The sequence below is a fragment of the Bufo gargarizans genome, unplaced genomic scaffold (genome assembly GCF_014858855.1).
Source record: "Bufo gargarizans isolate SCDJY-AF-19 unplaced genomic scaffold, ASM1485885v1 original_scaffold_1597_pilon, whole genome shotgun sequence".
Lineage (NCBI taxonomy): Eukaryota > Metazoa > Chordata > Amphibia > Anura > Bufonidae > Bufo > Bufo gargarizans.
The window spans coordinates 162,987-235,075 of record NW_025334430.1 but is presented as its reverse complement, the minus strand read 5'-3'; the positions used below and the strand labels follow the sequence as shown (position 1 = coordinate 235,075).

General features: G+C 42.2%; 1 long non-coding RNA gene across 1 annotated transcript; it reads left to right on the top strand.

Annotated features, from left to right (window-relative positions):
• The first annotated feature begins 37,022 nt into the window (after positions 1-37,022).
• On the top strand, positions 37,023-46,624 carry LOC122923426. Its single transcript, XR_006387292.1, has 4 exons — positions 37,023-37,187; positions 40,616-40,737; positions 46,163-46,304; positions 46,558-46,624. It is a non-coding gene; the product is annotated as an uncharacterized LOC122923426 (long non-coding RNA).
• The last annotated feature ends 25,465 nt before the right edge of the window (positions 46,625-72,089 follow it).

Sequence of the window (72,089 nt, the reverse complement as noted above, 5' to 3'; positions counted from 1 at the left end):
GTCCGCGAAAAAAAAAACGGAAAACGGCACAACGGCCACGGATGCACACAACGGTCATGTGCATGAGGCCTTAACTGGAGTCTTTGTACATCTATATATATATATATATATATATAATGAATGGTCTTAATAATCATGATTGTATGAGATAATAATTAATATAGAACATAATATTGGAAATGGCTATTAACAATATATGGCACTTATTTTGGCAATTATGATAGTATAGGATAAAATTTATAGGAAATATAATTTTGTTATGCACTGTTATTCACCATGAATTATTTTTATTTTTTATTTTTATTATTGATTACAATAAATTATGTTAAAATTGAGTAGTTAGAAACATTCACAATAATCATGTATCAGATAGTCATAACAAAATGTTTATTCAAATTATTCTTTTTAGATATGGGTTTAAAATAGTGTCACATTATATTTATCACCACAATAAATTATTATGAAAAATCCAGTAGTTAAGAACACTTATAATAATCAGGTTTAAGAAGTGAACAAATAATGTATTGTTAATTATTTTTATAGTTTTGGTGATTATAATTATTACAATCATATCATATATGGCCCCAATTAACACATCCTTTTCCAGTAAGCTATGTAATTATAATACTTGTTCTTAATGGCTATTGAAGAGTTAACAAAGTATGATGGGTGCAGTTTTAATCACTCCTTATTGGAGAATGGACTTGCCAGTGTTTTTCAAGGGGAGACGAGTGCGCATTAACAGTTGGAATCGACGGAGCGAGGGGACGGCTGCACTTGGTGACGTGTGCAACGCTCCCTCCCTCGATAGGCCAAGTTCTTACTGCCAATCATGGATAGGAATCAAACATTTGGTTGAGATACTCGGGGAGGGAATTAATCATTTATTTAACAGGGCGTTCAGCAGTGCGCAAATACTATTACCCTATACTCCCCTGACAAAGTCACATCTGCGACGAAACATGTCGGGAGGGGTAGTATTTGTTGTGGGTTTTTAGACAGGGCTTAGCAGCGGCATCAATCATACATGCAAGGGAAAGACTGAGGGACAGAGTGTGTCAGACCTGTGGGTGTGGAGAGTGAAAGGAGACAGCTCTGTGGTTGTTGCATAATTACTGCCACATTGTATCTATGCAAGCAATGTGAGCAGAGAAATTCAATGGAAGCGCTGAACATACTGGCACACACAGTGTGGCTGAAGTAAAGCTACATTGTCTAAAGTTTGTGGCCAGTTATATAGCACTTGTGTAGCAATTAATAAAATAATAAGTGCAGTATACAGACGCTGAATATCTAGCACCAGGGGCTTATCATATCTCCTCCTCCATCCCCAGCAGGCACTGTGTTTATAAATAAAGGACGTTTGATTGTCCAAACAATACACTGTCAATTAACAGTACAAAAGCTAATAAGTGTAATATATATACACAAACTGTAAGACGCAAAAAAAACACTGCACAGTCTACTGTAAAACAGTGTTTATTGGTAACACAGTGTAATAACGCACAAACTCTGTCCAAACCTACATGAGTATGGATCAGTTGATATTTGTCCTCTGCTATTCCATGAGAGTTTTAAACGTACATAGTTGTTTTCTGTTCTCTATAAGTAATAAATAAAGATGTAGTTTTATATGAGTAATTGTGTTAGGACCCCTAAAGGGATTTTTTGGTCATCTGGCTTCAGTATAAAAACCTGAAATGAGCAGCAGTATAATGGCAATTTGGATCTGCAGTCCGTGCAGCAAGGTGTAATAGGATTGCTCCTATTACCCAGGCTGTAAACTCCCCTATTGAACCCTGTTCTGCTTCAATACTGTGGAATAATTCCTCCCTATTCTTTCTCTGAACTTCTAATGCTCTTTCCCTGAACTTCTATTGAGCAAAATATAAGTTTTCAAGTATTTCCTAGCACTGTCCCTAGCGCCTTTTGACGTCTCTCCCTGCACTAAGTACACTGGAAAATGGCTGAATCCAAGATGGCTGAGGCTATTTATAGGGCTATGACATCACACGGCTGGCTGGCTGCTGATTGGCTGCATGCATGGCATTGTGGGTGATCCCGCCTTCACAGACTCACATGTGCAGCAGCCATTTTAGGAAAAAATGCGATTAGTTACCACAAAGCGTGAGGAAATTCGTATTCGGTAAGAATCAAATAATTCTGATCGAATTCCACTTCATCAGCTTTGATTCGCTCATCTCTCTCTAACATTCACCGAAGTGGCCAAATATAGTTTTTAAGAACTTTGCTCATCTCTAATGCTTACTAAAGGCTGGACAACCCCTTTAACTCCTACCTCTGGATTTGAACATAGTATAGGTTAAATGTAGATCCTCTGATTAAGGGTCCATTAACACGTCCGTAAGTGTTTTGCGGATCCACAAAACACGGACACCTGCAATGTGCAATCCGCAATTTGCGGACCGCACATCACAGATACTATAATAGAAAATGCCTTTTCTGGTCCGCAATTGCGGACAAGAATAGGACATGTTCTATTTTTTCAGGAACGGAATTGCGGATCTCGAAAAAATGGATCCTGAAAAAACGCATGTGGATCCCGAAAATGCGGATGCGGATCCCGAAAATAGGGATTTGCATCCGTTCCAGCCCCATTGAAAGTGAATGGGGCCGCAAATTGCGGAACAAATGCAGACCCAAATTACGGACGTGGGAATGGACCCTTATCATTTGTTCTCTGGTTACACGGTCTCGTCTCTCTCTGCTGCCCCTGCTGATGTTGCAGTGAAATGCATCACAGAAAATCTAGTCCTATTGTTGCACAGTGCATAAAAAAAAATCTATTTTACAGGTTTTGAAGCTGTTTAAGGGCAAGTCATTTTAGGATCACTGTATCTCTGTTACCGGTAATTTGTGGATTTTCTAGGCGTGATACAATTGTTTACATCTGTAAGAAGTTTTAAAATAAATAGAAAGTTAAATGTTCTTTTCATTGAAAACAAGCAGAAAGCTTTATTTAAAAAAAAGGAGGAACCCGAATGCAAAGTTTATCATAAAGCTTGTCATTAAGCTTAATTTACATAACGCGGGATGACGGTGATATTAAAAATCTCTTTTTCTTTTCATACTTTTTTTGAGAGCATTAATTGTGCTTCAGGCATAAGCATCACTGCCAATCAGCTTCCTCTGACCTTGAAGCTCACCATTGTCATTGAGTTCATTCTCTTGCAGATTCTATTAAATCCCCGAACAATGAGTCTGTGGGAGTGTGGCGGATGCAGAAAGAATATGCTTGTAGCACAATGTAACATTTATTTTTCCCGATTGCTTAAAGTAACACCAAATAAAAATCCACTTTAAAACTTTGCAATGTTCATGAGTCCATGAAATAAGGATGATTGTTCTGAGGGTTAGTGGTCAGGCTGGTGAATTAATTTAAGAGTTATGTTACTTTCTAGATGGCCGATGTTTAATTGATCCACGCAACCCCCAGCAGTACCGCCAAGTGTTTTGAGAAAATTAGGCAGCGCGTAAAATATCAATTTTACTTGAATTGTTGGAACAAATTAGGTTTTCAGCTGATTTATTTCTAATATCTGGCTGTGGTTTCAGCCTTGGGGACTGGGACAGAGTAAGTAGTAAGAAATGAAAGTTAAATAATAAGTGTTCAGAACAGCTTGTAACCGGAGAGCTAGTAATGTGAGTGACTGGTGTTTGAGAGCAGCAACATTACTGGGCACAGGTTGCAAAAATGCTGGAGAAATTTTCTATTGCAAAAAGGTGTCCAATTTAGAATGCATGTATTTGGCAAATGTGTATAGGCTCCTGTCCTCCTAAAATTATTGTTTCTTCATGTGCTCCTGAGAAATGTTTACTAGTTCTAATAGTTATGGACCTGGTGTCAACTTTCTGGCCCTTTATTTCAGGTCCAGAGTTCCTAATTCTAAGTTCTCAATTGTTCCTGTGGTCCTTGTCCTGGGTGGTTGGATCGTTACTGGGATCCTGTATCAAGTAGCTTGTTGTAACGGTAGATTTGATTCTGGCCATATCTTAGTAGTCCTATGGTAGTCCTATGGTTTTGGTTGTTTCTGTGTTCCAGATCCAAAGTTCCCAAGTTATTAGTTATTGGTGGTCCCTGTGATTTTGGTTTCTAGTCTCTGTTTCTATTCTCCTGGGTTCAAGATTTTTGTTTTGAGTTGCTAGCTGTTTCTGTGCACCTGGTCCAGGGATCCTTATTGTTTATGAGATCCTGGTCCAGAAGATTTCCTTATTATACCTGTGCTCTCTATCACAGTTTTTCATTTTGGAAGTTGTGGTTGGTCTATTAGTACAGTTTAGGATTTTTCTGTGCTTCTGGTGCTAGTGTAAGGTGGTGAAATGTATGCCTTTATCCCTTTCATTTTAGCTAAGGACTTAGTTTTTTAAATATATTTCTTGTATTACAGAGCTGTTATAATTTTATTGTTAGCTGGCATCTGATGGCTTTCCCTTGCTGGTGTTATATATGTGCAGAACCTCTAGTTATACGAGCATTGTATGCAGGTCCTCAAGTTTGTGGAGTGATTAATGCAGTAAAGGAATGTAAAGACTAGAGAGTAATTGCTCAGAATGATACATTTGCAAGAGGATAAGCTGCTGCCAAGTGAGAGGAGTCTATGCCCTGGAATATGTATAAACCCTTCAGACACAGTAGAGATCTTGGGAGGAGATGGGCAGTAGATTGCTGGGAAATTCAGGGAGAATAAGGTGGTTAATGTAGTAGGACCTAGGAAAATGAGAATGAGAGATTTGTACGTTGGATTCCTTGGCCAGGGGAGCTGCACGGAGTTTCAAACTAAGCTACAGCAGAGGTGCTGAGAGATTTAACCCCTAAAGCACTACAGTAATTATAGGGCTGTAGAGACAAGGCAAGGGGGGCTCACAACAGCCAGCCAACAATAAAAGCAAATATTTGTAATGCACTTTTTCTTATCTAAGCAACTCAATTTGTGGCCTGGAAATTCCTGTTCTCATGTGGAGACTTTTGGAGCATGGTGGTCAGTAGCAGCCATCTAGGTGCTCATTCCACAACAAAGAAAGCATAGGAAGCCATTTAAAGGGCATCTGTCAGCATATTTGTATCTGTGAATCTGGCTGACCTGTTGCGCTTGGCAGCTGAATTCATCTGTGTTGGTCCCATGTTCATATATCTCAATTGCTGAGAAAAATAAAGTTTTAATGTATGCAGATTAGCCTCTAGTAGCAATGGGTATGTTGCTATTACTCATAGAGGCTCCACTTTCTCTGCAAATGCCCCACTCTCTCCAATTTGATTGACAGGGATAGGCAGGTGTGATCACATTTAGACTGCCTGGTCCTGTCAATCAAAGTGCAGTGGGTGCTGCAGTAGCAGAGCGAGCTAAGCCTCTAGGAGTAACGCCAGCATCCCTGTTGCTCCTAGAGGCTTATTTGAATATATTAATTTTCATTTTTTTCAGAAATGCGGGCACATACAGTCAGGTCCATAAATATTGGGACATCGACACAATTCTAACATTTTTGGCTCTATACACCACCACAATGGATTTTAAATGAAACGAACAAGATGTGCTTTGACTGCGGACTGTCAGCTTTAATTTGAGGGTATTTACATCCAAATCAGATGAATGGTTTAGGAATTACAACACTGAGACTTGACTTGCCAAAGTCTCTCACAGTAAAATCTAGGGTGAGCAATAGTACTTTGGCAATAATGGCTGTAGTGTCCACTGCGGAATACAAGGTTTTCAAGTAGTGATGATCGAGCATGCTTGAACCTGTTCGGCTCGAGCATCTCAATGCTCGGCACATGGCTGTACTTGGCCGAGTCTCCTCCCCACACATTTCAGCCAATAGGCATGCAGGTAAGTACTGCCTTCACTGTAATCCCAGTAGCGATGTTGGCTACTGGCATTGCAGTGATTGGCTGGTCGGAATGCATCATCGGGTGCTATATATCCACCCGATGACGCATGTTCAGCTCATTTGTAGTCAGGGAGAACTGAGCATAGGAAGTAACCTGCGCTAAATACTGTGTAATAGGCCGCTGCGGACAGTTAAATTATTTGTGCCACATCTCCTGTGTAAAGTGTGCACATCCCTAACATATCAGTGACATCCAGCAAACTTTTTCCGTAGACGGTGTCCGCTGCGGATATTTAAATTATCCACGCCACATCTCTTGTTTAAAGTGTGCGCATCCCTAAAGTATCAGTGACATCCAGTGCACTTTTTCCGTAGACGGTCTCAGCTGCGGACAGTTAAATTATACACGCCACATCTACTGTTTAAAGTGTGCGCATCCCTAAAATATTAGTGACATCCAGTGTACCTTTTCCATAGACGGTGTCCGGAGCAGACAGTTAAATTATCCGCGCCACATCTCCTGTTTAAAGTGTGCACATCCCTAACATATCAGTGATTTCCAGTGCACTTTTTCCGTAGATGGTGTTTGCTGCGGACAATTATATTTATCCGCACCACATCTCATGTTTTAAGTGTGCACATCCCTAAAATATCAGTGACATCCAGTGCACTTTTTCTGTAGATTGTGTCCGCTGCAGACAGTTAAATTATCTGCGCCACATCTCCTGTTTAAAGTGTGCGCATCCCTAAAATATCAGTGACATCCAGTGTACCTTTTTTCGTAGACACTGCAAACAGTGAAATTAACTGTGGTACCTGTCCTGTATAATGTTTCCTAATTACAAATACCTTTCCTATGCTACTGTACGTGTGATATACTTTCAAGTATATATCCCATTTAAAATGAAAAAGGCGAGCAGTAAGGGACGGGGAAGTGGCCGTGATGCTGATGGTGCTCGCAGAGGCCGTGGCCCTGGGCGCAGAGAAACTGTGCCTGCTGCCAGAGCACAAGAAAAACAATCATCCACGATACCTAGCTTCATTTCCCAGTTTGCGGTGCAGGCCACCACTCTTGAATTCAGACCAGTGCGAAAAGGTGATCGGTTGGATTGCAGCAGATAATGCTACCAGTCGGTTAAGCACCACCCTGTCTGCCACCAAGTCCAGTCTCAGTAGCCAGGAGTCTGGTCAACACAATCCTCACCCTGATCCTCCTTCCTCCCACCTTGTACAGTCTGACAAAACAAGTGATCCCACACTCGGATATTCCAAGGACCTCTTTTCCTCGTCATTACTTTACTTGGCCCTCTCGCCAAGCACGCTTGAAGAGGGACATGAGATTTTGTGCCCTGATTCCCAACCTCTTGAGCATCCACAGTCACAAGAACATGACGGTGGAGAATCGCAATTAGTGTTTAATGAGGTGGATGATGATGAGACACAGTTGCCAATGAGTTAACCGCAATTACTGTCTCAAGAGGTAGATGAAGAGGATGAGACACAGTTGTCAATCTGAGGTTGTGGTTAGGTCAACAAATAAGGAGGATGTTCAGAGTGAGGAAGTGGAAGAGGAGGTGGTGGACGATAAGGTCACTTACCCAGCCTAGCAAGGTGGAAAGCCGAGTGAGGACAGCAGTACAGAGGGGGAGGGATCTGCAGCACTGCAACAAGCTGGAAGAGGCAGTGGGGTGGCAATAGGGAGAAGGTGGGCAACATCAAACAGGCCTGCAACTGTTCAACAAAGCACCCCCTTGCGGAAATCTCTGTGTGTTCCCTGACCGACCAGTTTGATGGGCTAATAACGTCATATTTTGGACACGCTACATTGATGACATCTTTTTGGTTTGGAAGGGTGGACCGGCGGACCTTAGAAGATTCATTGTTGAGCTTAACAATAATGAAATTGGCCTCCGGTTCACGTATAAACTTGACCCTAAGACAATTACCTTCCTGGATGTACTGGTGACTAAGGAGGGTGACAGACTAGTGTCGGACATATATAGGAAAGCCACCGCTACCAATTCTTTGCTCCACTGGAACAGTCACCACCCGACCCCCCTCAAACGGGGAATACAGAGGGGTCTGTCAACGCTGCAGCAGCGCTTGAAATTGCCAGCTCACCGGCTGTTGTGCGACGTGAGCACGTGCTGTAACTCAACGTTCCACATGTTTGTCAGGCTTTGTGAGCAGCAGAGGGCAGTAGTGGAATACCAGCTGTAACATGGTCATCGCCTTTCCAATCAGCTTCCGCTATTCACAAGCAAGGAGTGGGCATGGATGTCTTACCTCTGTGAAGTTTTAAGAAACTTTGAGGAATCAACACAGATGGTGAGCGGCAATAACGATATTATCAGCGTAACCATCCCACTTCTGTGTCTACTCAAATGCTCACTGCTCACAATTAAGGACGGCGCTTTGCATGAGGAAGAGGTGGAAATGAGGGAAGACATTACTCAGGGTGATAGCCAGACCACCCTCAGTGTGTCTTCTCAGCGTAAATTGGATGATGAAGAGGAGGAGCTGGAGACGGTTGCCTCCGCTATAGAGGGTAGTACCCATGGAAGTTTAATTCCATCTGTTCAGCATGGGTGGGCAGAAGAGGATGAGGAAATTGAGAGTGATCCTCCTGATGATGACAGCGAAGTCTTGCCTGTTTGTACTCTTCTACATATGGCTGACTCCATGTTAGGCTGCCTTTGCCATGACCCGTGTGTTATACGGATTACTGGTTGTTCACGCTTCTCGACCCCTGCTAAAAAGACAACTTCTCATCTCTCATTACTCTGGTGGAGAGAGCAAGCAAAATGGTGAAATACCAGAATATCCTTGTTGAAAAATTGCTCCAAAAATGTTCATCTGACAACGCTGGTGGCAGAGTCTGTAGTTCCTTGGCCAACCGAGGAGGGGAGACAAGGGAAACACACAACAGTTCCAACAGAGGCAGGGCAACACTCTCCAAAGCCTGGGACAGTTTCATGACACTCCGCCAGCCACCTCACCCTGATGCTCGGCCTAGTATCACAAGGAGGGAAACATTTTGGAAGATGGTGAAGGGGATACGCTAATCAGTGACTGCGGTGCGGTGGGCTGGGCTCTAAACAATCGCTAAACTACCTAACCAAGGGGCCTAAACTATCCCTAAAACTTATCAGTCAATACCAGTGAAAAAAAAGTGTCAGTTTACACTGATCACTTTTTTCCTTTCACTAGGTGATTGACAGGGGCAAGAAGGGGTGATCAAGGGGTTAATTGGGGTGCAGGGGGGTGATCTGGGGCTAAGGTGTAGTGTTTGGTGCTACTCACTGTGATGCCTGCTCCTCTGCTGAGACCAACCGACGAAAAGGACCAGCAGAGGAGCAGGGAAGCCATTTAACACATTATATTTACAAATATAATGTGTTATCTGGCTTCTGATTCGTTTTTTTAAAAATAATTAGCTTGTCAGCCACGATCATTGGCTGGCAAGCTGATGACGTGACCCCCCTCGAACTTTTGCCGGCCCGCGATGCGCATGCGTGGGCGGGCTAAGCGTGTCATCTCGCGTCTCGCGAGATGACGCATATATGCGTGACTCTGCCTCGGACTGCCGCCTCCGGACCGCGATCCTGCGTTAGGCGGTCCGGAGGCAGTTAAATACCTGCTGCAATCCAGCCATAGTGTCACCACCAGACATCTGAGAAGCTCTGACAGACGTTCTTCAGAACCTCCTCCTTGAGGTTCCTTTTGTTTTGCTTTCGTTTTCTCATCACGTTAGCCTCTCTCAGCTGTCATGTAGTTGCACTGATTGCATCCCTTTAAATCCCTTCCCATACTGCATCACTTTGCGGTTTATACAACTTCCTGGAGTGTGTGCATGCTGGATGCTACTACTGAGTCTTCTACAGATAAGTTTTGTTCATTCATTTGTGTTTTCCTGTTTGCTGGATCCCAGGTGACCCTGACTCCCTCCGTATCAAGTGTAGGGAGCCGGTGGTCGTGTCCCCTCACTATTATAGGGTGTTCAGGTGTTATACAGTCGAGGAACGAGGATATGCGATCATCTACCATTGAGATTTTTGCATAGGCTGAGCAGTTAGGGAGAGAGCCAGGTCTGTTGCAGGGCTCTCCCTTTGGTTCCTTATTTTTGGATCCAGTCAGTCGGATCTTCATTTTGTGTCTTCTAGTTTTCTGTACACCATCTGTGACACATATGCTGCTGAGACAGAGGGCATGTGTGTGTTGCCTCTTAGGGGAAGAGATACACACCCATGCAAGCTACAACACTAATACAAGCCTCCAGCAGGAAGGAATCTCTGGCATGGAACATATGTAGCAGAGTTAAGTTAGTTGCTGCCCGTGTTTGTCAGTTGGGCGGCAGGAGGGAAAAGAGGGAGCCCGGCGCCCTTGCCTGCTGATAGGGGCAGCGGCGTCGGCACAGGCCGCTGGGCTAACACACATAAAGACTTCTAAAATAATTGAATAAATGAAATGATAGAGGGGGGGGGGGACAATAATAATGATCAAAATGGTGCCAACCTCCTGGTTCTAGATTACTTCCCATATTGGATCAGAAAGGCCTAGGGGTCTTTTTGTAAAAACAAAAACAAAGGCACTTTCTTTCACCTCATTAAGAAAAAGGCATATGAGGGGGTATAAATGTATATCCCCCTTTGAGTAAAGAGACTACAGGGAAGATTTATGATCTCCCTATGCCACTTTTCCTCTGTAATTTTTTTTTAGCAAACCACGGGTTTATGACTTTTTAAATAGCATTGTGCCTATATCTAGAAGCAAGTGGCGTTTCTACGACATCCTCGCCACTTTGTATAAAGGAGGCCTAGAGGGGAAGTTGACAGGCATAAATTTTAATCTAGGCGAGCATCCTCTGGTGGCGCAGTGGGATATCAAGACTGGTGTACAAATGCCAGACTTGATAAATAACCTGGTACATGAGAGACTGCTTGGTTGTTTGAAAATAAGTAACATGTTGCTTTATTGTTATGGCCTTCTATATGCAGTTCAAATACAATGCACCATTTTTTTTAAACCAGAATTATTCAAACTTTTAGTTGTTTGCAATAATCCAATCAAACAAGAACAGTGTAAATAGCTCAGCAAAACTAATATAACAAATTCAAGGAAAGCCTATAATAATGGCTACTGCAGTCTCCGAATTATTCACCCCTTTCATGATTATTGCTTTGTTGGAAGGTCCAATGACACTTCAGCTTCGTCGCAGAAGGCATGATTTTCTGATAGTTGATTAAATCCATCATGTCCTCAACACACTGCAAGTTTCTAGTGTTAGAGGAAGCAAAGCAGGTCCACAGCATCATAGAGCCACTAAACGTAAACTCCTAACCATAACTCCTCGACAATTGCCCATCTCAATACTAGAAGCCACTAAACCTATCTGGATGGAAGAAGAAGGGTCTTTCTAATTTAGGAGACATATATTAACAATACTTTTATGTCCTTTTCACAAATATCAGAATCTTATGACCTTTCGGCATGGGAATTTTATAAATACCGTAAGGTCGGACATGTGTTATTGAAACTCCCACCATCTCACTCAGATATACAAGTACAAACTCAATCTGTCTTAACCAGATGGCTTCTTCAAAACTCTCCTAACGACAAAGGGGTATCCACAGCATACAGGATTCTCATTTCTCCCGCTGCATTAACCATTTTGAGACTTCTCGAAAAATCCTGTATAGATGGTATTTTTACCCCTCCAAAATGTATAGAATATTTCCGGACACTTTGTCTTCATGCTGGAGATATGAGAATTCTGAGGGCACTTTTATTCACTGTTGGTGGTATTGCCATGCTGTACATTCACTATGGACTCAAGTTTTTTGTACTGTTTCCAGTATCTGTGGTCTCCTGATATCCCCTTCCCCACTTCTAGCTCTCTTATCTATTGACTTAGACAACTTCTCATATAACTTTAGAACAGTGATAAGCCATTTTTGCATTGTTTGCAGACAACTAATAGCATGTAATTGAAAAGCCAGTACTCTACCATCACTTAGTGAGATCATTAGAGAAGTTCAAGAGAACTGTTGGTATGAGGAAGCAGCAGCTACTGCTTTTCATTGTAAGGAAACATTCTATAAGCAATGGGAAATTTGGCTTACCAGTTCTTATCACTCAATAAATAACCAATCTAATTCTCTTGTGATATAGTAGTTAGATTTTGAAAAACTTCCTGTTATATATCTATGGTCTTGCATGCTAAGTACACCTCCGACATGTACATTCATGTGTTATTGCTAAATACAAGTACCGCAGTGTTATTTCAATCCACATTTCCATGTATCTGATTTCCCCTTTCCCCTATTATTTTCTAGAACCAACTTTAGATGTTTTTTTTTTTCCGTATTCCTGTTAAAAAAAGATATATAATATATACAGTAGTGTACTGATAGGTGAGACAAAAGGTATAATAGATGCAGTGTGTACAGATATATAGTAAATACAGCAGTGTACTGATATGGGAAGTACGAGGTATAATAGATGCAGTGTTAAGATATATAATATATACAGTAGTATACTGATATATAAGGTATGATCTGTAATTTATACCTTATACCTTACATATCAGTATACTGCTGTATATACTGGCCAGGAATAGGTAGTGGGAAGGGTTACGAATGGGACATGGGGCCCAATTTAGATTGTTGCTATGGGGCCCAGTGATTTTTATGGACACCCCTGCATACCCTTCAAAAGAAACCTGAAAACCCACCTCTTCAGACAAGCTTACAACCAGTGACCCTGCTGCCTCTATACCGCCATGACCAACTTAACCCGCACCTACTGTGTCCTTCTCCCATACCATGTAGATTGTAAGCCCTCACGGGCAGGGCCCTCTCTCCTTCTGTACCAATTTGTAACGCGTCTTGTTCATGATTAGTGCAATTGTCTGTATTATGTATGTGCACCGATTATCATATGTACAGCGCTATGGAATGAATGGCGCTTTAATAATAAATAATAATAATATATGGCTATGGGTAAATGGATGGTAGCCGGTTGTAACAGTTTAATAACAGACCACACTGTAGGATAAAAAAATAATAATAATAATGTTAAAAAATCCCTTTTTGTGCCAGATGTCTTCTTTTATTTTTCTGATCTGTAAAATGGTACAAAATGAATTGCAAAGGTTTCCGATTCTCTAAAGTCTGAAATTTTTAGAAAATTCTTAACAAATCTATTTGCTGGTCTCTAATGTTAACCCCCTAGTGACAGGCAATATGTCCCCTGTGGGCCTTAACCCTACAAAGGCTACTTTCACACTAGTGTTTCTATTTTCCGGTATTGAGATCCGTAATAGGGTTTTAATACCGGAAAAAAACGCTTCCGTTTTGCCCCTATTCTTTGTCAATGGGGACAAAATGTAACTGAACAGAATGTAATGCTCTAAAATGCATTCCCTTCCGTTTGGTTGCGTTCTGATACCGGCGCAAACTGCGGTTTTCTTTCCGTTATGGGATGCAGAGCAAAACTCTGACAGTATCTGACACACTGGAAAATGGATCCGTCCACCATTGACTTTCAATGGAGTTCATGACTGATCCGTCTTGGGTATGTTAAAGATAATACAACCGGATCCATTCATAACGGATGCAGAAGGTTGTATTATCAGTAATGGAAACATTTTTGCTGAACCCTGCTGGATCCACCAAAAACGCTAGTGTGAAAGTAGCATAATACACCTTTTATAAGCACTACAGGTGTAGCCCAGTATGGTTTCTGTGCCGGTGGAGTGGATGTCAGACTATCTAATGACAGGGTGATCACTTAAGGTATAACCTGTGTGCATGTGATGCTGTGTTAGGTACTGATGGTGCATCCTTGGATCCTGGAATGCAGGCATTGGTGGGCCACAGTTTTCAATGCCCTGTCATGGTAGCTGTACCTGTAGCAAGAACCTCAATGTTATATAACCTATTGGCGGGTTGCCTAATAATATCTGATTGCTACCCAGAATAAGGTGATTTTTTTTTTCTACACAACATTAGAATCAGGTCCTAAAAAATGCGCTGGAGGCACATTGTAGAGAACATTTACAGAGCATCAATAACACTAATAAGAAAAGTTTGTTTTATGGGCAGGAGATTGCATTTCGAGAGACTACACACTTCTTTCAAGTCACTGAGCCTGTTATATTAAATTTAAAAAACCGAGAACATAGTAGGAATGTCTGGTGTGTAATAACGTGAAGCACACATCCTGACAGCAGAGAGTCGCACGCCAAGGTAGTAATAATCTTGTCCCAACAGCAAAGGAGACAAAAGAGGATTTTCCTGTCTTATTTCAAAGTCTGCAAAATCCCACAAGGGTCAAATATTAGAATTAAAAAATCAACAATAAATAAAAAATAACTAAATAAAAATTTTCACTTTCAGCAAGAAGCTTCTTCTCCTGATTTGCTGCTCTGGAATGGTTGTTGAACCTGTGTACCTGTAGCAGTGGGAGACCAGAAATGGGATTTTGAATGACACCTCTGGTTGTTAAAGTCGTATTTCCATTTTATGACTTTGCATGAGCAGATTGTAAAATAACAAACACTAAATCTCAATCCAGACATTACATACTTATACTAGTTTAGTGCTCTCAATAAGAGAAACCAAATAAGAGTATTGCAGGTTTGAAACCTTTTAATGGCTAACAAAAATAGAAGTAATGATGTTACATAGCGAGCTTTAGAGACATCACCAGTCCCTTCATCAGGCGTACTACAAGAATATAGGAAGAAACAGCAATATATATACAATAAGAACAGAGGCATGGGGGAATGAATGGGCATTTGTAAAATAACAGAACAACATATCAAAGATCTTGAGAATGAGTCCTTAATTATCGTACAGATAAGGGGTGTGAAAGTTTTCTGGTCTCTAAATTGATGTTATCTCAAAGACCTGGTGCCCCGACTATAGAAGACTCTTTAGATCTTGTAGTGTGTCATAAATCCCGAATTCAACCCAGTATTCAATGTCCAGAACACCTTCCCATAAATCTAAAACATACCTTTTAATTATCTCTTAAAACATAAGCTCAGATCAAGCTCAAGTCCCATGGATCAAGACAACATGTATACAATTGGAATGCTTCATATCTCAGATCAAAAAATTCTCCAAAGTTACTCGCGGGTTGCTGAAATAGCCCGATGTCCCCTCTTTGAGGATTATATGGGGACTCAAACAACAGTCACGGGTTGAGGAAGAACTTGATGATGATATCACTGATAGAAATTCCAGGGGAATGCAATATGTAAATAGATGAGAAGACCTTATTTCTCCCTATGCGTCCCTTACTAGACCTCAACCCAATGACACCCCTTGATGGTAGCGGTTCCCTGTCCTCGTACCTAGTCTGAATACCCCTATTAACCCCTATCCTATACAGAGAAGTTAATTGTGGATCAGACATATAGCCAGAGAAACAACGCTATACCAGAGACAAGTGTGTATCTGACATATAGCCAGGGAAACACCACTATACCGGAGACAAGTGTGTATCTGACATATAGCCGGGGAAACACTGTTATACCGGAGGCAAGTGCGGATCTGACATATAGCCGGGGAAACACTGTTATACTGGAGACAAGTGTGTATCTGACATATAGCCGGGGAAACACCGCTATACCAGAGACAAAAGTGTATCTGACATATAGCCGGGGAAACACCGCTATACCAGAGACAAGAGTGTATCTGACATATAGCTGGGGAAACACCGCTATAACTGAGACAAGTGTGGATCTGACTTTTGTGATATCAATAAAAAGTGATATACAATATGATAGCATAGTCTAATGTGCATTAGATCACTTTGTTTACTGTGATTCATTGATGAATAGCAAAGATGAGTGTGTATCCAACCATTTGTAGCATAAAAAGGTGTGCAAAGAGAAGTGTGTAGCTGTATGTTCTAACAGACAATACCTTGCTAGAGACATAAAATCCCTATCCATAGACACACATATATTATATAGACACACTGCTAAATATGTATTTGCCCAAAAATAAGGTATATAAAATATATGTACATACACATATACAGTCTGTATATTATACGTGCATATATAATATACTTAATAACTATAGCAGTATGCATTGTTGGGGATCAAAAGCCTTACTAGTGAAAATAGGAAATATCAGCTAATATAATCATGATTACCATGTCTGTGATTGGAATAGTGCTCTATGTATCACTGTCATATAGTTGTGGAGGAGGTGCACAGCTAGAGTACTGGCAAGAATGAAGTGTACTGTCTAGTACATGGAAACAAACTGAGCATGCTCCCTGGAGTACTGGGCTCTGAATGATGATATAATGGGTGTAGCTATTAGGCTGAGCTGGAGTAGTAGGCGGGGAGGAAAAAGAGAAAGAGGAGTAGAGATGGCCTTGCAGTTCACCTGGCGGTAGTTTTGCGGCGAACTTTGCGCGTTCGCAATTCACAGAACATGAGAACATATGGTGATGTCCGCCGGCACCATATTCTTTTGCATTGCGCTGAACATTGACCCATGACACACACATCAGGTGGGACAGGACAGCCAATTGAGACGTTTCAGCACATGGACCCTCACCCTATAACAGAACCCGATCTGGCACCCATTTTTCATTCTGAGTTTTGCCAGTGTAGGGAGAGGTTGCTTTGTGGAGCAGGGACAGACTCTTAGGGACAGCAAACGCTAGCTAATAGGGCCACAAAAGTCCTTTTAAGGACTGGTATAGGTGTGCTATCGATAGGTGTGATATACTGAGGGGTGAGATATAGTGATGAGCGGCAAGAGTCATATTCGAATTTGCGATATTTCGCGAATATCCCGTAGAACATTTGTCGAATATTCGCAAATTTGAATATTCATTAGGAGTAGTGTTGATTGCGAATTTTCATAATGCTAATTTTTGTAATGAGAATTTTCGTAATGCGAATTTTCGAAATGAGAATCAATGAGATTGTGAAAACTCAGATACGATGGTATATTCTAACCCCCAGTCATTCCCATGGTGACGGGGACGCTTGTCGGGGAGGAGTATGCTAAAGTGGAACAACTGTACAGATTTTTTTTTTATTATATTCTAGAAAACGAATATATTCATTTTTTAGAATATTTGTAATATTCAAAATCAAGAATATATAGCAATATAGTGAATATTCATAAAAAACGAATATAGAGCAGTTTAGCTAATATAGTGCTACAATCCTCTTTGCCTAATAATTGTAATTTGTTTCTCATCTGAAGTTCAGATTGGTAAAAAATTACAACTATTAAAAAATTAGATCATAGCACTATATAAATTGTTCTACATTCGTTTTTTTTTCGAATATTCACTATATTGCTATATATTCTTGTTTTTGAATATTGCTAATATTCTAAAAAACAAATATATTCGTTATCTAGAATATTCGCTATATCAAATATATTAGTTTTTTCGAATATTCTTAATATTCTAAAACAAGAATATATAGCAATATAGAGAATATTCAAAAAAAAAATAATGTAGAACAATTTAGCTAATATAGTGCCATATTTTTTTTTTTAATAGTTGTAATTTGTTTCCAATCTGAATTTCAAATGAGAAAAAAAATTACATCTATTAGACAAAGATCATAGCACTATATTAGCTGAATTGCTCTATATTCGTTTTTTTTGAATATTCGCTATATTGCTATATATTCTTGTTTTTGAATATTACGAATATTTGAAAAAACGAATATATTAGTTTTTTAGAATATTCGTCTTTTATTTTAAATCTGTACAGTTGTTCCACTTTAACATACTCCTCCCCAATAGAGTCCCCGTCACCATGGGAATGCCTGGGGGTTACAATATACCATCGGATCTGAGTTTTCACAATCTCATTTATCCTCATTAGGAAAATTAGCATTACGAAAATTCTCATTACGAAGATTCATAATCAACACTACTCCTAAAGTCAAAGATATTGCAGCCATCTCATTGGCCCACAAGCTAGATGCAGGGAAGGATCATGTGTACTGATTAAAAAAAAATCTTGAATATTCGAGATTACTAATATATATCACTATATTTTAAATATTTGCAAATTCTCGAAGTGCTGATATTCGCGATAAAAATTAGCAATTTGAATATTAGTGATCAACACTAGTGAGATATACTTATAATTTCCAACATAAAAAGTATTATATAGCGGTTCTGCTGCGATACCGCAGCTATATAGAGGGACAAACGCTATTGGAATAACTAATTGCAACTGATGCAATATACTTGCTGCCCCCCAAATAACTGATTGAGGGGTGTGATATACCTATAATATACTTTCTAACATAGAAAGTATATAGTGCATTTGTATTGTGCAGCAGTTGTGTGCGGTTCTGCTGCAATACCGCAGGTATATAGAGGAACAAACACTATTGGAACAACTATTTGCAATGGGTGTGATATACCTATTGCTCCCCAAAAAACTGATCGAGGGGTGCAACATACCTGCTTCCACAAATTACTGATTGATGGGTTTGATATACCTGCTTCCACAAAATACTGATTGAGGGGTGCGATATACCTGCTTCCACCAAATATTGATTGAGGCCTGCGATATACCTGCTTCCACAAAATACAGATGTCACGACCGCTATCCCAGCAGCAGTCGTGTCGCACCAGAGGAGGGGAAGGGGGACCCTTATCTACGGATGGGAAATAGAACGGTCACCCCTGACTAACCCTAAGCTGGCACCTGTCTGCCCTGATACCCTAGACGGGGTGTGAACCCGTGCGGCGAGCAGGATGCCTAAACCCTCAGTCACCCTTACAAGACTAGACTGGGGAAAGGCAGATGGGAGCACTAGTCACCATCACTCATGTCTAGGAGAACAACAGGGGAAGACAGCAACAAACAAACAATCTATAACATAGATAGACTTATCCAGTCACGAGCAGAGAAGGTGATCCCAAAAACGACAGTCCACGCCAGACAAGAGCTCCACAGCAATACCGTCAAACGATCTCCTTCAAAGGTCAGAATAGCACTGGAAGTAAGGACTATATCTGGCAATGACTGCAAGTGAAACTGAAACTAATATAGTAGCTGGGAGTGGCAGACATAGAAACATAGAATGTGTCGGCAGATAAGAACCATTTGGCCCATCTAGTCTGCCCAATATATCTGAATCCTATGAATAGTCCCTGGCCCTATCTTATATATAGGATAGCCTTATGCCTATCCCATGCATGCTTAAACTCCTTCACTGTATTTGCAGCTACCACTTCTGCAGGAAGGCTATTCCATGCATCCACTACTCTCTCAGTAAAGTAATACTTATATTACTTTTAAACCTTTGCCCCTCTAATTTAAAACTGTGTCCTCTTGTTGTAGTTTTTCTTCTTTTAAATATGCTCTCCTCCTTTACCGAGTTGATTCCCTTTATGTATTTAAAAGTTTCTATCATATCCCCTCTGTCTCTTCTTTCTTCCAAGCTATACATATTAAGGTCTTTTAACCTTTCCAGACAGGACTCACCTGAGAAGGATGCCTACAAACTCCCAGTCAGGACAAAAAGGTTCACAAGGCAAAACCCAGATGACATACCCTGAACCACGGAGCAAACTCACAAGCTATCGCGAGTAGCAAGTCGCTGCGACCTTCTCCTCCCAGACCTGCCAGGATCAGTCACAGTCGTGACAACAGATTGAGGGTTGCGATATACCTGCTTCCACAAAATACTGATTAAGGGGTTTTATATATCTGCTTCCACAAAATACTGATTGAGGGGTGCGATATACCTGCTTACACAAAATACCGATTAAGGGGTTTGATATACTTACTTCCACAAAAAAAAGATTGAGGGTTGCATTATAACTGCTTCCACCAAATATTGATTGCGTGTGATTAAGTCAAAGGATGCACCAGAGTTGGTTGAGTGGCTCACTCAGCCTTCCGCTTCTGCACCCTCCTCACTCTCTGCTGTGTACACCCCCAAAGACACCACCACCACCACCACTATAGCCCCTCCACTCGAGTCAGAGGAATTATTTTCCCATCCATTCCTAGACCTTACCAATGTGCAGCCATTCTTGGCATCGGATGAGGAAGAGGAGGTAGCAACAGCCGCAACCCAGCGGTCTGACGACAGTACCCTGATCAGCCCAAGGAGGGTAGTCCCACCTGTTGCTGCCTACTCCGAGATCTCTGTCTGTGGGGGTGAAGGTGACTATAATGACGTGTCGATGGACGTCACGTGGGTGCCACAAGAGAGGAAGAGGGGGGGAGTTCAGAAGGAGAGACGGAGTAGCAGATAGGAAGGAGAAGGAGGAGAAGCAGGCAGTGCACAGGAGGCAAAAAGCAGACTGCAAATGTATCTGGAGCGAGCCATCCACCATGCACGGTCACATCTGGCTCTCCCAGGACGCTGACAGATGGCTCCGCAGTGTGGGCTTTTTTTTTACGTGTCAGCTGCTGACAATAGTGTTGCCTTCTGCAGCCTGTGCTGTGAACACATAAGTTGCGGTAAGCCCAGCACTCACCTAGAGATGACCGCCTTAAGAAGGCACCTGGCCTCCCATCACCAAGCCCAGTGGGAGCATCGCTGTCAGAACCCACAAAGCCACACTCCCGGAGCTCCACATCCTGCCTCTTCTCCTCTCTCCTCCCATTTTTCCTCCACTGCACCTTCCATTGTGCTGTTGTCGCGTTGATCTGGCAGAAGGCAGGTTTCCGTGGCCCAAATGTTCGAGCGTAAAAAGTTGATGACGCTGGATAATCCCCTTGCCCAACGGCTGACTGCTGGCTTGTCGGAACTGCTAGCCCGCCAACTACTGCCATATAAACTGGTGGACTCGGAGGCCTTTAGAAAATTTGTGGCCATTGGCACACCACAATGGAAAGTCCCCGGAAGGAAATATTTCTCCCAGAAGGCATTCCAGAGCTATATGGCCACTTACAGCAGCAAGTGAATATATCTCTGGCACACAGTGTCAGTGCCAAGATACATCTGACCACAGACACGTGGTCTAGCAAACACGGGCCGGGAAGGTACATAACTTTTACTGCCCACTGGGTGAACATTCTGGCGGCCATCAAGCATGTAACCCGTGGCACCCGTGTGGATTTGCATGCAGGCCTGCCTCTTCTTCTTCTCCTCCTACTCCATCCTCCATCTCCTCCTTGGCTGACTCCTCCTTTTCCACTGCTCCCGCCTCTTCCGCTGCCCCCCCCAAGCTCCCGAGAAACTATTTGATGTGCCAGGTGAGACATTGCCATGCTGTGCTGCAGCTGTTGTTTCTGGAAGCCAAGAGTCACATCGTTCCTGCACTGCTTTCAGCTCTGCGGTCACAGGCCAATCAGTGGCTAACACCGCTCAATTTAACAGTTGGTAAAGTGGCGTGTGACAACTGTGCCATCTGCTAGGTGCACTGAAACAGGGCAAAATGACACACGTGCTGTGCATGGCACACATCCTGATCTTAGTCGTGCAGTGATTCGTTGCCAAATTCCCCAGGGTTTAGGATGTCTTGCAGCAGGCCAGAATAATCTCTGGCCATTTTAGAAGATATTACACGGCCATGGTCGCCTTGCAGATTCAGCGGCGACACTACCTGCCCATCAGACGTCTGATTTGTGACAGCCAGACATGCTGGAACTCCACCTTGTGTATGCCGTTAATGACTACCTGTACGAACTCTGCAGCAGAACATGTTCTAGGGAGCTTGGTTTCTTTTCACCGCCACCAGTGGCTGCTCATGCGCGACGCATGCAGACTTCTTTGATGAGATCAACAAACTGGTCAGTCGCAGCCAGGGCACCATCAGTGATATCGTACCTTACACCTTCTTGTTGGAGCGTGCATTGCGTCATGTCATTGATCAAGCCGTCGAGGAGCAGGAGCTGGAAGATGAGGAAGTCACAATGCTGAATTAATTCCCGGGGGGTGGGGGGGGGCTACTCCTTCTGAGACAAGTCAGCAGGAGTCTGAAGATGAGTCAGAGGAGGATGGTGGCTGGGGGGAGGAGGAGGAGCAAGAAGAGCAGGCTTTGAGGGGGACTTTAAACTTTTCGGGGATCCTTGGTGTTGTCCGATGCTGGGGGGAGGAGACCAAGGACAACATTCTCCTGGGCAATGAGCAGAAGCAAGGGTGCTCCACTGCTTCCAATTTAGTGCAAATGGGGGCCTTCATGCTCCAGTGTTTGAAGAGGGATCCACATATAAAAACCATAAAGGGCAAGGACCAGTACTGGGTGGCAACGTACTTAGACGCCCGGTACAAACACAAAATGGCGGAAATGTTACCAGCATCACAAAGGAATGCAGCATTTCCAGGCCTTGCTCCCAGAGATGCTGCATTCTGCTGTTGCGGGCACTGGCAGAGGAATTTCCACCCACAGCGAAACAGGTGCGGGTACTAATCCTACCACGCCTGCAAGAAGAGGGCGGTTTGAACATGTATTGGTCACTTCGGATATGAGATCATTCTTGCAGCCAACCCATCGACAGCTGCCCCCTGGATCCAACCTCGGGTAACGCCTAGACCGATACTTGTCCAACTACATCTGGTTAAAGGCCAATGCGGATGCCATGAGATGCGAGGAACCCCTGGAATACTGAGTGTGCAGGCTTGACCTGTGGCCAGAGCTGGCACAACTTGCCATGGAACTCTTGGCTTGCCCCTCGTCGAGTGTCCTGTCTGAAAGGACGTTCAGCGCAGTAGGGGGGATCATGACCAATAAGCGCACTCGCCTAGCTCACGACAGTGTGGACTACCTCACATTTCTAAAAATGAATGAGTCATGGATCTCGGAAGGAATTCAACATCTGTGACAACCCAGTGTAATTGAATTTCCTCATGCCAGCCCAAACGTATCTGCCACTACACAGAACAAAGAATGGTGCTTGTCTTAGGTATATAGAGTGGCATAAAAGGCTTTTCTGTCAGTTGAATGCCTAATTTTTGGGGCCTCTACTCCAGTGGCCTACAGTAAAATTGTTATCCAGTGACTTCCTAATGTACCTCCAGCCACAAAATCACTTATTCTTTTCTGTCAGGTGAATGCCTAATTTTTCGGGCCTATACTGGCCTACAGTAAAATAGTTATCCAGTGACCGTCTAATATACCTCCAGCCACATAATCAATTGTTATTTTCTGTCAGGTGAGAGCCTTGTTTTTGGGTCCTGTATTGGCCTACAGTAAAATAGTTATCCAGTGATCGTCTAATATACCTCCAGCCACATAATCACTTGTTCTTTTCTGTCAGGTCAATGCCTAATTTTTGGGGCCTGTACTGGCCTACAGTAAAATAGTTATACAGTGACCGTCTAATACACCTCCATTCACATAATCACTTGTTCTTTTCTGTCAGGTGAATGCCTAATTTTTGGGGCCTGTACTCCACTGGGATACAGTAAAACTGTTAATCAGTGACCGCCTAATGTACCTCTAGCCACATAATCACTTGTTATTTTCTCTCTGTGAATGCCTAATTTTTGGGGCCTGTACTGCACTGGCCTACAGTAAAATTGTTATCCAATGACTATATAATGTACCTCCAGTCACATAATCACTTGATCTTTTCTGTCAGATGAAAGCCTAATTTTTGGGGCCTGTACTCCACTGGCCTACAGCAAAATTGTTACCCAGTCACCGCCTAATGTACCTACAGCAACATAATTACTTGTTCTTTTCTGTCAGGTAAATGCCTAATTTTTGGGGCCTGTACTCCCGTGGCCTAAAATAAAAAATTTCTAGGCTCCAGCAGGGCTCATTTTTGAGAGTTTACCTTTAAGAAGCATAAAAATGGCCCCTGATTAAAATACATATTTTTTGTGCGAATTCTTTCCATTGACCCCCTCTCTGGTACAGGTATGTCACTGTCCATGTTGTGGGACTATTTGTGCACTTCTAGTAAGTATTTTGTAGCTGCAAATATGGTTTTTCAGGTTCACCTGCCATTAAAGTGAATGGGGCCCGCTGCGAACGAGTGGTTCGCGAACCGATGCTCATCCATCACTAAAGAGAAGTGGTGGGCGTGGAGCAGCACTCCCTGGAGGAGCAGCCTCATCATTGCTGACACTCCCACAACCAGGAAGCACAAAAGCAGAAAATGCTGGCTGCATCGCAGACATGAGAAAAGAAACAGCTTGATCAAAACATGTTTCAAGGTACTCATTTAGCTTTAGTTTGTCATATTAGAAGCTATTGTAGTGAGTTATAAAAAATGTATAGACCCGGATAACCCCTTTAATGTCAGAGTGACACTGACAAATATAGCTATGGATAAAAGCATGTTTGACTGTGTTAAAAAAAAAACATGTTTAAAAACACAATGCGCTGTTGGATTTATGTTTTTTCAACACCTTTATTGATATGCCAAGGGGATTTATGCTTTTCAAAGTAATAATGTTCCAAAAATTGTCCCTTATTGAGGGTAATGGCATTTAAACACACACAGTGTTATCTGAAAAAAAAAACTGTGGCTTGTTCTGAACCTGAGGTTCAAAACTTATGCCTTAAAGGGGGCATAATGTCTGAACTAATCACTGAACTCATATGTCTAAATAGGGTATTTAGTAGAGTTGAGCGAACACCTGGATGTTCGGGTTCGAGAAGTTCGGCCGAACATCCCGGAAATGTTCGGGTTCGGGATCCGAACCCGATCCGAACTTCGTCCCGAACCCGAACCCCATTGAAGTCAATGGGGACCCGAACTTTTCGGCACTAAAACGGCTGTAAAACAGCCCAGGAAAGGGCTAGAGGGCTGCAAAAGGCAGCAACATGTAGGTAAATCCCCTGCAAACAAATGTGGATAGGGAAATTAATTAAAATAAAAATTAAATAAATAAAAATTAACCAAAATCACTTGGAGAGAGGTTCCATAGCAGAGAATCTGGCTTCCCGTCACCCACCACTGGAACAGTCCATTCTCAGATATTTAGGCCCCGGCACCCAGGCAGAGGAGAGAGGTCCCGTAACAGAGAATCTGTCTTCATGTCAGCAGAGAATTAGTCTGCATGTCATAGCAGAGAATGAGGCTTCACGTCAGCCACCACTGCAACAGTCCATTGGCATATATTTAGGCCCAGCACACACACAGGCAGAGGAGAGAGGTCCCGTAACAGAGAATCTGTCTTCATGTCAGCAGAGAATTAGTCTGCATGTCATAGCAGAGAATGAGGCTTCACGTCACCCACCACTGCAACAGTCCATTGGCATATATTTAGGCCTAGCACACAGGCAGAGCAGAGAGGTCCCGTAACAGACAATCTGGCTTCATGACAGCAGAGAATCAGTCTGCATGTCATAGCAGAGAATGAGGCTTCACGTCACCCACCACTGCAACAGTCCATTGGCATATATTTAGGCCTAGCACACAGGCAGAGCAGAGAGGTCCCGTAACAGACAATCTGGCTTCATGTCAGCAGAGAATCAGTCTGCATGTCATAGCAGAGAATGAGGCTTCACGTCACCCACCACTGCAACAGTCCATTGGCATATATTTAGGCCTAGCACACAGGCAGAGCAGAGAGGTCCCGTAACAGACGATCTGGCTTCATGTCAGCAGAGAATCAGTCTGCATGTCATAGCAGAGAATCAGGCTTCACGTCAGCCACCACTGCAACAGTCCATTGTCATAAATTTAGGCCCAGCACCCAGGCAGAGGAGAGAGGTCCCGTAACAGACAATCTGGCTTCATGTCAGCAGAGAATTAGTCTGCATGTAATAGCAGAGAATCAGGCTTCATGTCAGCCACCACTGCAACAGTCCATTGGCATATATTTAGGCCTAGCACACAGGCAGAGGAGAGGTTCATTCAACTTTGGGTAGCATCGCAATATAATGGTAAAATGAAAATAAAAATAGGATTGAATGAGGAAGTGCCCTGGAGTCCAATAATATATGGTTATGGGGAGGTAGTTAATGTCTAATCTGGACAAGGGACGGACAGGTCCTGTGGGATCCATGCCTGGTTCATTTTTATGAACGTCAGCTTGTCCACATTGGCTGTAGACAGGCGGCTGCGTTTGTCTGTAATGACGCCCCCTGCCGTGCTGAATACACGTTCAGACAAAACGCTGGCTGCCGGGCAGGCCAGCACCTCCAAGGCATAAAAGGCTAGCTCTGGCCACGTGGACAATTTAGAGACCCAGAAGTTGAATGGGGCCGAACCATCAGTCAGTACGTGGAGGGGTGTGCACACGTACTGTTCCACCATGTTAGTGAAATGTTGCCTCCTGCTAACACGTTGCGTATCAGGTGGTGGTGCAGTTAGCTGTGGCGTGTTGACAAAAGTTTTCCACATCTCTGCCATGCTAACCCTGCCCTCAGAGGAGCTGGCCGTGACACAGCTGCCTTGGCGACCTCTTGCTCCTCCTCTGCCTTGGCCTTGGGCTTCCACTTGTTCCCCTGTGACATTTGGGAATGCTCTCAGTAGCGCGTCTACCAACGTGCGCTTGTACTCGCGCATCTTCCTATCACGCTCCAGTGCAGGAAGTAAGGTGGGCACATTGTCTTTGTAGCGTGGATCCAGCAGGGTGGCAACCCAGTAGTCCGCACAGGTTAAAATGTGGGCAACTCTGCTGTCGTTGCGCAGGCACTGCAGCATGTAGTCGCTCATGTGTGCCAGGCTGCCCAGGGGTAAGGACAAGCTGTCCTCTGTGGGAGGCGTATCGTCATCGTCCTGCCTTTCCCCCCAGCCACGCACCAGTGATGGACCCGAGCTGCGTTGGGTGCCACCCCGCTGTGACCATGCTTCATCCTCATCCTCCTCCACCTCCTCCTCATCCTCGTCCTCCTCGTCCTCCAGTAGTGGGCCCTGGCTGGCCACATTTGTACCTGGCCTCTGCTGTTGCCAAAAACCTCCCTCTGAGTCACTTCGAAGAGACTGGCCTGAAAGTGCTAAAAATGACCCCTCTTCCTCATCCTCCTCCTCCTCCTCCTCCTGGGCCACCTCCTCTTCCATCATCGCCCTAAGTGTTTTCTCAAGGAGACATAGAAGTGGTATTGTAACGCTGATAACGGTGTCATCGCCACTGGCCATGTTGGTGGAGTACTCGAAACAGCGCAACAGGGCACACAGGTCTCGCATGGAGGCCCAGTCATTGGTGGTGAAGTGGTGCTGTTCTGTAGTGCGACTGACCCGTGCGTGCTGCAGCTGAAACTCCACTATGGCCTGCTGCTGCTCGCACAGTCTGTCCAGCATGTGCAAGGTGGAGTTCCACCTGGTGGGCACGTCGCATATGAGGCGGTGAGCGGGAAGGCCGAAGTTACGCTGTAGCGCAGACAGGCGAGCAGCGGCAGGATGTGAACGCCGGAAGCGCGAACAGACGGCCCGCACTTTATGCAGCAGCTCTGACATGTCGGGGTAGTTGTGAATGAACTTCTGCACCACCAAATTCAGCACATGCGCCAAGCAAGGGATGTGCGTCAAATTGGCTAGTCCCAGAGCTGCAACGAGATTTCGCCCATTATCACACACCACCAGGCCGGGCTTGAGGCTCACCGGCAGCAACCACTCGTCGGTCTGTTGTTCAATACCCCGCCACAACTCCTGTGCGGTGTGGGGCCTGTCCCCCAAACATATGAGTTTCAGAATGGCCTGCTGACGTTTACCCCGGGCTGTGCTGAAGTTGGTGGTGAAGGTGTGTGGCTGACTGGATGAGCAGGTGGAAGAAGAGGAGGAGGAAGCCGAGAAGGAGGAGGTGGCAACAGGAGGCAAAGAATGTTGCCCTGCGATCCTTGGCGGCGGCAGGACGTGCGCCAAACAGCTCTCCGCCTGGGGCCCAGCTGCCACTACATTTACCCAGTGTGCAGTTAGGGAGATATAGCGTCCCTGGCCGTGCTTACTGGTCCACGTATCTGTGGTTAGGTGGACCTTGCTACAGATGGCGTTGCGCAGTGCACACTTGATTTTATCGGATACTTGGTTGTGCAGGGAAGGCACGGCTCTCTTGGAGAAGTAGTGCCGGCTGGGAACAACATACTGTGGGACAGCAAGCGACATGAGCTGTTTGAAGCTGTCTGTGTCCACCAGCCTAAATGACAGCATTTCATAGGCCAGTAGTTTAGAAATGCTGGCATTCAGGGCCAGGGATCGAGGGTGGCTAGGTGGGAATTTACGCTTTCTATCAAATGTTTGTGAGATGGAGAGCTGAACGCTGGCGTGTGACATGGTTGAGACGCTTGGTGACGGAGGTGGTGGTGGTGGTGTTGGTGGTACATCCCCTGTTTGCTGGGCGGCAGGTGCCAACGTTCCTCCAGAGGCGGAGGAAGAGGCCGAGGCGGCAGCAGCAGAATAGGCCGAGGCGGCAGCAGCAGAAGAGGTAGCAGGGGGAGCCTGAGTGACTTCCTTGGTTTTAAGGTGTTTACTCCACTGCAGTTCATGCTTTGCATGCAGGTGCCTGGTCATGCAGGTTGTGCTCAGGTTCAGAACGTTAATGCCTCGCTTCAGGCTCTGATGGCACAGCGTGCAAACCACTCGGGTCTTGTCGTCAGCACATTGTTTGAAGAAGTGCCATGCCAGGGAACTCCTTGAAGCTGCCTTTGGGGTGCTCGGTCCCAGATGGCGGCGGTCAGTAGCAGGCGGAGTCTCTTGGCGGCGGGTGTTCTGCTTTTGCCCACTGCTCCCTCTTTTGCTACGCTGTTGGCTCGGTCTCACCACTGCCTCTTCCTCCGAACTGTGAAAGTCAGTGGCACGACCTTCATTCCATGTGGGGTCTAGGACCTCATCGTCCCCTGCATCGTCTTCCACCCAGTCTTGATCCCTGACCTCCTGTTCAGTCTGCACACTGCAGAAAGACGCAGCAGTTGGCACCTGTGTTTCGTCATCATCAGAGACATGCTGAGGTGGTATTCCCATGTCCTCATCATCAGGAAACATAAGTGGTTGTGCGTCAGTGCATTCTATGTCTTTCACCGCTGGGGAAGGGCTAGGTGGATGCCCTTGGGAAACCCTGCCAGCGGAGTCTTCAAACAGCATAAGAGACTGCTGCATAACTTGAGGCTGAGACAGTTTCCCTGGTATGCATGGGGGTGATGTGACAGACTGATGGGGTTGGTTTTCAGGCGCCATCTGTGCGCTTTCTGCAGAAGACTGGGTGGGAGATAATGTGAACGTGCTGGATCCACTGTCGGCCACCCAATTGACTAATGCCTGTACCTGCTCAGGCCTTACCATCCTTAGAACGGCATTGGGCCCCACCATATATCGCTGTAAATTCTGGCGGCTACTGGGACCTGAGGTAGTTGGTACACTAGGACGTGTGGATGTGGCAGAACGGCCACGTCCTCTCCCAGCACCAGAGGGTCCACTAACACCACCACGACCATGTCCACGTCCGCGTCCCTTACTAGATGTTTTTCTCATTGTTATGGTTCACCACAACAACAAATATATTATTTGGCCCAATGTATTGTATTCAAATTCAGCGGGATATAAGTTTGAGGCCTAGTATTTAGGCGCTGGGTGACCGGTATGGATTTAGTGACAGAATTAGACTTGGAAATGCACAGAAGCGTGTGTGTGAAGTTATTCTGAATGACCCAATGTGCACCTTGAATATTATATACCCTTTTTGGGATAGATTTCAAATAGCTCTGATATAGCAGGAACCACTAAATTATGAAATTGCTAAATTGGGAATTGTACTTCAACCCAGAACAAAAAATGTGCTTTGACGGACACTAAATATCTTGCCCAGCAACAACAGTACAGCGGTGGGTAACGAGAGATTTAGAGGGATTTAAATTTGAGGCCTAGTATTTAGGCGCTGGGTGACAGGTATGGGTTTAGTGACAGAATTAGACTTGGAAATACACAGTAGCGGGTGTGTGTGAAGTTATTCTGAATGACCCAATGTGCACCTTCAATATTATATACCCTTTTTGGGATAGATTTCAAATAGCTCTGATATAGCAGGAACCACTAAATTATGAAATTGCTAAATTGGGAATTGTATTTCAACCCAGAACAAGAAATGTGCTTGAACGGACACTAAATAACTCGCCCAGCTACAGCACTAGGGACAGATTTAGCTGGATATAAATTTGAGGCCTAGTATTTAGGCGCTGGGTGACCGGTATGGATTTAGTGACAGAATTAGACTGGGATATGGCCAAAAAATGAACAGACTATTGCTGGTTAAATGCACTTGGTGTGACAGCTTCACCCTGATGTAGGCTTTAGCCAAAAAACAACCACACCATTGAGGGTTAAATGCACTTGGTGACAGGCGCAGCTTGCCCCTGATTTTGTATATGGCCAAAAAATGAACAGACTATTGCTGGTTAAATGCACTTGGTGTGACAGCTTCACCCTGATGTAGGCTTTAGCCAAAAAACAACCACACCATTGAGGGTTAAATGCACTTGGTGACAGGCGCAGCTTGCCCCTGATTTTGTATATGGCCAAAAAATGAACAGACTATTGCTGGTTAAATGCACTTGGTGTGACAGCTTCACCCTGATGTAGGCTTTAGCCAAAAAACAACCACACCATTGAGGGTTAAATGCACTTGGTCGCAGCTTGTGCTGGCGCACCACAAGACACAAAATGGCCGCCGATCACCCCAGAAAAATGAGACTGACAAACGGTCTGTGCAGCCTAAAAACAGTGAGCAATTGAGGATCAGCAGCTCAATGATCCACAGCTGCAGATCGATCAGTTAATCAAGTCCTTTGGAGGAGTTAATCTGCCTAATCTCGCCCTACTGTCGCAGCCGCAACCTCTCCCTACGCTAATCAGAGCAGAGTGACGGGCGGCGCTATGTGACTCCAGCTTAAATAGAGGCTGGGTCACATGGTGCTCTGGCCAATCACAGCCATGCCAATAGTAGGCATGGCTGTGATGGCCTCTTGGGGCAAGTAGTATGACGCTTGTTGATTGGCTGCCTTTCAAAAAGCGCCAAGAAAGCGTCACAAAAGCGCGAAGAAAGCGACGAACACCGAACCCGAACCCGGACTTTTACGAAAATGTCCGGGTTCGGGTCCGTGTCACGGACACCCCAAAATTCGGTACGAACCCGAACTATACAGTTCGAGTTCGCTCATCCCTAGTATTTAGTAACATAAATGTCACTGAGAAATCTACCCTTAAAATATATATTTTAAAATATTCCCACATGAAGAAACAAAAAATAATAATAAATTAAAGATCAGATAATACAATTGGATATCAATCACATTAGGAGGGATACAGTGTAATCCCCTAATGTGGTCACTCACGGTTTAAACCTAACTGTTGGAAGCGATCACTCCATCACATTACTTTCTGGATATTGTCATGTTCTGGATATTATCAGATGCTGCAGCAGAAAACCATCTCGTGTGTTGATAGCATAATCCAGATAAATAGAAATAATGCTGATAGGCAGGTGGGACACTTTCCCTCAAAGTCTGCAAAATCCCTGCCTAAAAGCGGAGTAATCACCCCGAAAAGGGTGGCCCCACCCAAGGTGAGCCACCCAAAATTCTCAGTTTTTGGGAAGCAGCAGTACAATGTGGATGTGTAAGAGGTGAGATATGTAGGGGTAATAGTGGCAGCAATAGTAGTTAGCAAGGACAATAGTGGCTGTGTAGGGGCAGTAGCTGTGGCAAGTGCAATGTGGCACCCCCCAGGGCTAATCGTGTCCAAGGTTTTTAGGAATGCTGAGTGGTAATGTGGCCCTATTAGTTTTGTGTGTTTCACGGTGCTTCTACCTGGATACCATCAATTCCCGAGGTTAGGCTCCAAGGCAATAAAGGTGAAAGTGATAGGTGGTGGAGTAAGAGTCCAAACTTAAAAGTTCAACAGCTTTACTTGAATAAACTTGCATCCAGACAATAAATGATCTTTCTCTTGGCTGCAGCAAGTTTTGGGGTAAGCTGGCAGGCAAACTTGGATATTCTGCTTTCTCTCTCTGCTTTGCTAAACTCAGGCTTTAGTCTGGTAGCTGGATTTCATGACTGTTCTGGTACCTTTTGAGCAGGGTGCCTTGGGCTGTTGACTTCCTCGTGATACTCTATCTATATCTGTAAAGAGTCAGAGGCTTTATGAGCTGCTTCCATTTTGAAACTCCTGCTGCAGAACGGGTGGACATTCCCTTCTCTGCGCTATCTTGACTCATCTGTATCCAACTCTAGACTCAACTTAACTAGAACTGACTATAGCTTCCTGCAACCCCTCCCTTGGTAGGAAGAACTAGCCCACTTCTGCCCAACAGGGGGAGAATGGAACGGTAAGTTCCATTCTAACTAAAGATCTCTCTCACTCTCGCATTGCCAAATACACTGCCAAATGCTTGTGAACCAGGCACGGTACATGAACATAACAGTTTAACAGCAATACTATTAATGCACAGTCTAGGAGGAATTTCTCCCCTGGTTATAAACATGCCACAATGTTTGGGGTTTTTGAGCATTTTCTCCCATGGCCACTTTATTTCAGTTATTTTTCTTGATATGTTTACAATGTGCCATTGCGTACTGCTGGTAGCATTCTGTTGCACCTGGTAGCCTGTGCCACATGGCCTGTTATAGGTGGGGCTTGCAGCCTTATAATCTCTCCCACTTCCTGAGTGATCTCACTATGGAGGTATATGGAAGTTTGACTGTAAGTTGTATCTTAGCAACTCTCAGACTGTTGTTCACACTCCGTATGTAGGTTAGTGGTAGGAACCCATGCCACGCTGAGATACCTTGACGGTGGTGCAAAAGGGCTCTGATGTGTTCCTGACTGGAATACATTGGCTAAAATCTGAGTTCTTAACATCAGCTTGAGGGATAAGCCAGTGTTGTCAGTTGCATATCATTGTGGTGCACTTTTTGCAGTGATTTATGTATTTTTATATTTGCATCCACACATTATACCATCTTGTGTAGGATGCCATTGTGGTGCATGTGGTCCGCTGCCGACATCCTCCATTGTATGCATTTTTGCTGGGGATTGCCATTAGCAATGGATCACATGTGGAGGAATTGCTCCCTCGGTTATAAACACGCCACAGTGTTTGGGGTTTTTGAGTATTTCTTCACATGGCCACTTTATTTCAGTAATTTTTCACAGTCTAGGAGGACTTGGAATAAATACACACATGACATTGTTAACAATTAGAGACAGTAGCAAGGTGAAGGAATGGTAGTACCACTCTGGGGTACTACACAAGACCATAGATTTGTGACTGTCTAAGAGTAAGTGGCTGTAGGAGGAACAACAGCTGTGAACGCAGCAGCAGCCCTACTATACGAAACATGATTGGGTTGATGATAAATAGCCAACATCAGAAATGGCAGATCTATTTGTTACCACAGCCAGAAGTGTGTGAAAACACACATGGATCCATGCCTCATTTATTTTGATAAATGTTATGTTTTCTGCACTTGCCAATGTTAAATTTGTCCATTTGGTTGTGATGATGGCTAGTGTTGAGCGCGAATATTCGAATATCGAAATTTTTTCGCAAATATCGGCACTTCAATATAGTGATATAAATTCGATATTTCGAATATTCTTTTTTATTTTTTTTATTTTTTATATTTTTTTTTCTTTCCCACTTCCCTAAAGTTGTTCTTACCTGTCCTTTGGATTCCTAGCTTCCTGGCTGCTCCAGTCAGTGCCCGTTGCCGCTTCAGCCGACTTGCGTGCTCATGGAGCGTCCCCATCACCATGGGAACGTCTCCATATACTAGAATGTACTGTCGGATTTGAGAATTACGTTGAAATCGCAATTCGATTATTTCAAGTTATAATATTCGAATTTCGATTTTAACTTAAAGGCTACTCTCCTATTGAAATAGCAATGCGATTATTTCAAGTTATAATAATCGAATTTCGATTTTAACTTAGCACTTTTATATTCCATATTCGTTAATTCTAGCCTAATATGGAATATAGCAGTGCCAAGTTAAAATCGAAATTCGATTATTATAACTTGAATTAATCGAATTGCGATTTCAACTTGGACCTGGTTTACTATGGTTGGCTTGGTAGAATTAGCGAATATGACGAATATATTCGTTATATTCCACAAAACGAATATGGCGAATGTATTCGTTATATTCCACAAAACGAAGATAACGAAATAGTCTCCATCTTCGTTTTAGCTACCTATTCATCAACTTCGCTAATTCTAGCAATCATATAGGAAAGTTTACTATAGAGACAGCTAAGTTTAATTCGCTATGCGATTATATGACTGCTTTTTAAAAAAAAAACAAATGGAATAATTATAATACCTGATAATTATTATAATTATTCTATTTATAAAAAAAAGCAAAGGAATATAATTGCATAGCGAATTAAACTTAGCTGTCTCTATAGTAAACTTTCCTATATGATTGCTAGAATTAGTGAAGTTGATGAATAGGTAGCTAAAACGAAGATGCAGAATACTTCGTTATCTTCGTTTTGTGGAATATGACGAATACATTCGTTATCTTCGTTTTGTGGAATATAACGAATATATTCGTCATATTCGCTAATTCTACCAAGCCATTGAAGCCAACCATAGTAAACCAGGTCCAAGTTGAAATCGCCATGCGATTAATATAACTCGAAGTAATCGCATGGCGATTTCAACTAGGTAATTACATTCCTCCGCTCTCACACTCCTTCATCCAGCATAGGGCTGCTTCCCCAGGCTGTCAATCCAAGTCACCTCCCCCTCCTAACCCTACTATCCACAGCAAAGACAAAGACTTATATACTACCGGCACATACTGCAGCGCAGTGTCCGGCTTCACGTCTCACTCTGCCGATTCGGTTGTGTGCAGAGCAGTAGTTATGATTGCGATATTATGTCCCAGTTGTATATTCAGATTGTTACACCAGGGTGGAGGGGGGGGGGAGAGCTTGGACATAATATCGCTATCATAACTACTGCTCTGCACGCAGCCAAATCGGCAGAGTGAGACAAAAATTTGCAAAGAAAGATAGCCTAATCCCTAATTAAAGAAATAAAAATACATTCAGTACAAATATATATTACTGCATATGGTGTTACTTTACTTTATGAATAAAAATGAATAATTTATATACATGTACATGTGCGTGTATATAAATATATATTATAATTATTATTATTTATATTATAATATAACTTGTAATATATTTTTATATTTGTAAAAAATGCATTGCTAGTTATCAATAATATCAGTATTTACATTTCTATGCAGTCATGCATTGCGATTGGTAGTGGAACTATGTATATACACAATATACTGCTGCACTGGATATAAATATAACATAAAAAACTTCTGGGGATTTAAGCTTATATTAGCAAATGTATATCAAATGAACTTTACTGAGGCTCTGAATAAGGTTGCACCCCATACCCCCTCCCCCTACAGGCAGTCTGTGAATGAGATCGCACGCTATCTCTCTACACACTGATGCCCTGCCCTCCCATTCACTGAAAGCCGGTAGACAAAAGGAACTCCCTGTTTGGGGGAAGGGGGGTATTGTCTGCAGGCTGAAAGTGCAGGTTATTTTCTGGCTGGAGACCCTTTCACTGCGCTTCTGGTGGAGTACGTGTTTATTAACTAAAATCAGGACAATAGCTAAAATAATGACCAGCAATAAAAAATAGCAATACATATAAATAAGTGATAGATCCAGGAGCATACACAAACAAATAAATTAATATCCCATAAATACTGTAGGTCCTTCACTAACTGCCGGCTGTCTCTGTTATATGGCAAATTCCATTAAAAGATCGAAGCGCTGACATTGATAGTTACTTACCAACTACTGACACCTTGTCTATACTGCAACAAATTGCTGTGAACTTTGATACATATATATATATATATATATATATACAGGTCCTTTTCAAAAAATTAGCATATTGTGATAAAGTTCATTATTTTCTGTAATGTACTGATAAACATTAGACTTTCATATATTTTAGATTCATTACACACCAACTGAAGTAGTTCAAGCCTTTTATTGTTTTAATATTGATGATTTTGGCATACAGCTCATGGAAACCCAAATTTCCTATCTCAAAAAATTAGCATATTTCATCCGACCAATAAAAGAAAAGTGTTTTTAATACAAAAATAGTCAACCTTTAAATAATTATGTTCAGTTATGCATTCAATACTTGGTCGGGAATCCTTTTGCAGAAATCACTGCTTCAATGCGGCGTGGCATGGAGGCAATCAGCCTGTGGCACTGCTGAGGTGTTATGGAGGCCCAGGATGCTTCGATAGCGGCCTTAAGCTCATCCAGAGTGTTGGGTCTTGCGTCTCTCAACTTTCTCTTCCCAATATCCCACAGATTCTCTATGGGGTTCAGGTCAGGAGAGTTGGCAGGCCAATTGAGCACAGTAATACCATGGTCAGTAAACCATTTACCAGTGGTTTTGGCACTGTGAGCAGGTGCCAGGTCATGCTGAAAAATGAAATCTTCATCTCCATAAAGCTTTTCAGCAGATGGAAGCATGAAGTGCTCCAAAATCTCCTGATAGCTAGCTGCATTGACCCTGCCCTTGATAAAACACAGTGGACCAACACCAGCAGCTGACATGGCACCCCAGACCATCACTGACTGTGGGTACTTGACACTGGACTTCAGGCATTTTGGCATTTCCCTCTCCCCAGTCTTCCTCCAGACTCTGGCACCTTGATTTCCGAATGACATGCAACAGTCCAGTGCGGCTTCTCTGTAGCCCAGGTCAGGCGCTTCTGCCGCTGTTTCTGGTTCAAAAGTGGCTTGACCTGGGGAATGCGGCACCTGTAGCCAGTGGCGTACCGCCCATAGAGGCAGACCACGCCACTGCTATGGGGCCCGCGGCACTGGGGGGCCCGTAGCGCAGAGAAAGCCCCGCCCATCCTATTTGGCCCCGCCCACTCATGACCGGCTATGCGGCTGGCGCCGGCTGCTTTTCTCAAGTGCACTGATAAGTCATGTCACGTGACACATGTCGTGTGTCTAAAACTCTTATCTAATCTTTATCTTCTGCAATCGCCCGGCCTCGACGCACAGATTACAGCCCCCCACCCCCCCCTTGACCTGAGACTGACCCGGCTCACCTCACAGTGTCTCAGACGTGACCTGACCCTCCTCCTGACTCGGCGCGAGCCGCTGGCCAATCAGCACAAGGCAACTCTCTGTTGAGGCAGCTGCTGATTGGCCAGTGGCGCAAGGGGGCGGGCGGGAGAATCGGCTCGAAATTCGCCGACGGCCGGCGTCACCCCTCCAGAGTCAGTGGAGTGCCTGCCCTGAGCTGAGCTGAGAGGAGAGGAGAGACGAGCTGCAGCCTGCTGCTGAGTGCTGAGCGAGCGAGCGAGTGAGCTGACTGCTGTGCTGACTGACTGAGCCAGAGGGAGAGGGAGGATTGGAGCTGCCTTGGAGGAAGTGTACAGTACAGATCAGAAGATTTGTGACTGAGCTGGCAAGTAAGTCACAGTCTGGGGGGGGGGTCTCCTCTATGTTTGGGGGTCTCCTCCTCTATGTTTGGGGGTCTCCTATGTTTGGGGGTCTCCTCCTCTATGTTTGGGGGTCTCCTATGTTTGGGGGTCTCCTCTGGCTTGGCTCCGCCTCCTTCCCTTTCTATCTGTCCACCAGGGCCAGGCACTGGGCCCCCTATGTATGGTGGGGCCCGTGGGGGTCTTTTTGGGCTCCTCTACTCCTCCTTCCCTTGCATCCTCTGTCCAGGGACTCAAGCACTGGGCCCCTCTATGTTTGGGGGTCTCCTCTGGCTCCGCTCCCCTCCTTTCCTTGCATCCTATGTCCATGCACTGACTGGGCCCCTCTATGTTTGGGGGTCTCCTCTGGCTCCGCTCCTTTCCTTGCATCCTATGTCCATCATGCACTGGGCCCCTCTATGTTAGGAGGGAGCGGAGCCATAGGAGATCCCCAATCATCCTCAGACTTGATGTAAAGTGTCATCCTTTCACTTCTTGAGATTGTTTTCTGTGTTTGGAGCCTCCTCTTTAAGGCTACTTTCACACTTGCGTTTGATCGGATCCGTTCTGAACGGATCCGATCATATTAATGCAGACGGTGGCTCTGTTCAGTACGGATCCGTCTGCATTAATAACTTAGAAAGTGCGAAAGTAGCCTGAGCGGATCCGTTCAGACTTTCAATGTAAAGTCAATGGGGGACGGATCCGCTTGAAGATTGAGCCATATGGTGTCATCTTCAAGCGGATCCGTTCCCATTGACTTACATTGTAAGTCTGGACGGATCCGCACGCCTCCGCACGGCCAGGCGGACAGCTGAACGCTGCAAGCAGCGTTCAGCTGTCCGCCTGGCCGTGCGGAGGCGAGCGGAGCGGAGGCTGAACGCCGCCAGACTAAGGCTCCTTTCACACTAGCGTTCGCTGGTCCGCTCGTGAGCTCCGTTTGAAGGAGCTCACGAGCGGACCCGAACGCAGCCGTCCAGCCCTGATGCAGTCTGAATGGAGCGGATCCGCTCAGACTGCATCAGTCTGGCGGCGTTCAGCCTCCGCTCCGCTCGCCTCCGCACGGACAGGCGGACAGCTGAACGCTGCTTGCAGCGTTCGGGTGTCCGCCTGGCCGTGCGGAGGCGTGCGGATCCGTGCGGATCCGTGCGGATCCGTCCAGACTTACAATGTAAGTCAATGGGGACGGATCCGTTTGAAGATGCCACAATGTGGCTCAATCTTCAAGCGGATCCGTCCCCCATTGACTTTACATTGAAAGTCTGGACGGATCCGTCCGAGGCTATTTTCACACTTAGCTTTTTTTTTGCCATTTTAATGCAGACGGATCCGTTCTGAACGGAGCCTCCGTCTGCATTATTATGAGCGGATCCGTTCAGAACGGATCCGCCCGAACGCTAGTGTGAAAGTAGCCTTAGGCTACTTTCACACTTGCGCTTGATCGGATCCGTTCTGAACGGATCCGATCATATTAATGCAGACGGAGGCTCCGTTCAGTACGGATCCGTCTGCATTAATAACTTAGAAAAAAATTCTAAGTGTGAAAGCAGCCTGAGCGGATCCGTTCAAACTTTCAATGTAAAGTCAATGGGGGACGGATCCGCTTGAAGATTGAGCCATATGGTGACATCTTCAAGCGGATCCGTTCCCATTGACTTAGGCTACTTTCACACTAGCGTTCGTGCGGAAGCGTCCGTTTGAAGATGCCATATTGTGGCATCTTCAAACGGATCCGTCCCCATTGACTTACATTGTAAGTCTGGACGGATCCGCACGGATCCGCACGCCTCCGCACGGCCAGGCGGACACCCGAACGCTGCCTGCAGCGTTCAGCTGTCCGCCTGGCCGTGCGGAGGCGAGCGGATCCGTTCAGACTTACAATGTTAGGCTACTTTCACACTAGCGTTCGTCGGTCCGCTCGTGAGCTCCGTTTGAAGGGGCTCACGAGCGGACCCGAACGCAGCCGGTCAGCCCTGATGCAGTCTGAATGGAGCGGATCCGCTCAGACTGCATCAGTCTGGCGGCGTTCAGCCTCCGCTCCGCTCACCTCCGCACGGACAGGCGGACAGCTGAACGCTGCTTGCAGCGTTCAGCTGTCCGCCTGGCCGTGCGGAGGCGAGCGGATCCGTTCAGACTTACAATGTTAGGCTACTTTCACACTAGCGTTCGTCGGTCCGCTCGTGAGCTCCGTTTGAAGGAGCTCACGAGCGGACCCGAACGCCTCCGTCCAGCCCTGATGCAGTCTGAATGGAGCGGATCCGCTCAGACTGCATCAGTCTGGCGGCGTTCAGCCTCCGCTCTGCTCGCCTCCGCACGGACAGGCGGACAGCTGAACGCTGCTTGCAGCGTTCGGGTGTCCGCCTGGCCGTGCGGAGGCGTGCGGATCCGTGCGGATCCGTCCAGACTTACAATGTAAGTCAATGGGGACGGATCCGTTTGAAGATGCCACAATATGGCTCAATCTTCAGGCGGATCCGTCCCCCATTGACTTTACATTGAAAGTCTGGACGGATCCGTACGAGGCTATTTTCACACTTATCTTTTATATGCTAAAATAATGCAGACGGATCCGTTCTGAACGGAGCCTCCGTCTGCATTATTATGATCGGATCCGTTCTGAGCGGATCCGCTCCATTCAGACTGCATCAGGGCTGGACGGCTGCGTTCGGGTCCGCTCGTGAGCTCCTTCAAACGGAGCTCACGAACGGACCTATGAACGCTAGTGTGAAAGTAGCCTGATGCAGTCTGAGCGGATCCGCATCCATTCAGACTGCATCAGGGCTGGACGGAAGCGCTCTGCTCCGCTCGTGAGCTCCTTCAAACGGAGCTCACGAGCGGACAGCAGAACGCTAGTGTGAAAGTAGCCTAACTCGCACATAAACCCGGCGCAGACTCTGGTATCCGGCGTCTACATTCACCGGGGCCTCATTGTTTTACTGCCGTCGCCGAGCATAAAGTGACCTAATTCTGACGTTCCAGGAGCCGCTGTCCCGGCACGCAACAGGGACGCTAAATATTGTATGGAGCATGGAGGTGTCGGTGTAAATTCTGCATCTACAGATCCTCAGCAGTTCACTTCACTGGGGCGGTATTTTACTTGAACATATGAGCCCCATGTAGTGATCTCTCCTGCCCATCTACAGTTGTATAACTAGGCTGTCACTTGTCTCTCAGACTCAGTCAAGTGAAGAGTACCGAATATGAACCCATATACTATAATGGGCATGCTAGATTCCCATTACAGACCAAAATAGTGCTTGTCTCCTTGATTTTTTACACTGTCCCCAGCTCAGTAAAAAGTTAAACTATTGTTTTGTTTTGTGAATAGTCTCTCTAGACATGTTAATAGTGGAAAATAGAAATGTGGCCACATAGTAAATATTTTACTGATTTGACTGTGTGTTTTGATCCTTCCTCAGAATTACATTTTGAATATACCCTTGAGCTGCACAGCACAGAGGAAGAATTTTGTCAGAAAAGCAAGCGGAGGAGAAGAGGACGCTAGTAGTGACCTCAGCACAGAAAGAAGAAGCTTGACCACGTAAGTACAGCTGACTGGGCAGTGCACCCACATCTGTACTACTACAACTTGTTGGATAAGAGGTAGAGGGAAGACCATGACTTCCAGAACGGTGAATAATTGAATTCTCAATTAAGTCGTTCTGGATCATCTTTTCCTATAATTCACTATGACTTGTGTGGTTCCTCTGTTATTTCTATTAGACAGTTGTCGGTTCAATGCCAACTGTATGTTACTGACCCCAGGGAGGGTCCTTCCTTACACATCATACCACTGTCAGCACTGATTGGTGAATGTCAACCTGTAAAGGGAAACACCACTAGCTGATAACAACCAGTTGGCATTAAATTTACTAACTTGTAATAGGAATAATAGAGGCACAGCAAAACATAGAGTAAAAGAAGTTCCAGAGTTATTTAATGGAAAATACATTTATTATAACAGACAAGTTAGGAGTGATGACTGACTGATTGCCTTCTTTGCTGGCTGGATTCATTTTTCCATGACAGTATACACTGCTCTTATCCAGGGGTTATGACCACCCTGCAATACAGCCACAGTGGACATATTTGCCCACTATAGAAAAAAAATGGTGAGCAATGTCTGCTGCCTCAGTTCTGGGAAGCTGGTGCTTTTTCCTGTATTGTGCAAGCACAGCCACCGCTGCTGGAATCCAGGGTGGTCATAACCATGGAAGCAATATGAACAATCAAAATATATTGGTAAGTGTCATGTATTAACTTTACATGATAAATGCCATTTGCTAAAGTGAGACAATCACAACCCATTTAAAATTACTTTTCTGAGAAGCCTAGTAATGATTTTGTGTCCGAACATTATATGTCTTGTATATGGCATTTATTTATCATCCCTTTGGCAGTCTCTGTCAGATTATGTGATGTACCTGATCTGCTATATACATAACCACACACATAAAGGTAGGAGAAATAGACTTCCTAAGGCTACTTTCACACTTGCGGCAGTGTGATCCGGTGGGCAGTTCCGTCGTCGGAACTGTCCGCCGGAACCGCCGATCAGCCGCTGACTGAAAGCATTTGTGAGACGGATCCGGATGCGGATCCGTCTCACAAATGCATTGCAAGGACGGATCCGTCTCTCCGCTAGTTATGCGGACAGACGGATCCGTCTTGTAAATTTTTTCACATTTCTACTGGTCTGCGCATGCGCAGGCCGGAAGGACGGATCCGGCGTTCAGGCAAGTCTTCATTTTTTTTTCGCCAAAGAGAAAACCGTAGCATGCTGTGGTTTTCTCTTTTGCCTGATCAGTCAAAAAGACTGAACTGAAGACATCCTGATGCAAACTGAACGGATTACTCTCCATTCAGAATGCATGGGGAGAAAACTGATCAGTTTTTTTCTGGTATAAAGCCCCTGTGATGGAACTCTATGCCGGAAAAAAAAAACGCGTGCGAAAGTGCCCTAAGGCGACTTTCATATGTGGCACAGCCACCTGCAGGCTCAGGCTATTCTGGCAGATAATGCCGGGAATCGGCCAGTCAAAAACCATTGCATGTAGCATGGAAGTTGAACCATTTTAATTAAAATAACTTGGCAGCAAGATATAACACTATTTCTTGCTGTAGCGTGTATGTGTCTTGCTCTGCCTATGATTGTTCTCTCTCTAGTTCACTCATCATGACCCCACACCTCTCCATAGACCTCTATGTTACCTGTAATATGACAACTTAATTTCCCCCCCAGATGCCTTTGCAGAATAAAAACCTAATTAGGACTTGGGGGATGGAAGAAAGGAGCGTAAAATTGGAAATAGGGTCATTTTCTCACGATTATACTGAGTATATATTACACAGTGTCCTTCTTTTTGCCTGTTCTATCACAGTTACAAAAGTTATGAGATAGTTAGTAAACATTAAAGGTTATTTATACTGTTTCTACAGAGTGTCCTGATGTCAAGTTACCAACATCTCAGTGGCGCTCAGAAGCGCAAAAAAAAGAGAGGAAAGCCAAAAAACTGGAAAACTTCCAAAAATTACTAGTTTCTTTAATGTTCCTAGCTGTGGTGAAAGTTCTTCTGTTACTGAACCCAACCAGAATGTAGAAGGCATGCCAGAAAGTCTTACCCCCTCAGCTGCCATAGTGCAGGAGTCTGTACAGGTCGACCCCAGTACTGTAGCTGACTTGCACAGTATCCCTGAATTGAGTACTACAGAACCTGGTGAAAGTGAGCCAAGTTGCTCTGATGATGCTGGATTATCTAGCAGTGATTTAGCCACTGGTATAAATATAGATTTGGCTTCTGAAGAATATGTAACAGACAGAGCAAACTTCCCAATAACTATTACAGATGCCAGTGTGAAGAGATTTGTTATTGCCAATGGTCCTTGTAGACCTCCAGGACCTTTCCCAAGAGATAAAGATGAGCAAAAAAGGTGCTTTTCTGAGACCTACTATGAAAGGGTAACTAAGACTGGCCACACATTTCCAATTACTTGTCTATGTTACTCTCCAAAATTAAATGCTGTATACTGTGAGCCATGCTGGCTGTTTGGAGATAGAAAGAAATTGGGGTTAAACCCAGCTTGGGCCAAAGGCATACAAAATTGGAAAGGCTTATCGACCAAAATACAGATTCATGAAAGTTCACAGACTCATATTGACGCTTGTGTGATTTATGATCAGTGGCGACGGGAGGGAACAATTGACCAGGAAACTGAAAGCCAAATTAGAAAAGAAAAAACTTCTGGAGGCAAGTTTTAAAACGCATTGTTAATGTCACCTTGACAATGGCAATGGCAAATATGGCGTTTCGTGGTCACAGAGAAAAAGTAGGAAAAGTCAACAGTGGTAATTTCCTTGCAATCATAGAGTTGCTAGCGGAGTATGATCCTCTCCTAAAACAATTGCTACAATTATCAGAGCGCACTGCAAAATATATAAGCCCCCGAATTCAAAACGAATTAATAGATATTTTATCCAAAACGGTTCAACATCAGATTTTATCGGATGTGAAGCAATCACATTTTTATTCCCTAATTATTGACACAACTCAAGACATTGCAAAGATAGACCAGATGAGTCAGGTGGTGAGATATATATCTATAGAGAGAGATAAAAACATGAGAGCCACAGAAGTATGTATTCACGAGAGTTTTCTTGGCTTTCAGGCAGTGCATGACCAGAGTGCTGCTGGTATAGAAAAGGAAATCTTGGAATGTATTGATAGGCACGGTCTGTCATTAGATAAGTGTCGTGGTCAGGGATATGATGGAGCGGCCACAATGAGTGGGGTCTACTCTGGTGTGCAGACTCGCATTTTACAAAGAGAAAAAAATGCTCTCTATGTTCATTGTGCAGCCCATAATTTGAATTTAGTGCTGCAGGATGCCGTTTCTGACAGCACAGAAATGTCCAGCTTTAATGACATGGTACAAACATTGTACAAATTCTTTGGGGAAAGTATAAGGCGTTGGGAAATTCTTTCTTCGTTCCAAAGCCAGTCTTCTATAACTTTAAAGAAATTATGCCCAACACGATGGTCATCTCGGTATGAAGCATTGCTTGCCCTTCGTTTTCGCTTTCCAGACGTTTTGAAATCCCTGTCAAAACTTATTCTAACTTCCTCCAAAAAAAGTGAGAGAGATGAGGCAATGAGACTTAAAAAGAAAATTGAGTCATTCAACTTTGTTTTCCTAATTGTCCTTCAAACAAAAGTTTTTCAGAGTGTTAATGCTCTGTCTATCATGCTCCAGGCTAAAAGCATGGATTTATCGAAGGCAACTAATTTGATAAAGAATGTAGCTGATGAACTTTCAAGCTATAGAAACAATTTTGAAATGGCCAAAGAAAGTGCTGTCTCACTAGCAAGCACTTGGAACATTTCTCCACATTTTGACAACAAACGCACTCCCAAGGTGAAAAGTCATTTTGATGAGATTTGTGTTGATCACAGATTGCAAAATCCGGAAGAGAGGTTCAAAGTCACAGTTTTTTACAACTGCTTAGACATAATCATAAATCAACTAAATAACAGATTTACAGGAATGAATCAGGTTGTGGAACGTTTTCATATCATTCAGCCAGCAGCTCTGGCTGCCGTATCAGATGACACTTTGTTTGAATCCGCGTCAAATCTGCAGAAAAAATATGAAAAAGATCTGTCGCCAGAATTTCCAGGGCAGCTCCTTAGCTTTAGGTCTGCACTTAAACCTGAAATTGCAAAGTCATCTTCTGTGAAAGACCTTGCAGATTTGCTTTTTGTGGAGAACAATGCACTTTCATCCCATCTGCCAGATGTGTGCATAGCTTTCCTGTTGTTCCTGACTCTACCAGTTACTGTGGCTTCTGCTGAAAGGTCCTTCTCAAAACTGAAGTTGATAAAGAATTATTTGAGAAGTACAATGTCTGAGCAAAGACTCTCTGGCCTTGCTATCCTAAGCATTGAAAATGCCAGGGCAAAACAGCTAGACATAGACCATATAATCAACACTTTTGCAGAAAGCAAAGCACGTAGACAACCGTTCTAAAATTGAAGGTACACCGTAAGTATGCCGGTTGGAAAGGTTTTTCTTACAGAAATGGGTGGTTCTACTAAGTATTTTCCAGGATTTGAATCAGTTATAGATCAAACCCGGCAGAGTGGTTCAATTATGTTATGCATTCCAAATTGTTTTTTTTCATTATTTAAGATGCATACCAACCCAGATTACCTGTAAATGTTAACTGTTTTCATCACTTCACCCATTTCTGTTTATGAAAGTTTATTCGTTTTCGTTATCAGTTGTGTGATGTTTGCATGAAGTTGTTCTAAATCTTTTTACTTTTGGGGCTTCTTTATGTCTGCGTTGGAGGCCTCATTTGGGGCCCTCCAGAAAGACACCTAGTAAGTTAGACACAGTGGAAAGAAAAATCCTGCATGCAGGACTTTTTTCTCCAGTAAAATACAGGATACTGACTGGAAACAGTAGTCAGTGGAATCTGTTCAGCTTTGTTTGGGTCAGTTAGGTGCTCTATCCAGCTTTTCCGTTACTTTCGTTGTTCTGCTCCTTGCAGCCCTTAAACGTTTTCCAGTTATGTATACAGCTGATGTATGCCCTATTTCATATAACTATATGCCCTTGCTTGTAAGCATGTGAAATAGCAATTTAAAAAAATTCACATAAATCTAGCTCTTAAATTAATGATTCTGTAGATACCACTAATTACATTGATTAGTACAATTCTTTTGATTAGTATATTACACAGAAAAATTCCAGGCCTGTTAATTAAAAATGAGTTTTTGGTTTTCAGGCCTGACTAAAATATATTCACAAATTTTATCAATGTAAGATCTAACAGAATACATTGGCAATAATACCTATAAATAATAGGGACTTTCATTATAGGGTATAAAGCAGCCGTACATATAACATTGGAACAGAAATACCAACCTGAGAAAAGAACCTAATATATCTTAATTATGTTACAGGTTGGCACATCGTTTTACTGTTTGAAAGTTTGACAGTTATCAAAGTTTGTTGAATTGGGAAAATCTGAAGCTGTATAGTTGATTCAAGTTCTGGATGAAAAATGTCCCCTGGTTTATACATGGAAAATCACCGGTAAATACTGTAAGTATTCTGAGTGTAAGAGTGCATTCATACAAACCCTATGTATTTTGCAGTCTATTTGGCATCCACATTTTGATGTGGATGGGACCCATTGACAAGTTCACATATAAATGTGGACAGCACACATATAGCATTCATCCTGTGTAAAATGAGTGCGTTAAGTGTTTTGGCTAATATAACAGGAGTTAAATGCAATATTACTAGTTGTAACAGCTCAACTTAACATGTGATATGCATTGTTTTACTCTTTCAGGTTTATTTTTCTGATCCCCGCCATGCTACCATACTTCTTTTGACTTGGACTTTCAGAGGCAGACACGTCATCTTCGAAGTAAGTTAATATTTTTTTATTTATTTTTTGGGTAAATATTTTAAATGTAGCTTATCTATAATATTTCATTTGTTTTATTTCACAGAACAAATCCTTATTGGAAAATACATGTACATTTTATACGTTACTGCAACAAAGTTGGTTAATAATAAAATAAAAATGTTTATCCCTAACAGTTTCTGTAGGTCATGTATAAATTTATTTAATGGGGGTGTGGCATGGGAGGAGCCAGGTCAGGAAGTGGGAGGGGTCATGGTGGGTAGTGGGCGGGGTTAAGGGGCCCAATTCAGATTTTTGCTATGGGGCCCAGGGATTTCTATGTACGCCCCTGCCTGTAGCCCATTTCCTGCACACGCCTGTACACGGTGGCTCTGGATGTTTCTACTCCAGACTTAGTCCACTGCTTCCGCAGGTCCCCCAAGGTCTGGAATCGGTCCTTCTCCACAATCTTCCTCAGGGTCCGGTCACCTCTTCTCGTTGTGCAGCGTTTTCTGCCACACTTTTTCCTTCCCACAGACTTCCCACTGAGGTGCCTTGATACAGCACTCTGGGAACAGCCTATTCATTCAGAAATTTCTTTCTGTGTCTTACCCTCTTGCTTGAGGGTGTCAATGATGGCCTTCTGGACAGCAGTCAGGTCGGCAGTCTTACCCATGATTGCGGTTTTGAGTAATGAACCAGGCTGGGAGTTTTTTAAAGCCTCAGGAATCTTTTGCAGGTGTTTAGAGTTAATTAGTTGATTCAGATGATTAGGTTAATAGCTTGTTTAGAGAACCTTTTCATGATATGCTAATTTTTTGAGATAGGAATTTTGGGTTTTCATGAGCTGTATGCCAAAATCATCAATATGATGATGAATCTAAAATATATGAAAGTCTAATGTTTATCAGTACATTACAGAAAATAATGAACTTTATCACAATATGCTAATTTTTTTAGAAGGACCTGTATATATATATATATATATATATATATATATATATATATTCTCTATTCTCCTATTCTATGCTGCTACAATTATATTAGAATATGGAAGTGTCTTATTCCCCTCTGTGAATTGGAACACTATCTAACTCTGCTACATAAACTATGATATTTATGGGATATTAATTTATTTGTTTGTGTATGCTCCTGGATCTATCACTATTTTAAATTTATTGCTATTTTTTATTCATTGCTATATTTTATTGCTGGTCATTATTTTAGCTGCTATATTGATTTATTATATGTAAATATATTTTATATATTTATATTATATATACATTTACATATAGTATAATTAGTGTAATATTGTATAATTATATATATATATATATATATATATATATATATATGTCCATTATACTGTACAATACATTATATCTAAATCACCATACCTCATATGGATCATGGAATAAATAATTATACAATATTACACTAATTATTCTATATTAAATTTACATATAATATAAATACTGTATTAACATTCAGCCACTATAGGAACATAGTTAATAAATACACTGTATCCACTACTTCAGAGAAAAACAAATAAATAAAAATAAATATGGAAAACTCCATCAAGATACAAAACAATATACACTTGAAGGATAAAAAAAAACAGATGAATGCAATAATATTGATTGTGTATCTGACATACTTGAAGCAAACTATCTTATTACTTGAAATTGGGACATTCTCTAATAACTTTCTTATCCCCTAAACACTGAAGGTATTTACATGCAAATCGCGATTCATATGCTAATGCCGTCCTTCATTAAGGTTGCAAGTACATACAAAAGGATCGACTAATGGTGTACATTGCAGTATTATACCTCAGTATCGCTGACTACACTGCCTGCGCCTGACTGGAAGCAAACTATCTTATTACTTGAAATTGTGACATTCTCTAATAACTTTCTCTAATAAATAACCCCCCACTCTCAGAATGGCTACAATAGGATCTAAGGCCCCTTTCACACGGGCGAGGAGGGGCTGGAAGGGTTAAAAATAGGGCTCATGGGGTTAAGAATAAATAAAAAATAATAAACTACTGTACAATGGACTAACTATACATTCATATATTTATGTACTGAATCACAATTATGATTCAGTACATCTAGAATATTAGACTATATATTTGTATATGCAGCTCTATAATATATCTGTATACACCGCTCCATTATGTCTTTACATCTGTGATACAAGTGGATTAGATTTGGATAACACCTGGTGATACATTGTACCGGATTTTGTGCGGTCTACTGCATACAGATATATAATAGAGCGGTGTGTACAGATATATAACGATGTGTTGTATACAGATATGTAATGGAGCAGTGAACAGTATACAGATATATAATGTAGTGGATACAGAGTGTATTTATTAGCTATGTTCCTATAGTGGCTGAATGTTATTACAGTATCGAAAAACAAAATGTACAGTATGGATACATTTGTATTTAGCAAAGCCTTTTGAACATTTCCTCCTTGACGGCAGCCCCCACCGAAACCCCTTCTGCCAGGACAATTCCCACACCTATTCTTGCTATTCTTAATGTTGGATCTCTTTCTCCACAATTGCGCAATGGAAACCTAATATGAATTATGATGTTAACACTGACACCATTAAAACAAATAATATTGTTACATGAAAAACAAAAATAAATTAATTAATACAGCTCCAGCGCTGGGTGAGTTTTAAAATACACCAAAAGTTTACAGGCAAAAATAGACCAATATATACAGCGTTGCTGCTATATTGATTTATTATATATAAATATATTTTATATATTTATATTATATATAAATTTACATATAGTATAATTAGTGTAATATTGTATAATTATTTTTTAATACAGAGGTTATCTATCTTACTATCTATCTATATCTATATATGTCCATTATACTGTACAATACACTATATCTAAATCACCATACCTCATATTATACTATATGTAAATTTACATATAATATAAATACTGTATTAACATTCAGCCACTATAGGAACATAGCTAATAAATACACTCTGTATCCACTACTTCAGAGAAAAACAAATAAATAAAAATAAATATGGAAAACTCCATCAAGATACAAACCAATATACACTTAAAGGATAAAAAAAACAGATGAATGCAATAATATTGATTGTGTATCTGACATACTTGAAGCAAACTATCTCATTACTTGAAATTGGGACATTCTCTAATAACTTTCCTACCCCCCACTCTCAGTATGGCTACAATAGGATCTAAGGCCCCTTTCACATGGGTGAGCAGGGGCTGGAGGGGTTAAAAATAGGGCTGGAGGAATTAAAAATAGGGCTGGAGAGGTTAATAAGGGGTATAATACTCAAGTATGTCAGATACACAATAAATATTATTGCATTCATCTGTTTCCTACCCCCCCCCCCTGTCAGTATGGCTACAATAGGATCTAAGGCCCCTTCCACATGGGTGAGAAGGGGCTGGAGGGGTTAAAAATAGGCTGGAGGGGTTAATAAGGGGTATAATACTCAAGTATGTCTGATACACAATCAATATTATTGTATTCATCTGTTTCCTCCCCCCCCCCCCACTCTCAGTATGGCTACAATAGAATCTAAAGCCCCTTTCACACGGGGGAGGAGGGGATGGAGGGGTTAAAAATTAATTAAAAATAATAATTTAACTCACCTTAATCCACTTGTTCGCGCAGCCCGTCTTCTCTTCTGTCTTCAGGACCTGGGTGAAAGGCCTGATGATAATATTGATTGTGCATCTGACATACTTGAAGCAAACTATCTTATTATCTTACTATCTATTAAAAATAGGGCTGGAGGGTTAAAAATAGGGCTGGAGGGGTTAATAAGGGGTATAATACTCAAGTATGTCTGATACACAATCAATATTATTGTATTCATCTGTTTCCTACCCCCACTCTCAGTATGGCTACAATAGGATCTAAGGCCCCTTTCACACGGGCGAGGAGGGGCTGGATGGGTTAAAAATTAATAAAAAATAATTTAACTCACCTTAATCCACTTGTTCGCGCAGCCCGTCTTCTCTTCTGTCTTCTTTCTTGAGGAGCTGGGTAAAAGACCAGTGGTGACATCACTACGCTCATCACATGGTCCGTCACATGATCCATCACCATGGTGATAAGCGCAGTGACGTCACCACAGGTCTTTTACCCAGGTCCTGAAGAAAGAAGACAGAAGAGAAGACGGGCTGCGCGAACAAGTGGATTAAGGTGAGTTAAATTATTTTTTATTAATTTTTAAACCATCCAGCCCCTCCTCGCCCGTGTGAAAGGGGCCTTAGATCCTATTGTAGCCATACTGAGAGTGGGGGTAGGAAAGTTATTAGAGAATGTCACAATTTCAAGTAATGAGATAGTTTGCTTCAAGTATGTCAGATACACAATCTATATTATTGCATTCATCTGTTTTTTTTATCCTTTAAGTGTATATTGTTTTGTATCTTGATGGAGTTTTCCATATTTATTTTTATTTATTTGTTTTTCTCTGAAGTAGTGGATACAGTGCATTTATTACCTATGTTCCTATAGTGGCTGAATGTTAATACAGTATTTATATTATATATAAATTTACATATAGTATAATTAGTGTAATATTGTATAATTATTTATTCCATGATCCATATGAGGTATGGTGATTTAGATATAGTGTATTGTACAGTATAATGGACATATATAGATAGTAAGATAGATAACCTCTGTATTAAAAAATAATTATACAATATTACACTAATTATACTATATGTAAATTTATATATAATATAAATATATAAAATATATTTATATATAATAAATCAATATAGCAGCAACGCTGTATATATTGGTCTATTTTTGCCTGTAAACTTTTGGTGTATTTTAAAACTCACCCAGCGCTGGAGCTGTATTAATTAATTTATTTTTGTTTTTCATGTAACAATATTATTTGTTTTAATGGTGTCAGTGTTAACATCATAATTCATATTAGGTTTCCATTGCGCAATTGTGGAGAAAGAGATCCAACATTAAGAATAGCAAGAATAGGTGTGGGAATTGTCCTGGCAGAAGGGGTTTCGGTGGGGGGTTTCGGTGGGGGCTGCCGTCAAGGAGGAAATGTTCAAAAGGTTTTGCTAGATACAAATGTATCCATACTGTACATGTTGTTTTTCGATACTGTAATAACATTCAGCCACTATAGAAACATAGCTAATAAATACACTCTGTATCCACTACATTATATATCTGTATACTGTTCACTGCTCCATTACATATCTGTACACAACACTTCGTTATATATCTGTACACACTGCTCTATTATATATCTGTATGCAGTAGACCGCACAAAATCCGGTACAATGTATCACCAGGTGTTATCCAAATCTAATCCACTTGTATCACAGATGTAAAGACATAATGGAGCGGTGTATACAGATATATTATAGAGCTGCATATGCAAATATATAGTCTAATATTCTAGATGTACTGAATCATAATTGTGATTCAGTACATAAATATATGAATGTATAGTTAGTCCATTGTACAGTAGTTTATTATTTTTTATTTATTCTTAACCCCATGAGCCCTATTTTTAACCCTTCCAGCCCCTCCTCGCCCGTGTGAAAGGGGCCTTAGATCCTATTGTAGCCATACTGAGAGTGGGGGGTAGGAAAGTTATTAGAGAATGTCACAATTTCAAGTAATAAGATAGTTTGCTTCCAGTCAGGTGCAGGCAGTGTAGTCAGCGATACTGAGGTATAATACTGCAATGTACACCATTAGTCGATCCTTTTGTATGTACTTGCAACCTTAATGAAGGGCGGCATTAGCATATGAATCGCGATTTGCATGTAAATACCTTCAGTGTTTAGGGGATAAGAAAGTTATTAGAGAATGTCCCAATTTCAAGTAATAAGATAGTTTGCTTCAAGTATGTCAGATACACAATCAATATTATTGCATTCATCTGGGTTTTTTTTATCCTTCAAGTGTATATTGTTTTGTATCTTGATGGAGTTTTCCATATTTATTTTTATTTATTTGTTTTTCTCTGAAGTAGTGGATACAGTGTATTTAATAATTATGTTCCTATAGTGGCTGAATGTTAATACAGTATTTATATTATATGTAATTTTACATATAGTATAATTAGTGTAATATTGTATAATTATTTATTCCATGATCCATATGAGGTATGGTGATTTAGATATAATGTATTGTACAGTATAATGGACATATATAGATAACCTCTGTATTAAAAAAATAATTATACAATATTACACTAATTATACTATATGTAAATGTATATATAATATAAATATATAAAATATATTTACATATAATAAATCAATATAGCAGCTAAAATAATGACTAGCAATAAAATATAGCAATGAATAAAAAATAGCAATACATTTAAAATAGTGATAGATCCAGGAGCATACACAAACAAATAAATTAATTTCCCATAAATATCATAGTTTATGTAGCAGAGTTAGATAGTGTTCCAATTCACAGAGGGGAATAAGACACTTCCATATTCTAATATAATTGTAGCAGCATAGAATAGGAGAATAGAGAATATATATATATATATATATATATATATATATATATATGTATCAAAGTTCACAGCAATTTGTTGCAGTATAGACAAGGTGTCAGTAGTTGGTAAGTAACTATCAATGTCAGCGCTTCGATCTTTTAATGGAATTTGCCATATAACAGAGACAGCAGGCAGTTAGTGAAGGACCTACAGTGTTTATGGGATATTAATGTATTTGTTTGTGTATGCTCCTGGATCTATCACTTATTTACATGTATTGCTATTTTTTATTGCTGGTCATTATTTTAGCTATTGTCCTGATTTTAGTTAATAAACACGTACTCCACCAGAAGCGCAGTGAAAGGGTCTCCAGCCAGAAAATAACCTGCACTTTCAGCCTGCAGACAATACCCCCCTTCCCCCAAACAGGGAGTCCCTTTTGTCTACGGGCTTCCAGTGAATGGGAGGGCAGGGCATCAGTGTGTAGAAAGATAGCGTGCGATCTCATTCACAGACTGCCTGTAGGGGGAGGGGGGATGGGGTGCAACCTTATTCAGAGCCTCAGTAAAGTTCATTTGATATACATTTGCTAATATAAGCTTAAGTCCCCAGAAGTTTTTTATGTTATATTTATATCCAGTGCAGCAGTATATTGTGTATATACATAGTTCCACTACCAATCGCAATGCATGACTGCATAGAAATGTAAATACTGATATTATTGATAACTAGCAATGCATTTTTTACAAATATAAAAATATATTACAAGTTATATTATAATATAAATAATAATAATTATAATATATATTTATATACACGCACATATACATGTATATAAATTATTCATTTTTATTCATAAAGTAAAGTAACACCATATGCAGTAATATATATTTGTACTGAATGTATTTTTATTTCTTTAATTAGGGATTAGGCTATCTTTCTTTGCAAATTTTTGTCTCACTCTGCCGATTTGGCTGCGTGCAGAGCAGTAGTTATGATAGCGATATTATGTCCAAGCTCTCCCCCCCCCCCCCTCCACCCTGGTGTAACAATCTGAATATACAACTGGGACATAATATCGCAATCATAACTACTGCTCTGCACACAGCCGAATCGGCAGAGCGAGACGTGAAGCCGGACACTGCGCTGCAGTATGTGCCGGTAGTATATAAGTCTTTGGGCCAGATATATCATTAGGCAAAGTCACTTTTGTGGAGTGGAAAAGTCGCAAAAAAGTCCCAAAAGGCTAAAACTGCGCACAAATTTGCGACTTTTTTCTGCTCTGCACTATGCTCGCCAGTTTTCTGAAAGTGGGCGTGTTTTCGTATGTAAATGAATCTCTAGACAGATTTACTATTGGGACTTTTTTAAAAAGTCGCAAAAAAGTCGCAAAAAAGTCGCAACTTCACTCCAGTGAGGACCATGCTTATCTTATGAGACTTTTTAATAGAAATGCGACTTTTTCATAAAAACGTGCGACTTTTGTAAAGCTGCTTACTGACGGATAAACTGCTACCGTCAAACCACATTTATTACAGTCTTAAAGGGCCGATCATAAATCTGACTTGGCTAAAACTGACTTTAGCCATATGTGAAAGTGGAGTGAGCTGTCAGAGTCGTGATAAATCTGGCCCTTTGTCTTTGCTGTGGATAGTAGGGTTAGGAGGGGGAGGTGACTTGGATTGACAGCCTGGGGAAGCAGCCCTATGCTGGATGAAGGAGTGTGAGAGCGGAGGAATGTAATTACCTAGTTGAAATCGCCATGCGATTACTTCGAGTTATATTAATCGCATGGCGATTTCAACTTGGACCTGGTTTACTATGGTTGGCTTCAATGGCTTGGTAGAATTAGCGAATATGACGAATATATTCGTTATATTCCACAAAACGAAGATAAAGAATGTATTCGTCATATTCCACAAAACGAAGATAACGAAGTATTCTGCATCTTCGTTTTAGCTACCTATTCATCAACTTCGCTAATTCTAGCAATCATATAGGAAAGTTTACTATAGAGACAGCTAAGTTTAATTCGCTATGCAATTATATTCCTTTGCTTTTTTTTTATAAATAGAATAATTATAATAATTATCAGGTATTATAATTATTCCATTTGTTTTTTTTTTAAAAAGCAGTCATATAATCGCATAGCGAATTAAACTTAGCTGTCTCTATAGTAAACTTTCCTATATGATTGCTAGAATTAGCGAAGTTGATGAATAGGTAGCTAAAACGAAGATGGAGAATATTTCGTTATCTTCGTTTTGTGGAATATAACGAATACATTCGCCATATTCGTTTTGTGGAATATAACGAATATATTCGTCATATTCGCTAATTCTACCAAGCCAACCATAGTAAACCAGGTCCAAGTTGAAATCGCAATTCGATTAATTCAAGTTATAATAATCGAATTTCGATTTTAACTTAGCACTGCTATATTCCATATTAGGCTAGAATTAACGAATATGGAATATAAAAGTGCTAAGTTAAAATCGAAATTCGATTATTATAACTTGAAATAATCGCATTGCTATTTCAATAGGAGAGTAGCCTTTAAGTTAAAATCGAAATTTGATTATTTAAATCGCATATTAATCGCGATAACAAGAATAATGACGAATATTCGATTTCGACGAATATAAAACGAATATTCTATCGAATATTCGCGAATTTCGTCGAAATCGAATATGGCACCTGCCGCTCATCACTAATGATGGCATCTGTCATGTTGAAAACTCTCTCTGAGATTACAATGGGGGTTGAACAAGACAGTACAGCGAGAGCAAACTGGGCTGGTTCCAGCCACTGCTCCAATCTGCCTGCCCAGAAGTCCATGGGGTCAAAAACAGGGTATATGCCCAAAAAAAGGCCCAGAAAGCTTGAGTGGGACTGAACCTGGTTGTTCTCGCAATTGAAATTATCTTTTGGACCTGGTAAACAGTAGGGGAACAAAACAACACAGAATACATTTTTGTGTTTCAATGAGGTTTTAAGCCATTCCTGTAAATGTTTCAGATGCTTGCGAGCAATATATTGCTTTTACATTCTGTATAAATATTCCTATACAGCAGAAGTCTCATATTTTATTTTTGTAATTGGCCATGCAGCTCTATAGGTTAGTGGTTAACATTCTTGGCTGTAATGTAGAAGGTTGTAAGTTTGAATCCTGCGAGAAACCTTTCAGAAATAGAGACTAAATTAGATTTAAATACACTGACTTGAGCACACGCGATGCTCGAGCTGAACTGGTGTTCGGCCGAGCATGCTCGATCAACACTAATGGCTATTCAGTAGTCATCAGTTTGCTTGTTGCAAATACTTACCTCCATCAGGCTGTCAGAGATGCGATGCAGGCCTCTTCCGGCCTGTGTCCCCCGCTGTACGGCTCAGGCGGCGCGATGACATCATCGCGCCGCCTGCACTGGCCTCTGATAGGCTGCAGGCTTAGTGCCTGCAGCCTATCAGAGCAACTGGGAAGGGAGACGCCTCTCCCTCCCCTGCCCCGCCGCAGCACTTCTATCTGTATCGTTGTCCCGAGGACGGCAATACAGATGACTATGGAGATGATCTCTTCCACAATGGAAGCGCTCATCTCCCTGTGGCTGCCCCTTTTGCCACACGTTAAAGACGGCCCTGACTCTTCCTGATGATACTGGAAAGGGGAAAGAACAAAATGGTTAGACCCAGCGGGCTCAGAGATTTAAGATTTGCGGAGTCGCGGCGAGCACTCTTCCCGATGCGTTCCAGAGTGGAGTGCATAGGATTTCCGCTTGCCGTGCTTCCGAGTATGGGCACCACAGGTAGCTCAGCGCCCCTAGCATGCTGATTAAGACACTCCCAGCACTTATGGTGGGCTTTTGTGATTGAATATAAGGTAGGAACTTGTATGTTATGTTTGTACACTACTTTTTTTCTGTACTACTCCTGAGGAAGGGACTCTGTGTGGTCCCAAAACGTGTTGAGCCGGATGTTTGATTCCGAATAAAGAATTTGAAAAGAAGCCCTATTTGACGTTGGCTGCCTTCATCTTCCGATACTCTACAGTTGATCCAGGCTGGGGGGGTTTAAGGTTCCCTAGTGTCTTGAGTTTATCCAGGTAACCACCCCCCTTGTGAAGTAAGTCAATAGAGCTAGTACATGATTCTCTCATTCTTATAAACTTTAAGCTATAATTTTAACCACTTTTGTATGGGTACAAAGCTCTGGCTTTTTCATGTAATGTATTGATGCACACTATACACTGGGCTTTCCCTACTAAGTTTTATTGGTTTTATTTCAATTTGTTTATCCGTATCCAATACATCTGTCTGGGTGGCATGATTTTACTTTTGTTTTTTTGGCTATTATTCTGAGTTTTATCGAAGACCTTTTTCCAGTAAAGGCCCCTATACCGTGATCTTCTATTAGGGACTAGTGATTTGGCGCTTTATAGTGGATTAGAACAGGTTTTTACCCAGCGGGTTAAATCTCTGAGCCCGCTGGGTCTAACCATTTTGTTCTTTTCCCTTTCCAGTATCTACAATACATGCAGAATGTTATCTGCATGGTGTTAATCCACTAGCAGCCTATTCATTTCTGTACTATATCATATATTATTTTTCACATTAGCTCTCTATTCATTGGCGCCTTTGAATTATTACCACAGGGTCTGACTAACCCTTAATCTCTTTCTTTTTTTCCTGATGACGAAAACCTGAATTTCTACCTAGTAATTCAATCTATGTAACTAAATATATCCCTACACTATATCCCTTCATTGCAAGACCTTAAGACAGGTGGCTTGTATCTGTAACTAGTGTCTGTCAGAGACAAGTCACAAACTTCCTCTCACGTCAGTGGCTGAGCTCACAGTGGGTTCTTGTGCTTCAAAACTGGCCTAGAGCTAAATAGACTGACCAATCAAGATCCTCTGTCCTGATTAGCTGTCAGTCTGCCTTTAAAGCATTCTGAGCAAGCCACCTGCCGGGTCCCCACCCAGGATCATATGTTCCTCTGCCTTCATCCTCCCTGCCATGTTTCCCTTGCTAATGTACTGGATTTTAAAAGTAAAATGGTGGGCACCATTTTGTTTGATTCATCCAAAGCGAATTACTTAACGTATACAACTGTGTTAATATCGCTTATAACAGTAATTGAAATAATATTTGAAAATTCTTTGCAACTCATCAGTCACTCATGACTGAGCACAACATAGGTTCAGAACTAAATTGTGCTTACAGTAGTCTCTGCATATACCCGGTGTCCTTATCTGGATATGTTTTTCCCAAGGATGCACCTTGCTTGGGTTCTCCATTGGATTATACACTCCTGGGCTTCTTTAAATTCCACTTGCCACCAATTCCTCTGGTACCTGTCTGGTTCCTAGGCTCATCTGTCAATACTGTACACCAGGACCATGAGGCCACAATATATCCTCTTATGGTTCCAGTAGGTTCTGCTGGTACCTGGTTCCTGACTCTGACTGAGCTACATACACATGCATACACTGGAACTGTAGTTCATGCCCACTTTTTGTCTGCGCTTCCCTGACCAAGGATCAATCACCCTCTGCTGAAATCAGATGTTGCAGCAAAATCTTTGTGTGCTACATTTCTCCACTATGTGTAAATAAACACGTCTCCTTAAATGACACTGCCTTTTTTTATGTGACATCACCAGTCTTCTTCACAATGTAATATCACCACTCCTTAGATAAACCCGCCCCTACACTATGTGACATCACCAACAGTCCTCATATAACCCCACCCCTTGACTTGGTCATGTAAACCAGCCCTCCACAGATAATCCCACTTCTAAACTCTGTGTTCTTTTTGCACTCTTGATTTTGCAGTAGTATAATAGACCACTCTCTCTCTCTGACCCTTCTTACTTAGAGGTAGCAAGATTATAAAGTTCAATTTCACTGTATTCTGGATATAAAGGTTTTTAACAATTGTCCAGTTTGCCCACTAGATGTCACGTCAAGTAGCATTTCATCATTTGTATTTACATGTATAAACATGACAAAATACTAAATAACCAAATTCCCCCCCCAAATTTTTTTTTTTTTTAGAAAACTATTATTCTTTAAAAATATAACTTTGTATTCTGGCGATTGTGTCCCTTTAAATCTTTATTTCCAGATTTTGCTTTCTGTTTTCTTGTTGATTGCTGCCAACACATCTCCTGTTGATTGAGATTTTGTCAGCTGTAAATATATTCCATTTTTATTCTCAGGGAAGGCTTTATTATTCAGAGCAGCTACTCTATCATTGTGCCGAATAAAATGCAAAAGGTAAAAAATAAAAATGTAAAAAAATAATATATAGAACCTTTTAGCAGGATATCTTCAGCTGCTTGTGACGAAACGCACAGTGAATCATGACCAAGATAAATGTTCGGTTCTAAGTAACGAAGAACATTCAGTCTTATGATTGGAAACAAAAGTGAGGAGCATACAAATGATGGGGGCATTGCTGCAGGAGATGTTTAAGGATCAAGATCAGGAGCTGGGCCTAATGATCCAAGTATGACTACTACCTCTGCCCCCCTATAGTTACATTGGACCCCTCTGATATGATCTTCTGATGTGTTTCTTCCTGATTGCTAAGAATGAACAGAGGGGAGAGTAGTATGTGGGTGTGGATCAGGTAAGGGCGGGTTTGCGTTGGCGTTACGGAATTCCGTTATAACGGACTGCAAAACAGAAACCTTTAAGAGGCATTCTGTTTTGCGATGTCCTACTTGTAATACATGTCTATGGGGACATAAAACGTTTCAGTTTGGTTCCATTATGCATGACGGTAAAAAATAGTTCTTTCAACAGGACTTTTTTTTCTGTCATGTATAATGGAACCAAATGGACAGTTAGAGGGGTTGTCCGGGTTCAGAGCTGAACCCGTTAATATCACCATTTTCACCCAGGCAGCCCCCCTGACTTGAGTATCGGGGCAGTTCATGCGCCGATGCTCTCCTTTGTCCTGCGCTAAATCGCCACTATAAAACGGCTAGGGCAGCGCTAAAGCCCGCCCTTCAGAGCCGGTGACGTCACCGAACACACTGTTGGGCGGAAGCCTCCGCCCGGCAGTGTGTTATTGTAAAAAAAAGAGCCGTTGCCCTGTGCGATCCAGCGCAGGGCAAGGGAGCGCATCAGAGCATGAAATGCTAACATCAGGGGGTTTGCCTGGGTGAGATTATGGGTATGTCCGGGTTCAGCTCTGAACCCGGACAACCCCTTTAAGTGTCCCCATAGACATGTATTAGGATGGAACAAAACTGGAATGCCTCTTAAAGGCTTCCATTTTGCATTCAGTCCTAAAATTCTGTTATAGCGGAACCTATAACGGAATTCTGTAACACCAATGCGAGCCCTTAGGGTCCATTCACATGTCCATCTGAATGGTCCAGATCCATTCCACAATTATGCGGAACATGTGCGGACCCATTCATTTTCAATAGGGCTGGAAAAGATGCGGACAGTGTGCTAGTATGTATATATAAATATATATATATATATATATATATATATATATCTCTTATAAATATAAACATGAGTTTCTGTCTATCTGTCTGTCTGTTCTTTATGCGTGACCAAACGACTCGACCGACCTTTACCAAATTTCTTACACAGGTACATCAGGTGTCCGGGAAGGTTTTATCAAGGACGTACCGTTCCTGAGATATTCCCAAAAAATGACCTGCATTATCCAATAGAAGCCTGCAAGTCTTTAACTCATATGCCAACTGCCATACACACGGTCACATACACACAGTTTTACTCCAGGTTTCCATAACAACCCAGCCATTTTTCTTCACTGCTGTAGGACAGTTATAGGCTAGGGCTGAATGACGACATATGTTGCGCAACAATAATTTGCACGATACATAGGACACAACTACACTGCTGCATGTGTCGTGATACATTGATGTCACACCAATGTCGCGCAACAATTTTTATAATAATAGACTACGGTGTCGCACTGCGACATGCAACATTGTGCGACTGCTACGCGTCAGTCGCAGAAAAATCCATCTTGGATGGATTTTTGCGACTGTCGTGTCGCATTCGCAGCATGTCTTATGTTGCAGTGCGACACCATAGTCTATCATTATAAAAATTGTTGAGACAAAATGTTGCACGAAACATGTCATCGTGTAGCCCTAGCATTAAAGGGGCAGGGTGCTGTGGAGGTCACTGTTAAGGGGGGCAGGGGCCACTATTAAAGGGGCAGCTGTTGTGGAGGTCACTGTTATAGGGGTGGGAACTGTGGAGGTCACTGTTAAAGAGGAATTCACTGTGGATATTACTGTTAAGGGGGCAGCCTGCTGTGGAGGTCACTGTTAAGGGGGCAAGACCCACTATTAAAGGGGCAACTGCTGTGGAGGTCACTGTTAAGGCAGCAGGGTACTGTGAGGTCACTGTTAAGGGAACAGGGTACTATAGTGGTCACTGTTAAAGGGACGGGTGCTGTGGAGGTCTCTGCTAAGGGGGCAGGGAACATTGGATGTCACAGATAAGGGGACGGCCACCTAGGGAGGTCAGTGTTAAGGAGTGGGGAGCTGTAGAGGTCACTGTTAAGGGGGCGGTCCCCTGAGGAGGTCACTGTCAAGGGAGTGGGGTGCTGTGAAACTCACTGTTAAAGGGATGGGTTGCTGTGAAGGTCAAAGTTAAGAGGATGGGCTGCTGTGGAGGTCCCATTTTATGATGTCGGGGCACTGTGTGGGGGGTCAGTGTTAAGTGGTGGGGGACTGTTGAGTTCACTGTTAAGGGGGCGGGGTGCTGTAGAGGTCACTGTTATGGGGGATACTGTTGATATCTTTTAACGACACACAAACATTAAATGAAATATAACCATGCGTAGCCTGGTCCTTCTGCTAGTGAATATATATACAGTGCTGCACAGAATTATTAATACCCCAGGCAAATTTTGACTTAAAGGGAACCCGTCACCAGTTTTTTGGTGTCCTAACTAAGGGCAACATAAATAAGTAAATGATTCTTTTAGCAAAATGCTGGGTTACTTTCTTTAATTGACCCAGTCAATCTGCCAACATCTTGTATTGAAAAGGTCCAGCTGATGAGTCATGAATATTTATGAGCTCCTGACTCTCCCCGCCTACCTGCTGCTGAATGACAGTTTTTTTTTCCATATGAATCAGCAGCAGGTGGGCAGGGGAGTGGCTATAGCTCTGAATTAAATATACGCTGGACTCAATGACATCACGCTGGACTCAAATCAGCATCATTAGCAGGGTGTTTGGGTCATTGAGCAGGGGTTATAATATTGCAGGGGGGCAAAGATGTCATTAGAGGGGGCAGATTTCCGAGCTGTGTGGTTGATGGTGGGGGGGGGGATATTTGGGCGGTCATGGAACAGGGAGCCGATTATTGTAAGCGGTGGGGGGGTGCTTGGGCAGATGGCTCAGAGATCGGGCTGATGGCAAGTTGGGGCTGGAAATACGCACTTTGGTTTGGTCATTGAATAGGGGCCAGATTATTGCACATGGAGGGCAAATATGGCACTGATTGGGGAAAGATTGACGAGAGGTCTGGCTGATTGCAGGGTGGCGGAAGAGGCACTCATTGGGTGTTCAAGTCATGTGGGCAGATTATGGCGGGGGGGTTGAGTTTATGGTAATGGGGGGCAGATGGTAATGGTGGGTCTGTTGGCATTTGGGCAGATTATGGTATGGGGCACTTGGATGGGGCAGATGGTACCGGTGGAGGCAGATGGCAATGCAAGGCAGCGTATGGCACTGAGGGTGGACAGATGGCACTGAGGTAGGGAATCAAAAACAATTTCATTTGAATAATGTTTTTAATATTTTTATTTTTTATTTTCAATTTAATTTTTTAGCATCTACAATCAAAAAAAAATTTCTTTGTGAAGATTTCAAAATATTATCCGAAAGTAAGTTATGAAAAAAAAAAAGTGATATCTATGTCACTTATCTTGTATAGCATGTTTAAATATACTTATTATATTATATTATCTTGGGTAGGGTCTCATTTTTTGCGGGATGAGATGACGGTTTGATTGGCACTATTTTGGCATACATGCGACTTTTTTTTATCACTTTTATTACCTTTTTTGGGAAGTAAGGTAGGCAAAATTTAAATTTTCTCATAGTTATTTTTTATTTTTTTTATGGCGTTCACCGTGCGGGGAAAGTAACATGACCGTTTTATAGATCAGGTCGTTACGGACGCGGCGGTACCAAACGTATAGGGAATTTTATTTTTTTCATTTTTAATCAGTGATAAATGTGTTTTTAGATTTTTACTTTTTTTTTCAATTTTTTTACTTTTTTTTTTACCCAGACCCACTTGGTTCTTGAAGATCCAGTGGGTCTGATGTCTGTATAATACAGTACAGTACAATATATATTGTACTGTACTGTATTTTACTTATGCTTTGTCTGAAAAGATCTATGCCTTTAGCACAGATCTGTTAAGCACCATGGACAGCAGGACGGCTGAGAAGGCGTCCTGTTGCCATGGGAACCTTCCCCGTCTGCGAAGTTGTGGCCAGAACTTCGCAGACTGGGAAGGGTAAGGACTGGGGCTCCCTCCATCTGTCACCCCATCCTGTCGGGGGCTGCAAAGGCACAGCAGCCCCCGAAGGGAGAGGGAGGGAGCCGCATCTTTCTGTTAACTCTTTCCATACAGCGGTCCGTACGGACCGCTGTATGGAAAGGGTTAAACGGCTGACATCCATTCACAGATGTCAGCCGTTTATACCAGGGTGTCAGCAATGTGCTGACACCCTGGTATACCACTGTACACAAACAATTATTCGGCGGTGAGTGGGGGGTGGTAAATATAGATTTTCGCCACACTAAAGTTTCTGATCGCCGCAGTCAGGGACCGCGGTGATCAGAAACAGCAGAAATCACAACAAACCGCAGGTCTGTATTGACCTGCGGTTTGCTGTGATCGACGATACGGGGGGGTCATATAACCCCCCCCAGCGTTGTGACAGGATGCCGGCTGAATGATTTCAGCCGGCATCCTGTGCGGATTAACCCCTGGGGTGCCACAATCTCTCTTTAAACTTATGACGTACCGGTACGTCATGGGTCCTTAAGGACTCGGGATCCATGCCGTACCGGTACGTCATGGGTCCCTAAAGGGTTAAGAAGTAGACAATAGCATATACTAGAAGCAGTAATACAAGGCCATATTTTTTTTCTCTCCACAGGACTGCCAGCAGCACTCGGGGGCCTGAACCTGCTCTTGAAGTGGACCCGGAACCGACCGCCACCCCCAGCCCTCCTGTCCCTCATACACCAGTTCGGGTCAATCCTGGTCCCCTATCAGATCACTCCTTTCAGCATGAGCTCTCACATTGGTGACAAAATGTGAGATCTATGTTGAATAGCAGGAGATCCGGTAGGAGCCATTGGGAGGACTATGGGGACCTTGTAGAGATCGTTTCCGATGCTCTAGAAAGTTTTACAGAGGAAATGCGTCGAGCGATAGATCACTCTGCATGCCAAGTGGAGGGGGCGGAGTCGGTGCGTAAACTCACACCTCACGAACATTACCTGCAAACTTTAGTACCCCGAATGGACCAAATGACTCCCGAGCAGGTGCATCAGTTTAAAAATTTGATGGAGAACGGGTCGTGGGAAATTTTGCAACGCCCCCCGTCCCACACCTACCCCCCATTCACCACCTACCCCATCCCACTCTTTTAACCCAGTCCCCTTCCGCCAACCCTTTCCATTTCCGTCCGTCCCTCCCCCCCCCCCCCCCGAGCATGTGTACAATCTGCCATCTTTTTCTTCTACACCTTCTCCTCCTCACTATACTGCTCCAACTTCTTTTCCAACTCCTTCTTCTACGCATGTTCGGGAACATTCCAGTTCAGACCCTTTAACTCTCCAAATCCCTCAAATCCCTCCTGCATCTTTTCCTGCGGCCTGTCATTTTCATTCCTCAACAGAAGACAGGGGGGCTACTGCTGATTCTAGAACGCCCACCCCTCAACGATCCTTCTCCCCTCGTTGTTTTAAAAAATTATAGTTTTTTTTATTATTTATTTATTTATTGTTTATTTAAAATAAAATTTCAGAAATTTATTTGTAAAATAAATACGTTTACTTTACTTGACTGTTTTTTTATTTTTTTTATTTCAAGATCCTCAACTGTGGCCACTCCAGCTGTGGGGAAAGTAAAACTCCCAGGAAAAAAAATAAAAGTTTATTAAATAAAAAATAGTTTTCTAGGAGTTTTATTTTCCCCACGCCTGTAGTCCCAAACGTAGCAAAATATTTGATGTAGCACGATCAATAACAGGCTTTCCTAAAGCTCCTTATTGATCATATTCTGGCTGATTGGCACATGAACAAGCAAAAGCTTATTCATCAGCCAATCTGGTGGAAATCCACATTAACCCTTGTGGGAGTCACGGTACATGTGAATCAGCCTCATCAACAATTAAATTTACTGCAGAGAATTTTTTTAATAAATTGCTCTTTAGCAAAGATGAAGCTGTCACAGAAAGTAGCATCATTACTAGTGTTGATTGAGCACCAAAGTGTTCTACCGAGCACCCGAGCACAATGGAAGTCAACGGAAGAACCCCAGGCACCCTCTGTTTGGAAGAGAAGAGGGTGTCTGGTTCACAAAAAAAGGGTAGAAATTGATGGAAATCCCATCAAAATGGTTTGTAAACAACATTAAGAGGATAGCTGGATGCATCTTGGACTCCAATTATCTATGACATAAAATAAACAACCACACAAAGGCTATATGCTGAAGTCAGGTATATGCAAGCCATCAATCTATCCATGAGACAGATGACAGGCTTAGTCAGCATACCTTACAATGGTAGCCTTGTGCACTATGAGACATTCCAAACCAGCTCTAATCTAACTGAGAGCCAGTAAGTCTCAAAGTTACTTCAGATCTGTTGGATGGCTTGGGTGGACCTGCACACCTAGATCAATATAATTAGGGAGACAAAGTTTTCTGATTGTCCTAACATAATATCCAATAACTTTTCTATACAGTTTTGTCATGTAAAAACTAAATTGCATAAATATGGGAAAGACATGCAAATGAGCAGAAGCTGCCTTGTTTTTCAGCTGAAAAAAAACATTTTCATGTCAAATTCGCAATCTACACTACTCATGAACAGCACCATCTATTGGTTTCATAGTCTTATGACAAGAGTAATAGTTTTGATATAAGACTTTGAAACCAATAGATGGTGCTGTTCATGACTCATCAACAGCGCCATCTATTGGTTTCATAGTCTTATGATAATTAGTGTTGAGCGCAAATTTTTGAATAACACATTTTTATCTAGAATATCGCAACTTCGATAATTCGCAAATATTCTTCATTTTTTCCCATCTGAACTCATTTCCTCCCTGCTTCTTGCTTGTGGGCCAATGAGTCATTGGCCTACAAGCAACTTAAGCAGGGAGGAATCATGACTTTAGATGGAAAAAATGACAAATATTCAAAAAAACTAATATATACCATTATATTGAATATAAATGTTTTTTAGAATATTTGTCTTTTTTTTCAATTTGTACAGTTTTTCCACTTCGGCATACTCCTCCCATACAAGCGTCCCCGTCACCATTGAAATGCCTGGGGGTTAGAATATACCATTGGATCTGAGTTTTCACGATCACGATCATTTAAACTCAGATCCAATGTTATATTCTAACCCCCAGGTGTTCCCATGGTGACGCTTGTCGGGGAGGAGTATGCCGAAGTGGAACAACTGTACAGATTGACAAAAAAAAAAAATGAATATTCAAAACATATATATATATATATATATATATATATATATAACAAAAAGAAATTCTGCAGCACTTCCAAAGCGTAAAATGAAAAAATAGTACTTTATTTACCAGACAGCAACGTTTCGATCCTTCTCTCTGGGATCTTTCTCAAGCAGTGAACATATACTAGCATAGCATGCTTTTTATACAGCTTAGTGCAATTAATCAATAAACAATTCTCAATTGATATATATTAATAACGCAAAAACAAAAGATAATGTAAACACGTGAATTCATACAGTGTGTCAATCATAAGTTCCATATACATAGGATATAGAATTAATATCAAGAAATAACATATTGTAGTGCAATACAGATATACATAGACATAATTGTTAATTATATCCATCTGATCATGATTAACAATAGTGAATAGTGCAGGTGTACCTGTTAAAAACATTCACAATCCAAGAAGGTCCTTCGGTGGAGATGGGACACAGACCGCATGGAGTTCGGCGTATCAACAATGTAACTGCGCATGTCAAAGGACCTTAAAGAACCAGCTCATCATGTGATCTATGTTTTGATCACATGATCGCTGGAGTCATGATGTCAGAGTTCACGCCTTCTCTTAAGACAACGTAATGCGTTCCAACGTGGAGCGCAACATATTCACTTGTAAACGGGAATACATGCGCCGCCCTTAAACAAGAGACGCGCACGCATCCCCATGGAGACCAGAGCTTGCTACTGGGTAACGAACCCTCACGGCACACACTCAATCGGCACGGACACGGCCACAGCATATCACAGAAACAGCATATGGGAACACATCAGGATGTGAAGACAGCTCAGGGAGAATACGAATTTTAACCTAGTAATTTAAAAATATCTGCACATTAATGCTAGTAGAGACGTATAGTAGTATCTTGAAAAATTAATGTATCGTATATGACCTCCTGGCCAAGTATATGGTAGAGACCCCTAGTCTTACGAGGAGTCGTAACTGTGAATCCTGTGTGTAAGCACAAGTCCACAGTATCGAATTGCCACCAATGTCAGTGAACACCCATTCCTGGGGGTCACCATGACAAATTGATGGCTACATCCTCTGGATTACGGGGAATGAAATTCAATCCTAACAAGCAAATGCCCAAAACTCCCATTTTTCAACACATCTGACACCCAACCTGCTGAGTCCGTTAGTCCATGACAGTCACCAAGCCGAAAGAATGGAGCGTAAATGGTGCGACAACCACAGCGAACAACTGATCGCCCAACAAATAAACGAATTATCATAAATTTTATACGAGATTTTTTACGATTTTTTTACATTAAAGAGATTTAAACATAAAGTTATATTAATGAACAATTATTATTGTAATATTCTATGTTCAAACAATGATCTGCTTGTCCAATTTGATTATAGTTTCATATCCACCTTGCATATTGCGGACCACCTTGGATTGTAAACTGCAGAGACAAAAATATATACAATCTGATTACATAATAAATCACCCACAGTATTTAAACAGGGGGTACTAGTATATATAACCCCTCAGGAACAAAAGGTCAACAACATCCAAAATGCCATCAGGACAGGATCCACGGTCTGAAGTCTACATTAAGTCCTGCCGGTTTTAGCGTATTCAATTTCGAGATCCAAAGAATCTCGCGTTGTTTCAAAAGGAGCTGTCGATTGCCACCTCCTCTAGGGGTAGGTATATGATCTATCAACATACACTTCAGATCGCGTTCATGATGACCCAAATCAACAAAGTGCTTGGGGACAGGGAGGTCCATCCGTTTTTTACGGATCGTGTATCTATGCTGGTTGATTCTGGATTTAAAATCCAATGAAGTTTCACCAATATATAGCAGTTGGCATGGACACCATAATGCATATATAACATATACCGAGTCACACGTTAAAAAATGTCTAATTGTGTACTTTTTTTGTGTCATAGGATGTATAAACACACTGCCCTTATGCATATACCGACAGTTCACACAGTTCAAGCAAGGAAAACTGCCCAATTTAGGACAGCGTAAATATGTTTGTCCAATTGATCGTTGTGGACCAATATCCGTGTGCACTAATTTGTCCTTCAAGTTTTTTGGTCGTTTATATGACATAAGGGGAGGGTGTTTAAATTCCTCAATATCGCCAAATCCACTTTTCAAGATAGGCCAATGTCGTGCAACTATCTGTTGGACCTGTTTACTATTTTCAGTATATGTACTGACTAATGGAATTCTATTCATCTTCTTTATAGTTGCTTTCCTTTTTTCCAATAACTGATTGCGAGGTCTATGTTGTATGATTTCAAGATGTTCACTCAACAATGATGATGGAAATCCTCTATCTCTAAAATTCTGTGTCATGCACTCAAGTGTATCCCCAAGTTCATTCTCATCACTTACTATACGTTTAGCACGTAAATATTGGCTTAGCGGTAGCGACTTAACCATCGCCCTGGGATGTGCACTATTGAAACACAATAAAGTATTTCGATCCGTTGGTTTACGGTACAATGTTGTTGACCTTTTGTTCCTGAGGGGTTATATATACTAGTACCCCCTGTTTAAATACTGTGGGTGATTTATTATGTAATCAGATTGTATATATTTCTGTCTCTGCAGTTTACAATCCAAGGTGGTCCGCAATATGCAAGGTGGATATGAAACTATAATCAAATTGGACAAGCAGATCATTGTTTGAACATAGAATATTACAATAATAATTGTTCATTAATATAACTTTATGTTTAAATCTCTTTAATGTAAAAAAATCGTAAAAAATCTCGTATAAAATTTATGATAATTCGTTTATTTGTTGGGCGATCAGTTGTTCGCTGTGGTTGTCGCACCATTTACGCTCCATTCTTTCGGCTTGGTGACTGTCATGGACTAACGGACTCAGCAGGTTGGGTGTCAGATGTGTTGAAAAATGGGAGTTTTGGGCATTTGCTTGTTAGGATTGAATTTCATTCCCCGTAATCCAGAGGATGTAGCCATCAATTTGTCATGGTGACCCCCAGGAATGGGTGTTCACTGACATTGGTGGCAATTCGATACTGTGGACTTGTGCTTACACACAGGATTCACAGTTACGACTCCTCGTAAGACTAGGGGTCTCTACCATATACTTGGCCAGGAGGTCATATACGATACATTAATTTTTCAAGATACTACTATACGTCTCTACTAGCATTAATGTGCAGATATTTTTAAATTACTAGGTTAAAATTCGTATTCTCCCTGAGCTGTCTTCACATCCTGATGTGTTCCCATATGCTGTTTCTGTGATATGCTGTGGCCGTGTCCGTGCCGATTGAGTGTGTGCCGTGAGGGTTCGTTACCCAGTAGCAAGCTCTGGTCTCCATGGGGATGCGTGCGCGTCTCTTGTTTAAGGGCGGCGCATGTATTCCCGTTTACAAGTGAATATGTTGCGCTCCACGTTGGAACGCATTACGTTGTCTTAAGAGAAGGCGTGAACTCTGACATCATGACTCCAGCGATCATGTGATCAAAACATAGATCACATGATGAGCTGGTTCTTTAAGGTCCTTTGACATGCGCAGTTACATTGTTGATACGCCGAACTCCATGCGGTCTGTGTCCCATCTCCACCGAAGGACCTTCTTGGATTGTGAATGTTTTTAACAGGTACACCTGCACTATTCACTATTGTTAATCATGATCAGATGGATATAATTAACAATTATGTCTATGTATATCTGTATTGCACTACAATATGTTATTTCTTGATATTAATTCTATATCCTATGTATATGGAACTTATGATTGACACACTGTATGAATTCACGTGTTTACATTATCTTTTGTTTTTGCGTTATTAATATATATCAATTGAGAATTGTTTATTGATTAATTGCACTAAGCTGTATAAAAAGCATGCTATGCTAGTATATGTTCACTGCTTGAGAAAGATCCCAGAGAGAAGGATCGAAACGTTGCTGTCTGGTAAATAAAGTACTATTTTTTCATTTTACGCTTTGGAAGTGCTGCGGAATTTCTTTTTGTTATATGCTTTGGAGGGGGACCGCCTTCACAGCCGCTTGCACTCCGCTGTCATCATTTTACGCAGTGCGGCTCCTTTTTCTATATATATATATATATATATATATATATATATATATTCGATCTAGTGCTATATATTCGTTATTTAGAATATTCATAATTTTTACCATCTAAAGTCATTATTCCTCCCTGCTTAAGTTGCAAGGCGGATTATGAGTTGTTGTAAAATCATAAATATCACAAGTTTAGCATAACCATTCTGGTTGGTTGATTAAAAAAAAGTTGAAGACAATTTTTTTTTATTTAGTATAAGAGAAAACATAAAAAACAATTACAAAACATTATTCTGCCAACTCACTCAGAAACAAAGTAATCAGCAAAAAGGTCCCTCATTCTGGCAACTGCAAGAGTTGACCGATATGACAAATGTTGCATCCTGGTAAGTGTACAATATACCTCTTGCTGGTCCAGGAGCAGTGGTTCCTCAGATGAAAGATAGTTATGTAGAACTACACAAGCCTTGACTACATCGTCTATGGTTTCCACTTTGTGGTTAATGGATTTGGTGAGAATACGCCATTTGGCAACTAGAATGCCAAAGGCGCACTCCACCAGTCGTCTAGCTCTGGTCAGTCTGTAGTTATACATGCGCTTTGTAGAGTTCAAGTCACGGCTGGAGTATGGTTTTATGAGGTTCTTACACATTTGGAACGCCTTGTCCCCTTCTATGACAAATGGCATGGGAGGTTCATCAGTACCTGGCAAAGGTCTTGGAAGTGGTAATCCAAATTGCTTTGAATACAAGAGAAAGCCATCGAGTCATTTGTCCGTCTATATGCTCCAATGTCAACTGTGACAAATCGATAATCCGCATCTGCAATGGCCATTAAGATAATGGAGAAATATTTTTTGTAATTAAAAAATTCAGATCCACTTCCAGAAGGTTTTCCAATCATTATATGTTTGCCATCCACAGCTCCTACACAATTATGGAATTGGCTTGTTTCCATGAACTTCTCTGCTTTTTGAAGCCACCGTTCTCTTGTTGGATGTGGTATGAAATCCTCATGCAATACCTCCCACAATGTACGACAAGTATCTTTGACTACTCCGGAGATCGTAGAAATTCCCATGCGATATTGGTAATGTAGCGATGACAGACTTTCTCCAGTAG